The sequence below is a fragment of the Diceros bicornis genome, chromosome 1, assembly GCF_020826845.1.
Source record: "Diceros bicornis minor isolate mBicDic1 chromosome 1, mDicBic1.mat.cur, whole genome shotgun sequence".
Classification (NCBI taxonomy): domain Eukaryota; kingdom Metazoa; phylum Chordata; class Mammalia; order Perissodactyla; family Rhinocerotidae; genus Diceros; species Diceros bicornis.
The window spans coordinates 94,176,220-94,245,022 of NC_080740.1; the positions used below are offsets into that span (position 1 = coordinate 94,176,220).

The 68,803-nt window shown below is 49.0% G+C and overlaps 3 protein-coding genes, 1 long non-coding RNA gene and 7 other non-coding genes across 17 annotated transcripts; 4 read left to right on the top strand and 7 right to left on the bottom strand.

Moving 5' to 3' along the window:
- Nucleotides 1-5,085: 5,085 nt before the first annotated feature.
- On the bottom strand, nt 5,086-5,157 carry TRNAP-UGG (transfer RNA proline (anticodon UGG)). Its single transcript has one exon. It is a non-coding gene; the product is annotated as a tRNA-Pro (tRNA).
- Nucleotides 5,158-6,838: 1,681 nt separating this feature from the next.
- Nucleotides 6,839-14,718, top strand: LOC131410398 (uncharacterized). The gene is made up of 3 exons (XR_009221236.1): nt 6,839-7,641; nt 13,124-13,857; nt 14,295-14,718. It is a non-coding gene; the product is annotated as an uncharacterized LOC131410398 (long non-coding RNA).
- On the bottom strand, nt 7,810-7,882 carry TRNAT-UGU (transfer RNA threonine (anticodon UGU)). Its single transcript has one exon. It is a non-coding gene; the product is annotated as a tRNA-Thr (tRNA).
- On the bottom strand, nt 10,047-21,520 carry TRIM7 (tripartite motif containing 7). 4 transcript variants are annotated; one of them, XM_058548458.1, is made up of 8 exons: nt 19,876-20,564; nt 18,885-18,980; nt 14,748-14,978; nt 14,011-14,033; nt 13,604-13,719; nt 13,105-13,140; nt 11,102-11,653; nt 10,047-11,003 (listed from the first exon to the last, which is right to left on the bottom strand). In XM_058548458.1, the coding sequence occupies exons 1-7, from the start codon at nt 20,380-20,382 to the stop codon at nt 11,142-11,144; spliced, it is 1,521 nt and encodes a 506-aa protein (XP_058404441.1). In that variant the 5' UTR covers nt 20,383-20,564; the 3' UTR covers nt 10,047-11,003; nt 11,102-11,141. The 4 variants fall into 4 exon arrangements, with proteins under 4 accessions (XP_058404441.1, XP_058404433.1, XP_058404458.1 ...); XM_058548450.1 differs by having other exon boundaries at nt 10,048-10,649; XM_058548475.1 differs by lacking the exon at nt 19,876-20,564 and adding an exon at nt 21,428-21,520 and having other exon boundaries at nt 10,049-10,649.
- Nucleotides 21,521-22,925: 1,405 nt separating this feature from the next.
- TRNAA-UGC (transfer RNA alanine (anticodon UGC)) lies at nt 22,926-22,997 on the top strand. The gene has a single exon. It is a non-coding gene; the product is annotated as a tRNA-Ala (tRNA).
- A 463-nt stretch (nt 22,998-23,460) lies between these two features.
- Nucleotides 23,461-23,533, top strand: TRNAK-CUU (transfer RNA lysine (anticodon CUU)). Its single transcript has one exon. It is a non-coding gene; the product is annotated as a tRNA-Lys (tRNA).
- A 9,642-nt stretch (nt 23,534-33,175) lies between these two features.
- On the bottom strand, nt 33,176-33,248 carry TRNAV-CAC (transfer RNA valine (anticodon CAC)). Its single transcript has one exon. It is a non-coding gene; the product is annotated as a tRNA-Val (tRNA).
- Nucleotides 33,249-35,249: 2,001 nt separating this feature from the next.
- Nucleotides 35,250-44,643, top strand: TRIM41 (tripartite motif containing 41). 4 transcript variants are annotated; one of them, XM_058548438.1, is made up of 7 exons: nt 35,250-36,070; nt 39,601-39,696; nt 41,518-41,748; nt 42,293-42,315; nt 42,516-42,643; nt 43,069-43,244; nt 43,798-44,643. In XM_058548438.1, exons 1-7 carry the CDS (start codon nt 35,261-35,263, stop codon nt 43,930-43,932), a joined length of 1,599 nt encoding a protein of 532 aa, XP_058404421.1. In that variant the 5' UTR covers nt 35,250-35,260; the 3' UTR covers nt 43,933-44,643. The 4 variants fall into 4 exon arrangements, with proteins under 4 accessions (XP_058404421.1, XP_058404395.1, XP_058404404.1 ...); XM_058548412.1 differs by having other exon boundaries at nt 41,485-41,748; nt 43,069-43,909; XM_058548421.1 differs by having other exon boundaries at nt 43,069-43,909.
- Nucleotides 44,644-45,788: 1,145 nt separating this feature from the next.
- On the bottom strand, nt 45,789-50,687 carry RACK1 (receptor for activated C kinase 1). The gene is made up of 8 exons (XM_058548503.1): nt 50,296-50,687; nt 49,071-49,242; nt 48,391-48,538; nt 48,056-48,151; nt 47,538-47,648; nt 46,972-47,112; nt 46,314-46,424; nt 45,789-45,906 (listed from the first exon to the last, which is right to left on the bottom strand). Exons 1-8 carry the CDS (start codon nt 50,402-50,404, stop codon nt 45,841-45,843), a joined length of 954 nt encoding a protein of 317 aa, XP_058404486.1. The 5' UTR covers nt 50,405-50,687; the 3' UTR covers nt 45,789-45,840.
- Nucleotides 48,701-48,779, bottom strand: LOC131410549 (small nucleolar RNA SNORD96 family). Its single transcript, XR_009221285.1, has one exon. It is a non-coding gene; the product is annotated as a small nucleolar RNA SNORD96 family (small nucleolar RNA).
- Nucleotides 49,926-49,993, bottom strand: LOC131410573 (small nucleolar RNA SNORD95). Its single transcript, XR_009221306.1, has one exon. It is a non-coding gene; the product is annotated as a small nucleolar RNA SNORD95 (small nucleolar RNA).
- Nucleotides 50,688-68,803: the final 18,116 nt, after the last annotated feature.

The following is a 68,803-nucleotide window of genomic DNA, read 5'->3' on the forward strand; positions in this document are numbered from 1 at the left end:
AGGTCTTGTTTTTAATAAGCTACAAAAACAAAAAGGTTTAAGGAACTTGGAAAGGCTGTTCTGCTGGGAGACACTCCCATATCTGGTTCTCGAGTCTATAACTTGCTAGGCAGAACTCAGAGATGGGCCCCATCTGGTGTACGTGCCCTGTACAGCCCCCTCCCCAGCTGGTGGACGTGCCCCGTATAACCCTCGCCCCTTGAGTAAACATGATGGGATAGCACTCCTATGGTCATGTTACATTTATGGAAAAGGAGACTTTGCAGGTGTAATTAAGGTCACCGGTCACTTGACGTTCAGTTAATCAAAAGGGAAATCATCCTGGGTAGCCTGACTTAATCAGGCGAACCCTCTAGAAGAAGATGAAGTGCCAGAGAGAAGCTATACTGCTGGCCTCAAAGGAGAAGTAAACTGGCCTGTTGTGAGAGGGCCGATGAGACAGCAAGGGGCTCTGAGAGCAGCCTCCAGCCAACAGCCAGCAAGGAAATGGGTATTTCAGTCCTACAACTGCAAGGAACTGGATTCTGCCAACAGCTAGTGAGGTTGGGAAAGAACCCTGAGCCTCAGACAACAGGGCAGCAATGACAACACTGTGATTTCACCTGGTGAGACAAGGGGAGAGGACCTTGCTAACCTGTCCCCAGACTCCTGATCCACAAAAATTGTACAATAATAAATGTGTTGTTTTAAACCACTAAATTTGTGGTAATCTGTTATGCAGCAATAGAAAACTAACACATGGCCTTTCCAATTAATGAACTCATATTTTGTTTTAAAAATTTATTTTGCAAAGATATCTTTCTTGTGTAGTGATTTTTATATGTGCAAAGATCTTAAGTGCACAACTAAGTGAATACACACACACGTGTGTGTGCCTATCACCCAGATCAAGACAGAATATTTCCAGCACCAAAAAAAGTTTTCTCATGTCCCTTTGCAGTCAGTATCTGCACTTACTTCCCCCAGGTAACAGACATTAATTTTGCTCATGCTTGAATGTCATATGTATGAAATCAACAGAATACAGACTCTTTTATGTCTGGCTTCTTTTGCTCATATAAGTGTCAGTGAAATCCATCCAAGTTGTTGCTTATAGCAGTAAGCTTATCTTAGTCCTTTCTGGCTGCTGTACCAAAATACCACAGATTGGGTAGCTTATAAGCAACAGAAATTTATTTCTCACAGTTCTGGAGCCTGGAAGTCTGAGATCAGGGTGCCAGCGTAGCCAGGTTCCGGTAAGGGCCCTCTTTCAGCTTGCAGACTGCTGACTTCTCATTGTGTCCTCATATGGCAGAAGGGGGAAAGGAGCTTTCTTGGGCCTCTTTCATTAGGGCACTAATCCCATTCATGACCATCACATTGGGTGTTAGGATTCCAAAGTGGGAATGTGGGGGAGGACACAAACATTCAGACCATACCATGACCACTGTTGTAATTATTCCATATATGACTATATAAGATTTTATTTATCTTATATAGATAGATAAGATATATAAGATGGTGGACATTTGGACTTTTTCCAGATCTGAGTTATAAGCAAAGCTGCACATAACTCTTGTCATTTCTTGCTCTGTCACAGGGCATGATATACTTTCAGTAAATCTAAGATTTGGTACACCTAACATAAACTCTTACATAAACCCTTATATAAACATGAGTGTGGAGGGCGGAAATGGGGGGGAGAGAGGCAGTCTGAGATATATTCTTTAGTAGATTTTAAGCTCTGACACACAAATATATAGGTAGTTCTTTCAGGCATCTGGAAAGCCAGGCTGAAGACTGCTATTTTTGCAAAACTGTCCATGATTCTCTAGGCCTTTTGTTTCTGCTGTAAATCTTTTCATCCTCTGACTAGAGTCTCTCACAGAGGAGAAGTTTTTAATTGTGCTGAGATCCAATTTATCCATTTTTCCTTTTTGGTATCAAGTCTAAGAACTCTTCACCCAGCTGCAGGAACTAAAGATTTCTCCTATTTTTCCTGAAAGTTTTATAGTTTTAATTTTACATTTAAGTCCGTGATCTCTTTTGAATTAATTTTTGTATAAAGTGGGAGGTTTGAGTTGAGGTTCATTCTTTTGCCTATGGATGCTCCAGCAACATCTGTTGAAAAGGCTATCCTTTTTCAGAGGAACCGAATCGCTATTGCACCTTTGTCAAAAATTAGTTGGGGAGAAAATATTTGCAAACCACATATTTGACAAAAGACTTGTAGCTGGAGTATATAAAGAACTATAAAAACTCAACATTAAAAACAATCCTCAACATTGACAGAATAAAGGGAGGAAAAACACATGATCATCCCAATTGCTGCAGAAAAAGCATTTGTGAAAATTTAATACCCTTTCATGATAAAAACACTTGACAAAGTAGGAATAAAAGGAAACAGGTGAACGGTTAAACAAACCATGATTCATTTGTACCATGCAACATTACTCAGCAATAAAAAGAGATAACTATTCATACAACTGGAATGGATCCCAAGGGAATTATGCTGCGTAAAAAAGCCAATCTCTAGAGGCTGCATACTGTCTTATTTCATTTATACAGCATACTTGAAGTAACAAAACTAGGGAAAGAGAACAGATTGTGGTTGCCAGGGGTTAGGGATGGGGGACAGGGGAAGTTAGAGGGATGGTGTGGAGATAAAAGGGTAGTCCAAGGGAGCCAGGTGGTAACGGCATGGTTCTGTATCTTAATTGTGATGACAGTTACTGGAAGCTATACAAGGGATAAAATTGCTATCTAGAGAACCGGAGAAATCTGAGTAAACTCTGTGGGTTGTACAGGGTCAATTTCCAGTTTTATGACTGTACTACATATAGTCATGCAAGATGTCTTCACGGGAGGCTGGGTGAAGGGTGCCTGGGACCTCCCTGTACATTTCTTTGCAACTTTCTGTGAATCTATAATTATTTCAAAATGAAGTTTTTTGTTTTGTTTTTTAACATTCCAAATCAGCATTCTCTTGTAAGACGTTAATGCTCTAAGCTGGGGAGATGTGTAGACTGTAAGAGCCCTGCTAATGGCAGGGGCTGTGGTCAGTTCATGATTCTGTGTGGTTTTACAGACACATTTTCTGATCCACACTGAGGATCTCACTGTGGGGCAGAGATAACTGAGTGCAAGGTCCTGTTATTAAAATGACTGAGTGGAAGGTGATGTTATTAAAACAGAAATACTCAGCTGAGGCCATCTCTGCAGGCCTATGAGGCCTGAAAGACACACGCATTGGCTAAAGGACAGCTACATATCGTTATGAGAAGCGTGCGGCAGCCTTTACATTAAGAAACCAAGCGCCAGCCTGGACCTCCCGGGAGGCCGCAGTGCTCCCAACGCTCTAGTCCAGCCTGGTTACCCTCCCCTCTTCCAATCTTCCATTCAGAGTCAGGGCCCAAGGGACAAAAAATAGGCTACTTTCGTCTTCTAGAATTTGAGCCAGCCATTCAAATGAGGTTTGGGAACGTTTAATGACATAAAATCTAAGTTGAAAAAGCATGATTCAAATCTGTATCCACAGCAAGATCTCAACTAAGAATATAGGCATAGTGGTGCAGGGGAAATTCAACAAAAACACAAACTGGAGATTAGTCCACCAAACGTTGACGGTTATCTCTGAGTTTGGAGCTTGAGGGTGAATTTTTTTCGATACATTTTTTTTCCTGGATTTTGCTATTTTTTTTTTAAATGAACTTTTATAATGGGGAGGGGGGGTCTCCGTATAGTGTGCAATCAAGCGTGTTTTCTCAAGTCTCCATACTCCTGGTTGGAGCACTTGTACGGGGCGGAAGCCTCAGGCAGGAGAGCTGCACGGACGGAGGCCAACGTGATCACTAAAGAACCACTTCTGAATGTGTCGATGTTATTGCCAAGACAACGTTATAGGTTAAAAAAAAAAAAAAAGAATTGGGAGAGGAAGTGCAGGGTTTCCCCCTCCTTTTTTAATTTGTAAAAACAATACACGCTCACAGTTAAAAAAAAAAAAAAACAGGTGAGAGTGTAGAAGGCTTCCCCTGCGTCCACGCCCACTCCCCAAGGGTGAACGGCGGAGTGACTTCTTGAGCGTCCTTCCCAAACCCCGGGCATGGGGCCTGCACTTCCAAAATCCTCCTCTGTCAGAGCGCTGGTGGAGTCCGGATTCCACGCCCAGCTCCGGCCCAGATGACCTGGCGGGTCTGGGTATAGTTCTGCATGACCTGTAGACTCGCCCCAGCACTTGGTTTTTCTGAGGACCTTGGGGAGGATACCTAAACTGAAAAGAGACATCTGGAAGCCCCTAGGCCCATGGTAGCGTGGCCGAGTGGTCTACGGGGCTGCATGGAAGCTCCACTCTCTTCTGGGACTTGGGTTCGAACGCCGCTGCCGCCAGTCCATGGGCAGGCTTTACGTTTTTTCTCCCTGTGGATCACAAAAGGAAGATTATGCGGAATTGGACACTCGCAGGGTCCCCGCCCTTACTCGGGGTCTGGGACTCGCTTTAGCAGCGGCGGCTGCGGAGTAGCCCGGCTCTGTGTGGTCTCCGGCCGCCCGTGTCCTTGAGGGCAAGTGGGGTGGGTTCAGGTCTTTACAGGTGCCCGTGGCTGAGCCAGAGAAACCAGCGGTGTAGACGCCGTTCTCTCCTCCCTGGGAGACCGTGCATCTGTGTAACCTGGACTGGGACCAACTTTGACTCATAAAGTTCCAAATTTACCCCAATGTAATAAATTTCAAACGGCAAGAAACAAAGGAAGCCGCGCAGGCCGTCTCCGGAAGAGGTCCTTCCGCTTGTGAGGCAAACGGGCGAATCGCTGCATATGGAAATCCGCGCCCGAGCCCTAATACTGCTGGTTGTTAGGAAAGCCTCCCGCCCACGGCGGACACACAGTTTCCGACGGCCCCAGACCAGAGGAAACACCCATGGAGGCTTTGCGGGCAACCTCTCACCTGTGAACCTCGGTTCTGGGCGGCTCACTCACTTTCCTACCTGCTCTTCTTCCCGATCCCCAGCCCTCCCGGCACTCTTGGTGATGTCCACTGCCTGCCCAGGACCAAAACTGTCCAAGAAGCAAAAAAAACTTAGTTACTACTAGCTAAGGCAAATGGAAAGGCGGGCTCGTCCGGGATTTGAACCCGGGACCTCTCGCACCCAAAGCGAGAATCATACCCCTAGACCAACGAGCCGGCTGCCGCACTAGCTTTTAGTCGCGTCCCTGATCTCATTCTATAGGGAGGCGTTTCAGCACCGAGAAAGCGGATCTTAATTTCCGACATGTTGAACCACGTGTCCCTCACGCCCACCCTATCCCTGCCCGGCCATCTCCGCGTCCGCGGTGAACTCTCAGCCCCAGGTACCTCGCGCAGCGTAAACGCTCCGTATCCCTGGGCCTCTCTGAGATCTCCTGGAATCCGAAAGAGTGCCTCACTGCTAGGGCTACTGGGGTAGCAGGCAGGGGCATCCTTCCTCTTTGGGGACTGGGAGCCCCCTCCCAAAGGAGCCCAAATAAGGCGCAAGTCTGGGGGCCCCGGGGCGGCGCGCAGAGACCCGGAGAGCCGGAGGGCGCCTGGAGAGACCGGACGCTGGGCTTGGAGGGGACGCGGGACGGACTGGGTCTTAAGCCGCGACTGGCGAAATGAAACCCGGGTAGAGTCCCTTCATGTGGGCCGCGTGGTAAAGGGGCGGGGGCTTTTCTTTATCGGTTTATGAAGATACTAAAAACAACATATACTTATTTGCAAAACGTTCAGAAAATGTAGGGAAATGTAAGGGAGAAATGAGATCACTAGGAACCCGGCTGCCTCGAGAGTGACTGGCCGCGGTGGTGGGTGCGCAGCCCCCGACCCTCGCACCCGTGCGCGTGCACACGCGCGGCCCCCGCCCCGTGCCCAGCTCTCCGCCCTCGCCGCGCTCTCCCGGGACTACCCCGCAGCTGACGCCGTGCCGGCAAACCAGAGGCCTGGACTGTGGGAGCGCTCTCGTCCTCCCTCGTCTCGGACCTGCTCTCTCCCAAAGGATTTAATTGCACTGGGTTATTTAATCGTAAAACAGTGATTCTGATCCCATGCTGTAAAATTCAGGAAGATCCACTCAGAGCTGGCCTAAAGGTTTATTTTTGTGCCAGCAGCAGAGAAATTCCCTACACAGATGGCTGTTACACAACAGCGTGGGAGATCGGTAGTGGTTAGCCCACTCTGAGGGAAAAAGTGCTCATTGTCCCATTGCCCCTCTCCGCGAGCGTGCTCACTCCTGTGCGCTGACCGCTCCGCTTGCCGCTCCTCCTCTCGGCCTCTTCCTCGCAGACCACGATGCCGGCGCGCCCGCTGCCCACGCAGCGTCGTCCTGGCTCCCCCCACGCGCACTGAGCTCTAGGTGGGCTCTCCTCTGTGGTCGGCGACCGTGCGTCCTCGGCCCCTCGTCACTATGGCTTTTCTTCTCTATGGAATTATATAAACAAAAATGCAAACAGACGTCCACATCTGTGACAGTAAAGACTGACCTAATGACTTTGTCACATTCTCTTCCAGTCTTTTTTTTTTAACAACCATTTAGTTTTTCTTCTAAACAAAAAGACACACAACTAATTTATGCTGACCTTCTGACTTTTTCCCCCCCAAAGGCCCAGTGCATAGCTGTATATCCTAGTTGTAGGTCTCTCTAGCTCTTCTATGTGGGACGAGCCTCAGCACTGCTTGACGAGCGCGCGCCCAGGATGCGAAGCGGCGAACCGGACCGCCAAAGCGGAGCGCGCGAACTTAACCGCTGTGCCACCGGCGGCCCCTGACCTTCTGACTTTGATTGATTGCTGCTAACGGAAGGCAAGTGTACAAAATGAGCCTAAATCCTTGTGAACAGCGGGGGCGCTGCCTGACGGGCAGAGCCAGGCCCGGGGGGTTGGGGGGGGTGTCTCGAGGCGCCCTCCTGCCGCGGCCTGGGCGAACCTGAACGCCCCAGGCGGCCTCGGCCTCGGCAGAGGCTGACCATTGCCCGGCCGCACCATCCCAGACCGCAGGAGCCCCGTCTCCAGCCGCGCCTCCTGGGGACGCGCTGACTCCCGGCGGTGCTCTAGGGCCGCTCAGGGTTCGAAAACAGAACGCGAGGAGACGAAAGCACTCGCGGGAACCCGCTTAGACGCCGGAGAAGGGGTGAATGGAGTGGGCGAGTAGGGTGGCGGAAGGGGGACCGTTTCCCTCCCTCACACAGGCCTGCTCCCATCCAGACTTTGCAGCAAGACCGACCCGAACGCGCTCGCCCCCATAGGCCAGAGCCCGCGGGCGTGTTCGGGCACTTGCGCGACTGGGCCTGGGATGCGTGGACCTCTGTGCTCCTGCCCTACCGGAAGGCCACATTACTACAGAAGCCAGATTGCGGGACCAACGGCGTGTACCCGGGGGCTTAAACATAGCCCCCTCCCGACTAAAACAGTAGATTCCCAGGGCGCTTAGGGGGTGCAAAAGTAGTCACCACGCAATGAAGAAGAATGAGAGGAGGGCGAGCCCCAGGTCCGAGTGGGACGACAGGAGGGGAACGGAAAGACCCGCCCTGAACTCGCCGAGAGCGCGCGCAGAAGGAAGCGAGCGAGGGACCACGGGAGAGAAGGCGCGTAGGACCTAAGGTGCGGAGCCTGTGATCGCAAGGCCGAGGACGCAGTGAGTCTGCCTCTTCGAGAAGTAAGCCGACGGGAGGGAGGGGCCACTGGGCGGCGGCCACCTGAGAGGCAAAAAACAAGCAGCTCCGCTAGGGTCTGATCTCCCAGAAAGGTGGAAATTCGTGTTGGTCTGGGCATGTTCCGCTTTTCCACCTTTCAGGAAAGGCTGGAGAAAGAAAAAAAGCTACCGAGGCCCCAGCGAGATTTGAACTCGCGACCCCTGGTTTACAAGACCAGTGCTCTAACCCCTGAGCTATGGAGCCAGTTGCGACCATACTTCCTGCGCACGAGCAGTTGATGCAGCTAGCCTCGCCGCGCAGCCGCAGACAACTACATGGAAGAACTAAATGGCAAGAGGCGGGGCCGGCGTCTCTCAGCCGGTGAGGGCCTCACCGGGCCGCCGCCGCCTCACCCGCGGCGTCAATAAGTGTCGGTGCCGTGGGCCGAGCCTCATCCTGGGAGGGAGCTCGGCGGAGATACGGCGGGCGGTGCCGGCGCGCGAGCACGCGCTGTGGGGGATGGGGTGAGGGCGGGGCGCGCCGCGGGAGGGCGGGGCCTCCGGCAGGCGGAGTGCAAGGAGGGCCCGGGTCCTGGGTGGGGCTGGGGTCGGAGGCGAGGACCGGTTGCGCAGGCCGGTCTGCGGCTCATTGGCGTAAGTATGGCGGTCCGAGGTCAGGCCTGGAGGGAGGAGTTAGGGTAGGGTGTCACTAGACCTGTCCTGAGGGGAATCCAGGTCTGGGCTGGTGAGGTGGGCTGGGCGGTGAGGAAGGAGTGGGGGATCAGGAGGGAGAGGCTGATCGAGAGAGAGTGATGGGGAAATCAGACGGTCGGGGTGTGAGGACGTAACAGGGCTGAGAAGGATTGGGTCAGGGCTGGGGACCCCCAACCCCTACCGCACCTTTAGGCAAATTACGAAAAGGCAACCCTTAGGGTCTGGCTTGGACTTTTGGGGAGCTGGTCCTGTCAGGGCCCCCAAAAGGGCCCCGCGGGGTCATGGCAGAGATGGAGGGTGAGTGCCCAGGTGAGGGACAGGCGTCCTAGCCTGGCAGTGGTCAGAAAGTGGTGGCTGTAGATGATGGACCTTGGCTTGGTGGCCCAACCTGCCCTGTGATCCCTGCAAGGCCAGGTGGCTTAGGTCACTGGGTGGCCAGGCCAGAGGCAGGCCATGGGTGCCTTCCAGTCTGGATGCTGAGGAGCTGTGTGAGGGTCTAGTGGAGGGACCTGCAGTTCACAAGGATCTGGGACTAATGGGTGGGGTCAGAAGAGCCCAAGTTAGGCCAGTCATTGCTCTCAGAGACCAGAGATCTCAGAGACCTTATGATGCCCAAAGGACGGGAGAGGGAAACGCACACACATGCATACTCTCACACCAACATTGTGACATCCAGAGTCACCATGCTGCCTTGATGACCGAGAGAACATCTTTCAGCCTCCACACATGGCTGCCCCTGTAGCTGTTGTTGTATCTCTTCAGATATACAGATATCTGTGCAGTTACTCTGCAAACACATCTCCTCTGATAGACACATGGCCACACTCACAAACACAGCTGTTGAAAATACACACACAGCCATCCCTACGGTCCCTAGTGCTGGCCCTCCAGGCGCCTCCACGAGACACCCCACCTTCTGTGACCTGTAATATGTGTTGCAGTACTTCAGCACAGTTGTTAAATGATCTGAGGGGTAACTGTGACACTCAATCCAAAAGCCATATGAGCCCAGATAACATCAGGGCTTGATGGTAAAACTAGGCAATTTCATTAGCAAATGAATGTTAGAAAATGGGTTTCCTTGTGGGAATCAGTGGTATTCAAATACATGGATTGGCTACAGTGTTCTAGAGGTACTGTCCATATGAACAGACATCGGATTCATCCTCTGGATTCTGCTGTAGGCTAGACTCTTAAATGGTCCTGTCCCCAGCCTGTAGGACACTGGATTCTGATTGCCTAGTGCTATATGCACTGGGTCTGCCTCTAGAACAGTATCCTGCCTGCCCTACAAGAACCACGTATGCAAAGTGTATGCTAAGCTGCTTCTCAAGGGACAGAACATGGAGGCTCTATGACACCTGCAGACTATTCGACTGTCACTGTCCCTGGATGCCAACACATCTATCTGAACAACTTGTGCAGGACAGAATTACGTCTGAGACTGGCTTTCATCTAGCCAGGTAGCAGGGGAGGAAACCAAAGTCTGCTTGCCACACCTAAACGCTATGCATGTGCTCATAAATGCCTTCTCCAAGATCCACATGCCCCCTGCCCCTGCAGTCTGATATAAACACATGTGCACACATTTCTCACACACATGAACACACATACTCCACCAGCCTGGCAGAAACCCTTGCTCACACCTGTGCTCTTGCACTCAGCCTGGGGGAGTCGAGAATGAGCCAAACCACCCTAGAAATGAGCTCACAGTCTGTATTTCCATCTCCCCACCCGCCATCCCCGGGGAACACTAAGCAAGGGACAGCCCACCACCCCTCCCAGAATCCCAGCCACACTGAAGCTGGGGAACAATTAGCCAAGGGGATCACACCGTCCACGGCACAGGCTGAGCAGGCCTTGGCACCAGGGCCCTCTGCTGTTGGCATACATTTGGCAAGTTCCAGAAAGGATTTGTCAGGGGCATGTTTGTGCTCTGTGCATTTCCATTCTGGTGTTAGTTGCATCTGTAAAATTATAAGTGCTGTCTTGTGTTTCAAAATTCCAGAATTTCTGGTCTCCTTACCCAAGGGAGACTGTACTTTGGCACTTGAAAGGGGGTTAGGCATCTGTGAAAACAGGTGTTGGCTGTCACTGTGGCTGAGGACACGTGTCACTTTGTATCATCGGGTTAAGGAGTGCTGGAGGGCAGCAGTGCCTACATGCTGTTGTCCTGGACTTTCCCTCATGTACAGGTCAAGGGTCTCCTTCCAGTTCTGGCCCAGGCTGTCCTCTGAGCTGGAAGTACAGTGCTCCTCCCTGAGTAGATGACTTCATCGGGCCAGTTGGATTCAGGTCTCTGAAGGCAAGGCTCGCACCTGACAAGAAGGCAAAGCAGAACTGAACCTGGCTGGCTGGGTGTGAACCACCCCCTTGCAACTGAGAACAGCACAGGACCTGGTGTGGTGTTGTTCAGCACCAGGCCCTGCTGAGTCAGGGCAGTAAGCCCCAGTGATAGGAAGCACCTGTCAGGAGCTGGGCTCTTGTCCTCACCTGTCTGTACCTTGTCACAACTGTAGCCAAATGCACACGCCCCTGGACAACAGGCAGAGGACAGGCCCCAAGGGTCCTAGACATCTCTTCCTCTGCTCAGTTGATCACTGAGCCTTTTCCCCAGTTGCCCATTCTCATACCTCGGATGTTGTGGTCTGCAGAAGCCCCTCTAAGGCAGCCTGGGGCAGGAGAGTGGAGGGCAGACCCAAAGTGACCCCGAGGCTCCCGTGGACAGCAACATCCCTTCCCATAAGCAGCAGGACAAGGAGGAGCTCACCCTTGACTGACATCCCGTCTGGGAGGCGGGCCGATGGCCCTCAAGGCCAGATTCGCAAGTAGGTGCCGGTGGAGCAGACAGAGAAAAGGGGGAACACGCGCTCATGGAAGTTGACGCGGAAGGTGTAGAGGTGGCGCATGTCCTCCGCAGCGTAGAAGGACACGGCCCCCACCTCCAGGTCCAGAGCCACCCGCACGCGGGACAGGTGCCCACAGCTAAGGGGCGTCCGGTCGGGGCTGGTCACCGCCCAGTACTGCCCGCCGTTGAGCTGCAGCGCCCAGACGCCCTCCTCCGGGGTGAAGGGGGTGAGGCCCTTGCGGCGCACGCTCTCACGGGCCACGCCGAAGGCCCAGCCGTCCTTGGCGCCCACCTCCACCTCCCAGTGGTGCCGCCCCGAGGAGAAGCCACAGGACGCCAGGACTCGCGTGTTGGTATCGAAGCGGCGCGGGTGGCTGGGCAGGTCTTGGGCCCGCTGTCCCAGCCGCACGCTCTTAAGATCCAGAGAGAGGATGAGGCGGGGGTTGGCCGTGTCCGGGTCCAAGGTCAGCTCCACTGCGGCCAAGACAGGCAGAGACGTCCCAGGCAGGCCTCTGGCACAGCGCCCCCCCTTACCTATTTTTTCCCTCCGCTCAACAAGTACGTGTTGAAATCAAACAAATGGACCTGATTTGGATCCCAATTCAAACAGATCAACAAATTCAATTTAAAAGACAATTGGGGAATTTCGAACACTAGCTATTGGAAAGAATCATTAGTTTTTAGTTATGATGATGGTTTTGTGGTTATCTTTTTAAAAGTCTCTTTAGAGATAACATACTGCGACATTACGGAAATGATACTTATCTGTGCTTGCTTCAAAATAATCCAGTAGGAAGAAGTGGGTAAGGTTGTTTATGAAAAATATGAGTCAAGAGTCGATAATTGCTGAAGGTGTATGATGAGTACACAATATTTGTTATGCTCTTCTCTCTACTTTAGTGTATTTTTAAAATTTTTACATAATAAAAAGTTAAAATATGCACGTGTGTTGTAAGTACTGCTGTGTTCCAGGCCAGTTCTAGGCCCTGGGAATCCCACAGCCCAGTGTCCCTACCCTCCTGTAACTTCCTTTCTGGGGGAAGGGAGAGGAGAGACAATAAATGATAAGCAAGATAAGAGGGACCAGGGAAACAGGCTGTAATTCCAACTAGAGTAGCCAAGGAAGGCCTCACTGAAAAGGTGCATTTGCGCAGACATAAAGGAGGTGAGGAAGCAAGATATGCAGCTGTCTGGGGAAGGCGTATTCCGGGTCAAGGCACAGACAGTGCAATGCAAAGGCCCTGAGGTAGGTGTGTGCTTGGTGCATTCCAGGAGCAGCAAGGAGGGTGTGTGGCTGCACAGAGTGAGCCAGGGAGAGAGTGTGCAGGGAGGCCAGATCCCATGGGGCCTGGAAGGCCATGGTGAGGACTTTACTGAGTGAGAGGGGCTGTCACAGAGTTCTGAGCAGAGGAGGGGCATGGTCTGACTCAATTGGTTTAGGATCTTCCCAGGTAAACTCTGACTTTGCTTGGTTGGTCATCAGCATCAGGAATATGTGCCCTCCCCTCTCCTGCCCTCCTCTTGGGGTTGGAGCCCATTCACCCCAGAGTTCTGCAGGAATAAGAACCACCTGCCTCTCCGTATTCAATCTCCTCTTACTTCCCCTGACCCCTGCACACATCCCATGCCCAGGACAGGATGTCCTGTTTGGGACATCCTCCCTCTGTTTGGGAGTGGGGACAGGAGAGATGCTCGTCCAAGTGACTGACCCACAGTTTATAGGCTTACAGGCCCCCCTGTGGCCTGAGGGAGCCAGAACTGGGAGGTGAGGATGACAAGGAAAGGGGAGCAGACAGCAGAGGTGCTGAGGCAGGCAGGCAGAAGAAACCAACCATACATAAAGCCCAGAGAGACAGTCACTGGCAGGGAGTAGATACTCTAAGTAGCCAAATAATGGGTACTCATAATCACAACAACCATCATACCTCTCTCCTCTTTCTCCAGCTCTCCCCGAAGATCCTCTGAGGAGGAAAAACAAAGCAGGGTGTGCATGAATGACACAGGAGATCTATCTGGCAATGACAGTGTCACCACCTCCTCTGACATTTATAGCCCCACTGGCTCCTCACTCCCCAGACACCCCAGAGGCCAAGAGTTGATGTGCAGACCTGGGTCAAGCCTGGGGGCAGCGAGGGGCCAGTATTCTAGCTCTACCTCCCCCGGTCCTCCTCCTCCTGCCTGGAGCTTGCCTGAACTGAGCTCTCCCTCCTCACCCCTCTTTCTGCCCCAACACCCCTCTACCGCTACTGTTCCTTCGTGCCCTGAGGGGGCCTGGAAAGACCTGCCAACTCCCTGCGGACCAGTATGGCCTTGACACATCCCAGCTCCTGTCTTCTCACACAGCTTCTGGAAAGGCACATCCTTTCCAGACCCTCAACTACCAGAAACACACCCTGCCACCTGAATGGCCCAGCCCCCACATACCTTTGAACTTCTTGAGCAGCCCCTTTAAGACAAAGGTCTTGAGGGAAACATTCCAGACTTTATTCTTCATCTCAGAAGAGACTGTGGTTGGCTTGGGGCCAGGCACATTGCTGCACCTGCAGGACAAAGACCTTGAGGAAGGCCCACAAACACTGTCACACTCCCACCTGTGACAATTAGGATGGTGAGGTCCTCTTGGTGGAGAGAAGTGGAAAAAGGAGGGGCTGACCTTTTGCTGGAATACCCACAGCCAGGTAGGTGGACATTTGCCTCAGAAGGTACCCAGGTAAGGCAGTGGGGGGCTCAGGAGGTGAGAGAGTGGGGTAGAGAATGAAGAGAGAGAGAGCTCAGTGGAAAAGGAGAAGAGCCAGCTTAGAGAGGCCCAAGGAATTGTTAGGTCTACTCACCTGCTTAGTGTGTTTTTGAATTCCTGGAAAGAAAGATGAAAGAAAACCCAATCAGCATCAGGTAACCTCCATTCACCTTTGAGAAAATAAAACTGGCCCTTGCCCTTGCCCCTTGCTTATTGCTTATTCCAGAGGAATAAGCAATAAGCAGATGGACCAAGCCCCACCTCTTGCATGGGCCCAGGGGTAATGGCTTCCCGCTGTGGCTGGCCACTGGGTGTCTCGTCAATGTGGGGGACCCCTTGACCCTTCCCACAACTCTGCAAATGCTCTCTCCATTACAGAATTTTCACTGGAGCCATACGCTAGGACCCACTGATGCCTCTGCTCTTGACACCACTCAAGACAAGTCACAGCCCTTAAGCAACGACTGGTCGCTCAGACCAGTGTCTTTCCAATGGCTGTTCTTGATCCATTTGTGACTTGTGAAGTTTATTTACTGGATTGTGACTATTTTAAAAGGAAATAAAATAGAATAGCAAACATAAAAGTGCATCACATATAGTAAAGGCAAGTGTTATTTTCCGAGACTTTTGTCTCAGGTGTGTATATGCTGGAATACAATGTAAGGTATATTGTTGTGGCTCATGGTCAAGAAAGTTTTATCACATCCCTTTCAACCTCTTCGGCCCCAGATAGTGTGATTCTGCTACACTCACAGGATCTGACTGTGTTCTCACTGCCGTTCACGGCGCCGCAGGATAAAAGACTCAAACCCCAGGCTGAGCCAGACTCACCTGGAGAAAGTCGAGGTCAGGCCTGCGCGCGGCCTCCTGGATCTGGCTGCTGAGCTTAGAGAGCTGGGCGATCTCGCCGCCCAGCTGGGCCAGGTTCTCATTCTGCTTCTGTGTCACCTCCCTGGACAGCTCCTCCAGGCGGCCCAGGAGACGGCCCTCCTGCTCCACCAAGAAGGCCCGCAGCGCCTGAAACTCCGCCCCTACCTTCTCTCGCTCAGCCACCATCTGCTTCTGTCCCAGGAGAGGAGAAATTGAAGAGGCGAGGGGACACCAGCACGGAGATGTGGCATTTGGACAGGAGGCTCTGAGCTGTCCCATGGGGCAGGGCCCCAATCCCCCTCACCGCTCAGGCATCCAAGGTTTAAACCGCTGTGCACACGCTCTGGTTTAAATATCCCAACTCTGAGCACAAAGCAGCCTCAACATGTGCTCGCGCCTCCCCTGTCACAGATATGCAGAGTTCTACGGACCTAGGCTCTCCCTCCAACCTAAGGCAACTTCCAAATCCCCCAGAACCACCTGGGGCTGCAGTTTCTTCATTTGAAAAGTGGGAGGGATAAATTAGTGCCTCCTGTGGCCACCGTAAGGATTAAACTGAGGTCACTTTTTCTTCCCCAAACACATGTATTTCTTGTTAAAAACAACAGGGGGCGGACCCGGTGGCATAGTGGTTAAGTATGTGCGCTCCGCTTCGGGGTTCTCGGGTTCGGTCCCAGGCGCGCACTGATGCACTGCTTGTCAAGCCACGCTGTGGCGTCGTCTCATATAAACTAGAGGAAGATGGGCATGGATGTTAGCCCAGGGCCAGTCTTCCTCAGCAAAAAGAGGATTGGCATAGGATGTTAGCTCAGGGCTGATCTTCCTCACAAGAAAAAAACACAAACAAACAAACAAAAAGCAGGCCCAAAATGGAGTAACTCATGCTAACTAACCCCCACACCATCAAACTTGGACTTAATAACAATGTCAGGTCCCCTAGAAATAGAATCTTAAACCAGCCAATTAGGAATTGCCTTATCAGCATTAGTTAGGTCATCTGCCTGATAGAGCCCTGCTGTCCCCTACAGGTAGAGTAACCTTGCAATAACCAATCCGTTTTTTTTGCCTAGTATGACTTCCTTCTTCCTGCTCCCTTCTGCCTATAAAATCTCTTGCCTTGTACAGCTCTTTGGGGGTCCTTTCTTTCTGCCAGCTGGGATGCTGCCTGGTTCATGAATTGTTGAATAAAGCCAATAAGATCTTTAAAGTTTACTCAGTTGAATTTTGTTTTGTAACGTTTGCCACCTCTCCAACTTTCACTCTTCACTTTACTTCTTTTTAAAGAGCACCTTTTCCATTTAGCAATTATAAAGGTAACACATGCTCATAATACAAAATCTAGCAAATGTAGAAAAGTAGAAAGAAGAAAGGAAAATCAGTGCCAGTGACCAGAGGTAACAGCACAACCTGGGTGAGAATATGCTGTGTGCAAGCTTCACATTCTATTCTTCCCGTCACCATTATCCACAGAGCTTCACCCCCATGTTTTCAGACACAGACTTGCGCTCCTGATCCTCTTGACTTTATGTGAACACGCAGGAGGGACTCCACGTGATATAAGGAGCAAAGCTCTCACGGCCAGTGACAAGTGAGAAGGATTGTGTCCCTCCAGGACAAGCTCAACTGTCAAAGTTCCTCTTCCCTGAAAACTCTAGGGGAGGAAGGGATGGCTGGAAGAGGAGACTGCGAGTGGGTCTTGAAGTCAGGAGACCTGGGTTCAGGCCACGGCTTCCCAGGACCTTCATCACTGGATGCTGGGCCAGCAACAGCAGCAGCATGTTATCACTTTACACTGACAACAACCCTCATTCCATTTTACAAACGAGGAGACAGAGAGAGAGGCACATCGCCAGTAAGTGGGAGGCCAAGTTCTAACCCAGGGAGTCTGACCCCAAAGTCTGAACTTCTTGCAACTATATTATATGGCCTCCCAAGGAAATAACACAAGTGGAACAATATGTGCCAAAATACTCTACATCAGGGTTTCCTAACCTCGGCGCTATTGACATTTAGGGCTAGGTGACTCTTTGTTATGAGGGGCTGTCCTGTGCATTGTAGGATGTTGTCTTAACATGAGTACAGCCATGTTTGGCCATTCCATGGACTTACAGTCACCAGCACACAAAGAAATATAAAGCAGCTTTCTGTGTGGTGGGAACTGGCCCTTCTCTCGGGGACTGGTCCTTCTCCCACGGAGATAGTTGCAATTTATAAGATTACAAGACTCTTTGGGCGTCATAGCCCGGAGCGGACTGGCCATCTGTGCCAGGCTGGGACGATAGCCACGGGGCTCAATGCACGTACAACACTGATAACTATTTGTGCATGAGAACACCAAATGCTTACTCTGCAAAAGCTTACTCTGAAACTTGCCCCTACTACATAAGCTGCTGAGGACTGGGGCTTGATGAGAGTCTCACCTGTGGGGGGGACGCCTTGCCCAGGACCACTGTCGATCGGAACTCCCGCCTAGCCATGTCAACTGAAGGGACTCTCCCCGGTGTAAGGGCGTGGATGTTGTGAGTACCCGATCTGATGTTTCTCTTTTCCGTCAATCTGATGTTTCTCTTTTCCATTGATCTGATGTTATTTCCCTTTGGTTGGTCTGACGTTTCTCTTTTCGATTGACCTGATGTTTTTCCCCTCTTGTTATTTGACCTATTCGGATCTGCTTCTATCTTGGTCGATCTGACGTTTCCCTTTTTGATCAACCTGATGTTTTTCCCAATTGATATTTGACCTATTCGGATCTGTTTGCTGCCTTTGCCTTTACCCTTCCCTATATAATAAAGTCTACATTCAGTCCATTCGTCTGGGTTGGAAAGTTTCTTTTACATCTCCGATCGAATCCACCAAACCTCTCAAAACAGATGTTTAAGCAGCACTCTACCAGTAAATGCCAGTAGCATTCCTGCCCCAGTGTTGACAACCAAAAATATCTCTAGACATTGCCAAAGTCCCCTGGGGGCCAAAATTGCCCCTAGTTGAGAACCACTCTTCTAACTGGTAAGAGCATTTCCAGATAAAAGGATTCATTCTCCGTGTTATCATGCAGCAATAGCTGTCCTCTGCCTCTGCTGTTTTATTAAGCAGGTATTTTGTAATTATAAAGAATGTGTGGACCAGAGGGGGGTGGGGGGGAGTGGGTGATGGCTGAGGACAGAGTGGAAGGTGCTAAGCAGTGTCATGGGGCATGGAGTCTGATCCCACGAAGCTGCTCCTGCTGTGGAACGCCCTCTGGGTCATGGATGTACAGCCGCTGAAGAGCCACAGGCTTACTCCTTTCTCCAGCAGAGAAAGATGGAAGTCTGGAGGGGCGAGAGGTGAGCTCTCCCTTGTGCAGGGAAGTGAATGATCAGATGGGAAGGCCTGAGATGTGCATCAGATGCAGGTGTATCAGATGAAGTTAAGGGTCATGTTTGCCCACCTTCACCAAAATGAGCCACATTTCACTTTCCTGTCACTTTAAGGAAGACACAATATCCTTCCAATCCACCAGGGGGTGCTAGGCACACTCGGATGTGCAGCACAGGCAGCTGGAAACCCAAGTGCCCAAACCTCCTGCCCTCTGGTGGGTGGGGAGCAGCTCTGACACCTCCTGAGCCCCTTCTTCCTTAGCCCCAATTCCAAAACCTAAAAACCTCTAAAAATGAAAAAAACGTTTTTCATAACCCTTTGGTGGCAAAACATGCCCTGTATTGACATGAGGCCATTTACTGTATTTATGTTCCCACTTGATATGAATATTCAAATATTTCTCTGCAGAAACATTAATACATTCAATTACAAGATGCTCCACAGGCCCTAATTTGGGTGTTATGTAACATTAGGGTGACTATACATCCTGATTCACTGGGACACTTCCAGTTTAAGCCAGCTGTTCTAGAATGATTATTGCAGCACTCCTTTCCACTCTCAAAATCTCTCGTTATATAATAAATTATATGGGCAGGCTATATAATATGCATCCTATTATCTTTCTAAATCCACCTCTGCTGTTCCACAGACACACACTCCAACAGCACATTCACAGAGCCAGGGGGGTGGGTGGCCCTCTGTTGTCACCCAGAGGGCCCACCTGGGAGTTGCTCAGCTCACCAGGAGCTCCTTGCTCTCTTTCTCTTCAGTGGAACTAAATGCCTCATAGTCCTCCAGATCCTTCTTCAAGACCTTCAGCCTGGACTCCAGGACCTCCTGCGGGAGGATAAGAAGGGAGGCATTGCGGGGAGGGGACTCTGGAGACCCCCAAATGTGCCTTCCTGGAGCCGTGCAGGAGAAAGGGAAGGCCCTGCTCATTGGAGCAGGATGAGGAGGAGGCCGAGTTCAAGCCATCTCTGGACCTCGGGATGGATACAGCCGGCGCAAACTGCACAGAGGGATACAGGGAAACTGCAGGGTGACTCGAAAGGCGCCAGGGTCTCACTTCCCCAAGATCGTCTGCGCAAGATCCAAGCTGAAACGCAAGCCCCCAGCAGCCCAACCTGCCTTGTCCTCTCTTCTGCTCTCCTCCCTGCCAGCAGAAAACCCTTTGGGTGGGAGGGTTGAAGCAGAGTAAGGAGCAAAGGAAGACTGGAGACTGTGTGCCCGAGACCTCCGCGCACACCCCAGGAGGCAGGAAAGGGGGCGCCCAGAATCGACAGCTTTGACACAGCCCAGATGGCTCTGGGCTCTCCACTCGACCCAGGAGCCACCCCCTTAGCCCGACCTCTTGGGAGAGTCGTCCCACTCGGCCCCCGAAGGTGGGGACGTTAACAGAGCCACGCCCAGGGAAAGGGCTGAGAATAGAGGCAGCGGTCGTGTGGGTGTGACGGAGACAGGGCTAGAGGCCAGGGACTTACAGACTGAAAATCTCCAAGTCTGTGGGGCATCGCACAGCCGGACCAGCATGGGGCCCAGAGGGAAATCGGAGGTGGGTGGGAGAGGATAGTACTTTCGCTGTGCGGGTGACAGAGGGAGAGCCGCGCTCAGCCTCGGAGTCAGTACTGGCTCACCCGGGCCTCCTGCCTGCCTGTCGTCTGCACTGCGTGCGCGGGAAGGCAGCACCCGGACGGGGGTCCCGGGGACCAGCAAGCGTGGGGCCGGCGCTCACCTTGGCCTCATGCACCGCCTCGTCGAGCGGCAACACGGCGTGCGCGCGATGCTCGCGGGCGCGGTCGCATACCACGCAAATGGCGCGTCCGTCGTCCTGGCAGTAGAGCTTGAGAGGTTCGCCGTGTTGCGCGCACCCGGCCGCCACCGCCTCCGGGGGCCTGCGCTCGCCGGGCGCGGCCGCGGGCAGGCTGAAGCGCCGCAGCAGCGCAGCCACCGCGGCCAGCTGCCGGTTGGGCCGCAGCTGGCCGGGGCGCGCAGGCTCGCGGCACTGCGGGCAGGGCAGCGGGCCGGGCAGCGTGCGGGGGGCGGCGGCGGCCCCCGCGCCGGGGCCCTCCCAGCAGCGCGCGATGCAGGCGCGGCAGAAGCTGTGGCCGCACTCGACAGACACAGGCTCTCGGAAGAGCTCCAGGCAGATGGAGCACGTCGCCTCGCCCTGCAGCTCTGCCGCCAGTGCCAGCGCCTCGGCCCCGGCGCCTGGGCCGGTTCGCGGCCCCATCACCGCCATGCGCGCCCTCGGCGCTAGCAAGTCTGGCGGTGCGGGGGAGGCCACGAGACCCGACAGTAGGCGGCTCCGAGCGCCGGCGGAGAGAGGAAGGGCGGGGCTGACGCCGGGCTGGCGGAGACCTGAGCTGACGCTCGCCGGCTGCAAAAGCGGAGGAGAGGGCGCGCGTGGACGGCGGGCTGGGCGGCACAGCGCGAGGGGCTGCACGTGCGGGCCAGCGCCCTGCGCCCCTCGCTGGGCCCCTCAATCCTCGGCCTTGGCCTTCGTGGTCCCGCGGCGCCCTATCTCCGTCGTACCCGTCGCTCAACCCCGCCGCGAGCCTATACAGGCTCGACCCAGTCAGTCCTGGGAAACAGGCCGGGACAGGTGGGCGCACAGGCCCAGCTGGGCGCCGCTCCCTCTTGCAGCCCAAGGCCGACTCAGCACGCCCAGGCCGCAGTGTCAGGTTCCCGGAGTGCGGGTTCGTCCCGGCCCTGTGCTGAGCTAAATTTAGTGTCTGGAACCTGGCTCCTGCCCCACCCCCACCCCCTAGCGTGGCCTTGTATCCAATTCTGTAGCTACCTTTCCCGCGATTGTCCTCCCCTTTGTTTATTCTTTATTTAACTTTTGTTTTTGAACGAGTAATACATTTACAATAAAATTTCCCGCTTTACTCGGTGTTATTCCACCCCCCCCCAAAAAAACCCAATCTTCTATTGTCCCTCCGGTTCATCTCCACAGCCCCACTCCAGAGCTGCCAGTATTGTTTACTTCCACCCCCGCTCTCTTCATTCCCTTCCGAGGCCACTTCGGTTAGGCTTCCGCCCCCAGCCTCCTCAGGAACCGCTCCTGTCAAGGTCGCCAGTGACCTCAGCTATCCTAACCCAAAAGCAAAGGCCCCTTCTCAGGCCCTACCTCACCTGCCCTCTCCTCTGATGCTTCCTGCTTCCTGACACCCTTTCTCAGGGCTTTCCAGGCTCTCCTCCCACCGCCATGGCCTCCTACCTCCTTCTGGGGCCTCCTCTTCTCCCTACCCCTGTTCAGTCTTTGGACCTCTGCCTATACTCACTCTCTTGTGATCTTTTCCATTTTCTCGGCGTGAAAGACCTTCTCCCTGCTGACGCCACAATACATATCCCCAACCCAGGTCCCCTAGGATGCCTGGCTCCCACATCCAAATCCCGCGCAGCATCTCCACCTGCGTGTTCTAAGGGCGTCACCAGCTCACGGTGCCGACGACTGTACTTCCGATCGGCCCTTCCATTTGCTCCTCCCACAGCCTTCTCCACCCCCACCCCATTTAACAGCAACTCCATGCCTCCAGGTACTCAGGCCAAAACTAGGGAGTTCCTCTGTGACTCCAAAACGAAAATATTGCTCACACCCCACCGCCAGTCCTCAGCATCTCCTCACTCTCTTGCCTCCTCCACTGCATCATCTCCAATCACCCGATGATCCAGACAGTTCTCTCCCCTTCTGTCCCCGTCCTCTGCCCTATCTTCTCTACCAAGAACAATCCTGTTAAAATGTTAAGTCAGATCATGGCCCTCCTCTGCTCCAGACCCTCCAGTGGCTCCCATCTCTCTCCGAGTAAAAATCAAAGTCTTTACAATCGTCTAAAGGCCCTACCCATTCTTGGTCCCCATCCCCTGCACCCTGCCTCTCTACCCACATCTCCTGTCACTCTCCCCTGTTGATCCCTCTCCTACCACATGGACCTCCTTGATACTCCTGCAACATGTCAGAGATCCTACCTTAGGTCCTTGGAACTGGCTGTTCCCGTTATTTGGACCTCTGTTTTCCCAGATACCTGCATGGCTCACTTCGGGCCTCCTTCACGTCTTGTTTCCAATGTCCCCTTTCTCAGTGAAGCCTGCCCCGACCACACTGTTTAAAATCACACCTTACCACGCTCTCCCTCAACGCTGGCTCCATTTTTTTTAGAGCATTCTACCTCCTCTGGAATGCAAGCTGTTAGCGGAGAGGCACTGTCAGTTTTGTTCACAGCTGGATCCCCAGTTTTCTAAAGCAGTTCTTGGTACATAGTAGGCGCTCGATCAACTTTTCTTGGATTGAATTGATTTAAACGTGGTTCAAAAATCAGTTTTACAGAGTAGTTCACAGTGAAAAGTCTACCCATCGCGTACGCCCCAGTCCCTTCCCAATCCCAAGCAATCAACTTTGCAATTCTGAATTATTTTATACAAATAGTATATATTTTACTACATTCCCCCCTCTTTTCGTTTAACAAACGTAGCATCCTGCACACAGTCTTCCTTACTTTCCGTTTTCAGCTCACAGTTCATTTTGGGCATCGTGCCCAATGACTTCCCCTTCTTTTTCCACCGCTGCCTCCAGGTGTTTCTCCCGGCTCTATCTTCCCCCAGGGCGTCCCTCAGTCGAGGTCCGCTCTCATGGAACCAGTAAAGGACCCTGGAACAGCTCGCCAGGCTGCCCACCAGGCTTTACAGCCTCCGGGTTGCCGTGTCTGGCGGATGACAGCTGCCCACTCACGCCCTGTTGGAGCAAATAGGTAAGAATGCATATGGAGAAAAAGTAAAGGAAGTGGGGATGTAGCTCAGTGGTAGAGCGCATGCTTTGCATGTATGAGGCCCCGGGTTCGATCCCCGGCATCTCCAGCGCGAATGTCGTCCAGTATTTTTTTTTTTTTTCTCTCCGAAGTTTCGAAACAGCGTTTTTGCAGAGCCCCGGGGAAAACCCCAGACCCTGGAGTTTGCGCAGGTTGGAGGGGTCGGCGGGCCCCCTTTACTCCAAGCCCCGATCGCTGCCTCTAAACTCCGGATTAAAAATCAAGGGTGAGGCGCCCGTGCCATCAGGATGTGCATGTTTTCCCTCCTCAGCACCAGGTTCCCGGGAATGCAAAAAGGCCAGGTTTGCTGACAGAGCAGAGCAAGCAGCAGATGGAGAGGAGTGGGAGGGATTGTCAGGTACCAGCGGCAGAATTTGTATTTTCTGGGCTGCTAAAAGCCCTTCAGTGGCCTGATCATATACCTAGCAAATCCCAGGTCAGACGTCGAGCTGGATACAGCCGAAATCTTTTCTTGAACTAAGAGTTGTTGAAAGGCCCTTTGCGGCGCGGATGCCCGGCTAGCTCAGTCGGTAGAGCATGAGACTCTTAATCTCAGGGTCGTGGGTTCGAGCCCCACGTTGGGCGAGCGCTGTTTTGTCCCTAGAACAACTAGGATTGGCCACGTGAAACTAGGATTGGCCACATGAAACTAGGATTGGCCACATGAAACAACGCATTGCTTCACCCGCTCTTGGAAAAATAAAGAAATGCTATAATGGAAATTTCCTGTGTACAATACATGTTCATTTGAGCTTTTTGTGACTACTTGATCATTCATTGATTAATCTATCCCTTATCTGCTAACAAAATGAGTTTTTCTTAGTTGTGTAAGATATGCATAATAAAATTTACCATTTGAACCATTTTTAAGTGTACAGTTCTGTGGCTTTAAACACATTCACATGGTTGTGCAGGCATAACCACAATCCATCTCCAGAACTTTTTTATCTTCCCCAACTGAAACTCAGTACCCAGTAAACATTAACTCCCCTTTCCCTCCTTGCCCCAGGCCCTGGCAACAACCCTTCTACCTCTGTCTCAATGAATTTGACTACTCTAGGCGCTTCATATAAGACTAATCACACAGTATTCGTCCTTGTGTCACTGGCATATTTCACTTAGCATAACATCTTCAAGGTTCATCCATGCAGCAGCATGGGTCAAAATTTCCTTCCTTTTAAGGCTGAATCATATTCCATTGTGTGTATATATGCATTTTGTTTATCCATCATCCATCAATAGACACTTGGGTTCCTTCCACCTCGTGGCTATTGTGAATAATGCTGCTATGAACATGGGTGTGCAAATATCTGTCGAGTTCCTGCTTTCAGTTCTTTTGGGTATATAACCAAAAGTGGAATTGCTGAGCATATGATAGCTCTATGTTTAATTTTTTGAAGAATCGTCATACCGCTTTCCACAGAGTTTGCACCACAAAACAAATTTTTAAAATATCTTTTGAGTAAATAATACACTATACTGTTCAAAAATTGGATCATTTTTCAGTGAAAATTGAATCAGTGAAAAACATCTAACTTTCATTCTCTCTCCTTAGGTAACAGCTTTCGTGTCTGCCTACATATTCTTTTGATGCAAATACATTTTTATTTTCCTCTATTTTACACAAAAAGATAATTACAGCTCTGTTATATTTTGAAGATCTTTCCACCTCCAGACAGAAAATTTCCTCAATCTTTTTTTGCAGCTGTATAATATTCCACTGTAGATGAATCACAGTTTAACACATCACCTACTGATGGATATTTACACTGTTTCCAGTCTCTTGTTATTAAAATCAATGCTGCAGTTAATAAGCATGTAGTTAAGGCAAATCGTCAGCTGTGGATCCTACAGGCTATTTCCTCCCAGCTGCCATGAATGAGATTCCCTGCTTCTCCACTGCTTTGGTGGCAGTGGGCTGCTTTAGCAATACAGCTAAACATGTGACCTCCCCTCCCCTTTAACATTGCCAGGGTCGCTCACTGCCTGTCCTACAAGATAATACCCATTGCAGGGCCTACAAGGCCCCCTCACAGGAGCATACTCCGACAAAAGATTCTGAAGGTCACAGTGTCACTCTCAATTATGGTTTCTATTTCAATTCTATAGGACATTATTTTTTCTCTTTTCAGGCCTGTTTCTGTGGAGTATCTTGTTTTCTTCACTTGCAAAGCCATGGCCTCACTGGAAAGGCCTACTCAGTTACTCTGCCAATTTTCTCCCTCGGACAGGAGGAATCCAACCGGAGATAAGAAATTAAATTTGTACGTGATTTTCTATTTGGTCTTGGTGTCATATGGGGCATATATAAACCATACAGGTAGTTTGTGGTCTACAATAATGATTATATATAATTTATATATAAATTATTAATCAACCATCCACTTGAATATTTTCATTTAAATAGCTTATTTGAAGCAGAAAATTATCTCCAGGTTTAATATATTTATGGCTATTTTCTGATTAGTCTAAAAATACTACAGTATCATTTATTACTTTAACAGTCAGTGGTTTCCCTTTACTAGACTTGACAAAGTCATTCTCCCAGGAGTGTGGAGCATCAGGAAAGACGGCTCAACCATCATCACATGCTCACCTGGTTTATATCATATCACATTGGTTCAAGGGTGCAAGTCCCCCAAATAAAAGGGAAGTCTCAGTCACATGCTTGTGTCCTGGGGAATGTGAATCTTGGATACGTAGGAAGATAAAATGTCAACCAGAACAACCTAATTCTGGAGGACTGCCTGCAAGAGGAAGAGTGGCCAAAAAGATGACAGGGCACGACCTGCTCCTCCACTCCATGTCAGGACCAACTGGATTAAAATCACGGGATATTTTGGGAAACCCTCTCTGCTGTCATTTGAGATGTTTAGTGTCTAAGGGCAAGTGGAAAGCTTTTGAATATGGAAAAGACTACATACTTGTTTTGTGAGTAATATTCAACTTATAGTTGTAACTGTTAAAACCCAGTTTTCTCAAGGTTAAATTCAACTTACAAAAACAGTTGTTTTTCTTATGAAGCTAGCCATTTTTGAAACAACAGGAACAATCCCTTTCACTTCATGAATTAAAGTTACCAAAAGGTGTCATACTGAACATCTAAGTGGCTGGTGATATTCTCTTCGACATTTCAAATGACAGTTACAGACTTATCCCTCTGAACCTTGAATGAGGAGTGCAGAGGGGGCGTCACTAATTAGGTCACACATCTGGAGCGCAGAGCTAGTATCTGAACCTTGATTGCTGCTGCAGACTCCCTGCTTTAACCTCCAATCCACAGCACTCAGAACCCCCTGGTGTATTATTTAATTGCAGTCTTCTGAATGAACCTATGTGCTCACTCATCTGTCCTTAAAAACTCTGCGTTCAGGTCCTACTGTGTTCCTCATTAGCCTAGGGGTCCTCTAAGACTGCAGATCCAGTGTCCTCCACTCATTTTTCTATCCACTGGCAAACAGAAACAGCAAATGATGTGGATGGAGTCATTAGAATGCAGAGCCAAGGAGGTCCAGCTGTAGCTCCTTACCCTCCAGCCCCTGGTCTTCCCTTCATCCTTGAACCCACCAAGCAAGCTCCTGTTTCAGGGTCTTTGAACCCTCTGTTCCCTTGCCTGAAAGTCTCTTCCCCAAGACCTTTGGAAGGCTGGCTCTTTCTTATCTTCTTGCCTCAGCTCATTGTCACCTCTTCTAATGCATGTTTCCCGGCCCATCTTTCTAATGCTGTCCTCTGTTTGCCTGCCACTCTACTAGAACACCTGCATTAATTTTTTCACAGTCCTTATCACCATCTGAGATTATTTCTCTGTTTACTTGTTTGTTATCTTAATTGCCTATCAGAAGCTAAACTTCAGGAGGGCAGAGACCTGGCCTGTCTTTTTCACTGCAATGAAAAATGACTGAATAAATGAAGTTTCCTTTTAATAGTGGTACACCATAGGTTTGTTGCAAGGATGCAATTAGCCAACGTACGCCCAGCACCTAGAACAATGCCGAGTCCATACTAAGGGCCCAATTCATGGGATTTGTAGCTATTAATATTGTTTCCTAAACCCTAAAGGTTGACAGAGACCAGACAGACTGAAGGGGAGATGGCCAATAAAGTAATTATAGAAGAAAGATCCATGAGATCTATGAGGATTGTAAAGAAAAGAGCAAGTGGGGTGGGAAGTGGTGAAGGTAGAGATTAAACAGGAATAGTGGAAGAGAGAGAATTGTGGAAGCTGGGTGATGGGTACTAGGGTTTCATAATACCATTCTCTCTACCTTAAATTTCCAAATAAAAAAGTTTTAAAAATAAAGCAAAAAGGAATACAATTACTTTGAGTGAGAGATAAACATCTAGGAAGATAATTTTGTAGACTAATAATGTTGAGGTTTAGTTGAAAAAAATGCAGGGGGCCGGCCCGGTGGCACAAGCGGTTACGTGCGAGAGCTCCACTGCGGTGGCTGGGGTTTTGCCAGTTGGGATCCCGGAAGCGCACAGATGCACTGCTTGTCAGGCCATGCTGTGGCGGCGTCCCATATAAAGTAGAGGAAGATGGGCACGGATGTTAGCCCAGGGCCAGTCTTCCTCAGCAAAAAATGAGGAAGATGGGCAGATGTTAGCACAGGGCTGATCTCCTCACAAAAAAAAAGAAAAAAATGCAAAGATCTAGCAAAGCTACAACTAAATAGAACCATCAATGTGAACTCACATCCCTTAAACTACTTCCCTAAGTTAATTTGGAAGTGGGGGAGCCAGGGATCCTCAGCCCCATGCACTGCCCTGGCACCCAGATTTGGCTCTTTTCTTTTAGTCTTCGCTGAAAAAACTTCTAGCTCCCTGAACATTCCTCTGCACCCTAGGGCAGGAAAAATTACAGATAGGCTCGAAGTGTGAGTTGCTGCCAGGAAACAAGGATGCTTTCAAATAGTCAGGGCAAAGCTGAGAGGACAGACGGGCAGCAAGTGTAAAGGGGCTCCCACTGACACAGCTACAGTTCAAGCATCAGAAAGAGAATAACAGCGTTAACTGAAACAAGATGAGTCTAGGAAAGCTGTACAGCCATGATGACAAGTTAACATTAAATGTAGCCCAAAAGAAGTACGACTCACAGGAGACCGCTTCCTGCAGGGCTTGTTGCCCAGTGCAGCCAGATCTTTGCTGTTAATTGTGTTGCTTTGGATTTGTGTACTGTCTCCACAAGATGGGTGAGAACTCTCATGACAGCTGAGGCACAGGCTAAAATCAACCCAGAGAAGAGCGACAGGACTAAGTGACGGTCCTGGCCTCCCAAAGCCCTGGGGCCACCAAGGAGGTCAGCTTGGAGGGGGTGCAGAGACACTCTGGCAGTCCAGAGCCTGGGGTGGAGGGCACGTACTGGCTCAGCTTAAATCAGTCAGTAAAACATGAGGGAAGAAAAGAAATTGGGTCAGCAGGGGAAGTCTGGGAGAATTCTCCCAAATGCTTCACTGCTCTGGGGCGCTAAGTTCCAGGGCTGGGCCCTGGCCTTCCTGCTGGGTGAGTACATCTGTAAATGCTGGGAAGGTATACAAATGAGTAAGAAAGAGCAATGATAAAGAAATGGCCACGATATTGATATACTTTGTGTATATTATGCAGATGCAGATGGTCTAACAAGTTTTGCCATCACTGGGGTAGTTTTGATTATGCTTTGCCTGCATTTAAGATGTATGAAACTTTAAAGAGAATTTGATTTACCACTTTGATGTTTTATTTATTTGATTTTCAAGTCTGGCAGAAGTGCTAGGAAAGAAGTTGCTTGTCAGGTGTGTAAGGCGGCGCCGTCAGGTGTGTGCAACTGTGCACTCCCTTTTCCAGGCGTGGAAGCAGACTGCGCTGCATGGGTCTACACAGTGCATGGGTCTACACAGTGCGCATCTCCACTGACCTCTCTCCCCCAGGAGCTCTGGATTAGGGGAGGGGAGCGCTGCTGGGCTGCTACTCTGGAGCTTTCGCTGCCTTTTCCGCTTGACCTCTGGAGCCTGTTTCCCAACACACCTGTCGCGTCTCTCTGCCCTGAGGCCAATGAGGATAGGTGAAGAGGGCGGGGCACCTAGACACTTTTGGAGAGACTGACGGTCCTTTTTACTGCTCTGCACCGCCGCTGAGGACATACCAGACGCTGGGAGGGCTACAGCGTAGACTCCAGGGGGGTCTGCACTGGGGGGCACGCGGGAAGCCAGAGCGTAAGGCGCCACTGGAAGAGCGGAGGGGGCCCCACTGAGGACCGGTGGATGGGGGAGGTGCGGGATGGGAGTGGACCCAGTTAGGGTAGAAAAACTCAGGCTCGCTCGCGGTGGCGTCCGCAGTGAGGATGTCGTCCTCGGCACCGTGCGGGAGCGGCCGGCTTTCTGCCCAGCCAGTCACCAGCAGTGCGCGGGCAGAACCAGCGCCACTTTCCGGGCTGTGCTTAATTGAATTTCAACTCATTCCTTCTTGCACTTTTCAATATGTCATTTGTCGTCGCGTGGCATTTCCGCCTTTTGTTATCTTTTAATCGATCAGGATTGCAAGTTCTTTGAAGGCAGGCTCTGATGACAAAGACCACCTTCTTGGCACCATAGACCTAGAGGCCTGGAATATACTGATTGCAGTGAACTGGTAATGGATTGGGACATGCGGGAGTACGGATAAAACTATAATAGAGGCACGTACATTCCAACGACAAATGACTGAGTGAGACAAATTCACTAATTAGAAGAAATAGCAACGGAGACTGAGTTGTTTCCGCCTGGTTTCGAACCGGGGCCTTTACGTGTGTTAGGTGAACGTGATAACCACTACACTACAGAAACCCCCCGGCCGTTGATTTGTTCCAGGAGCTTTACAGGACTTGTGTTCGTGGTCACCGCCCAGGTCTCCCCGCTCCACCCGCCAGGTCAGAGCCCTTGGAAGTATTTCGTCCTGGAATACCGGTCCCACAGTGTTTGTCCAACTACGAAGCGCCACCCGTTAGTGGGTCATGAAATCATTCACGTCCAGCAATTAAAAAAAAAAAATGCAGTGAATGAAAGCAACAGGCCTCGCAGGAGCGAAGGTAAAAGTGGCTTCGGAGGGTTTCGACTGGATAACCCTCTCCATTATTTCTCTTTCTTCTAGGAAGACGGCCGGAGGGTTTAAATTTTCACATGATTTGTGCTCTATTGACAGTAAAGATTTAAAAGATTATAGAAATGCAAATTTTATCCAAAGTATACGAGATTTAAACATATTTTCGTCAAAATGTAAACTAAAATAAATATAAATAAGCCAAAAATGAAATTAATTTTACATATGCTTTCGAAATAATTATATACTTCTAAATTATGGAAAATTATTTATTAAAAATAAAAGGGAAATTGAAATTAATATCAAATTTTAAGTCAATGTTATTTAAATAAAGATAAAAATTTTATTAAATTTTGAAAACTTAATGAAATCTTTTAAGTAGTTTATAAAAATAAAACTCATCAATCCTAGCATTTAACGTCCAGTATTGGGATGAGGCTTAACGAATGTTATACGTAGATCTACATATACGCAAATCTAAGAGTAAGATGGATGGTTTAATATTGCAAAATGTTTTCCCGTCACCGACACTGATTCCCGAAGCCCCGGGGAGCCAGGAATTGGCACAAAGGCTGAGTCCTATTTCGGAGGGGTCCTCGGCGTGTCTGTGACCCGAAGGCCCTCTCTACCCCAGCGCCAGGAGGGAGGCCCTCTTGTCCAGTCTGGTTCAAGGTCACCAGGGGCCTGCCGGTGGCCAGATCCACGGACGCTTACCACTTTCCCTTACTAGACCATAATTTGAGTACCGATTTGTCTGTCCCCTCTTTCTGCACATCTCGACTCACCTGGCCTCGGTGGAAGCTTCGCCGCCGGCTCTCCTTCTATTCCGATTCGTCCTCCATCTACCAGAGTCCATCTCCCCGGGGTCAGATCTGGGTTTCCAGCTTGGCCCACCCTCCCCCCCCCCCCCCCCCCCGCATGTGTGGCTCCAGCAAGGACAGCTCTCCCCAAGCTTCAGATTCACATGTCTTGACTATGTCCTTTCAGACGCCTCCCAACCTGTTCAAGACAGAACTCATTACTTCTTGCTCCTCTCTCAACCCCTCACCCTCAGTCCTCAGTCTCTGTTATTAAACCATCTAAAGCACAAACTCGCAACTCCCCCTCTCTTGCCTGGGGACAAACCATGCGTCCAGCTCCTTCACCCCCTTCTCCATCCAGCTGCTGCCTCACCAGCCGCCTCCCATCAAGGACCACAGCTGTGTCCTTCCAGCTCCTCTCCCTGACACAGCCTCGCTCCTCTCACACCTCCTGCTCCTTATTCCTGAAGGGATCCCTCTAAAAGGTAACTCAGCCAGTCTCTCTGTCTCTCTGGTCTCCATCACCCAGGGGGCAAAAGACCAAAGATCTCATGTGTTTGCTGAACGTCTCAGCTAAAGAACGCTTGACTTCTTTGTGCCAAGAGCAGCGTGGGTCACTCACCTGGAGAGGGATTCCAAACCCGGCCTGGCCGGAGGGACAGTGGAGGGGTGGAGAAGAGAGAAAAGCAGGAATTGTAGCGGAAAGCTCAGGCAGCCTTCCTTGGTTTGTTGGCAGACGGGGAAGAGAAGCTGGTCCATTGTGGCTTCCCCTTAATGAAAAGCCAGAATCTTTTAGGAATGTTTTCCAGGCCCAGTCAAGGTGTAAAAAATAACCTTGAAACCACAATTTGCAAACAAATCCGCAAGTATTTGTGCAACACTAAGTGTCAAAGTTGAAACTCTTGGAACACCAGCTTGTTTAGACTCATAAGTTCCCAGATAAGACTGCGGTAACAGTAACTCCCCAGGGTGGCCTGAGCAGAGCGGGGCTGGACTACTAGCAACTCTGGCTGTTTGACATTTTCTGACCAATTCCCGTCCAGACTGCCTTCACACAGTGTCATGTAAACCCTCCCTAACTCCCCGCTTCGATACACTTCCGAGACTGAGGCTTTGTATCGGCTTTGTATCGTTCGCTTAGCAAGGGAAATAAACCAGCTTTATATGATCAACAGACTTCTCTTGTGGTCTGCTGTGTATGTGGAGGAGACTTCTACAGATGAGAAACAGAAAACGGGCTGAATTTGCGGGACTAAGGAAACAGTTAACAGGAAGGAATGAATTTCAGTTGAAGTTCAGGAAGAATTTCTTGACAAGACGGGTAAACTGAGGATGTTCATGTTAGCGTGTTCCAAAATAAAGGACATTTTTACATTCCTTTATGTGTGGGGGGAAAAGTGGAGGCCGGATTGCGTGGGGCAACATTTTACAAAAAGATCGACTCTTAAAACTGAGAAATAGAATATACTGAAGACGAGGATCTCAGATTACCAGGGCACCTCTTTCTTGACCGGAAATCGAAACCGGGCGGCGGCGGTGAGAGCGCGGAATCTAACCTCTAAATCACAGAGTAAGGCGGTCGCGAATCGGGCGGCCCAGGTGTCGCCCCGGACACCCTGTCGTTTGGTAAACAGAAGGCGCCTAATACGTGTTGAACGTGGGTAGGCGGATTTCAGCAAGCGAAAAGGCGGCCTGAGGAGCCGGCTCCCAGGAATTTCTCCGCCGGCGCCTGCCCCTCACTCACTCCCCTCCGGCCAGGGAGGGCCTTAGGGCCGAACGCATTCCAATTCGAGGTCTTCCGCTCAGCTACGGGCGCCCACCGCTGGGGATGCGGAGGTCCACTAGCTCTCGGTCTCGAGAGGAGCTTGTTGTCTTCGCCATCTTCATTTCCAAAAAGGGTCACATCCAACGTGGGGCTCGAACTCCCAGATCTTGAGATTAAGGATCTGAAGTTCTACAGGCTGAACTAGCCTGACCACCTCCCCGCTCATCTGTGTTGTGTCCCAGGAGACCAAGATCCACGTGCAGGGAAGCAACTGCACGTGTATTATGGAGCGTCTACTGTATGCCTGGGTCTGTCCTAGAGACTAGAGCCGGGGGATCCGAAGACTATGCCCCTCGACTAGGAGAGGTGACCGTGGGGGCTTCCGAGGGCAAAGCAAGGGGTTAGCTGAGGCGCGGCCCCGAACTCACACTGAAGCATCTACAGTGCTATGCTGCGAGTGCGGCTCTCCCGCGATCCTGCTCCACTGCCCGTCTCCCTGAAACAGAGATACAGAGGGACACACACCCGTCCTTCCCTTCAGGTGATAGCCCCTCTCCCCCAGAGGCGAAGTGAGCAGATGACAACGGAAATCGAAGCGAGAGCAAAAGTTGTTTCCGCCCGGTTTCGAACCGGGGACCTTTCGCGTGTGAAGCGAACGTGATAACCACTACACTACGGAAACCAGCATGGCGGCGGGCCGCCTGACACGCACCGGACTCTACACAGGACGGGAACCGCAGGGCTGCGCGGGCCGGCCGAGCCGCGGTCACGCCTTGCGGCCGCACTCTCCCACACAGCAGAGCCACAGCTCCCGGGACGGCCTAGGACAGCCGTTCGCCCACGAGGACTCGTGCTTGGCGCGTGCAGACCAGCCCCTTAGTGGCGCGCGTCCACGCGCAGGCTCCCTCCGGAGCGAGGTCAGTTCGCGTGCCGGTTCTGGCATCGCGCGGCGTCCGGCACTCACTGGGCGCTCCGCACATGAGTTATGGTCCTGTAACTTCCCCCACGGTTTTTTAAAAAATTAAACAGTCATCTTGTTAAAAGCCTCAAGTATTTCTATCGCACAAATAATCTATGTCGCAGAGATGCTCTTGGTAGCACAGCGGCATCTTTCCCAATACCGTTCTACATCCCGGATAAGAGTCTCTCAAGTAAAATCAAACCCACAAACCCAACTTGAGTCCCTGCCCTTAGGCTGGGACCCCATGCAGACAGACCTGGAGGTATTTTGGGTGCAGAGCGCGCGTGGTGCACAGCTCAGAAAGTGCTGTATGAATCCATGACATTTAGAAAAAAAGTTTTCTTTTTTAATACATTGACTTGGTTCAAAATTCAAAAGATACAGAACGACATATACGAAAAAGTGTCCTTCCTACCCCGGACCCTCAGCCTTCCCAGAGAAACTCTGCTGCTAGGATTCTTCCAGACAGACGACAACGATGATAAAGGGTCGCTAAACCTTATATTACACTATGTGCTAAGCAACATTCTAGTCGCTTTGCATGACATTAATCTCACAAAACCCTCTGGACAAGCACTATTACCCTTATTTTACATGAGCACACACAGGACTATTAAGATATCAAATACATTTAACATTTTCCCCTCTTTTTCATAGATGGTAGTGTACTCTACACATCGTTCAGCACCTTGCTTTTTTCACTTAAGAATACATCTTTAAGAGGATTCCCATTTTACAGCTCGAGTGCTCCACGTTTGAACGTGCCGGTAACGACCTGTCACCAGTCTTTTACTGACGGGCAGTTGGGACGCGACAGCGACCGGACCGCAGCTTCTAAAACGGGTGTGGAAACGCCGACTACAGCTGCGAGGCGGGGGGGAGGAGGGGGGAGAAGAGTCGCAGGCCCCGCCCCTGCGCCGTCTCCGAGGGACGACTGAGTCCTCAAACAACAAAGTCCTCCGCCTAGAAGGGCCGGAAGTACTTCAGGGAGCTCACAGGGCCCGCCCCTCCGCTTCCGGCATGGGCTGCGGGGAGTCGCTGTTGCGACTCCGTGTCTGGTCAGTAGGATGGCGCCGCGCCGATGCGGTCATAGCACCGAGAGCGGAGGGCCACCAAGCGCTTCCACCGCCTTCCGAAGTTTGCCCCCAGTGGCAGGAGATGGAGGAGGCCGGTCCTTCTGTTTCGCCTGCGTTCCCCGCTCCCTTGCATCACCGAGACGTGGGCCTCCATCGTTCTAGCCCTCCTGTCCTGTTCCTGGGTGTCTGCTAGAGCGTCTCCTCGCCGTTTCCTGTCGCCCAGGGTCCCGGCGGGGGCAGAGAGGGAGAAGGGGGCGTAGCGCAACCGCGGAGGCAACTCGCGAGCTGCGGTGGCTCCCAGGCGCCGGAAGTGTTGGGAGGGAGGCCGGAAGTGAGGGGGCGGGGCCAGGAAGTGAGGGGGGGGCGGGGGTTTATAAGGAGGCCAAGGGAGCGTTAGGGCAGATTTGCACTCAGGGCCACTTGCGGGACTTGGCAGTGGCGCTCTGTTCTTCCCCTCCTCTCGCAGGGACACGGTTGTCGTCTGGGAGTAGGGTACTGTGTGTGGAGGGGTGGGTTGTTGGGAGGACATTTCTCTGGCTGCGCTTGAGGCAAAGTGTGAAGAGGCAGGGCTGGGAGTGGGGCCGGGTCGTCAGGGCGTCTGAGGGGGAAGACCCCCGACCCCCGCCGCCCGTCTACACTGGCTGACTGGACACTAAAATGGCTGCCGTTGCCATGGCACCCAACCCCGTGCAGACCCTTCAGGAGGAGGCGGTGTGCGCCATCTGCCTCGATTACTTCACGGACCCCGTGTCCATCGGCTGCGGGCACAACTTCTGCCGCGTGTGTGTAACCCAGTTGTGGGGAGGGGAGGATGAAGAGGACAGGGACGAATTAGACCGGGAGGAGGAGGAGGAGGACGGGGAGGAGGAGGAAGTGGAGGCTGTGGGGGCCGGTGGGGGGTGGGACACCCCCATGCGGGATGAAGAGTATGAGGGTGACATGGAGGAGGAGGTCGAGGAGGAAGAGGAGGGTGTGTTCTGGACCAGTGGCGTGGGCGGGTCCAACTGGGATAACATGGACTACGTGTGGGAGGAGGAGGACGAGGAGGAAGACCTGGACTACTACTTGGGGGACATGGAGGAGGACCTGAGGGGGGAGGATGAGGAGGACGAGGAGGAAGTGCTGGAGGAGGACGAGGAAGAAGAGCTAGAGCCCGTCACCCCACTGCCCCCGCCTCCAGCCCCTCGGAGGTGCTTCACCTGCCCCCAGTGCCGAAAGAGCTTTCCTAGGCGGAGCTTCCGTCCCAACCTGCAGCTGGCCAACATGGTCCAGGTGATTCGACAGATGCACCCAACTCCTGGTCGAGGGAGCCGTGGGACCGAGCAGGGCATTTGTCCCAAACACCAGGAAGCCCTGAAGCTCTTCTGCGAGGTGGACGAAGAGGCCATCTGTGTGGTGTGCCGAGAATCCAGGAGCCACAAACAGCACAGCGTGGTGCCATTGGAGGAGGTGGTGCAGGAGTACAAGGTGAGAGAAGTAGAAGAAGGGAGTTTAGTGGGGGTGGAGAGGAAGTAAGAGAAGCTAGGAAAGGAAACATGTCATCCTCCCAAAGAATCTCTTGTACTGATGAACTGATTCTTCTTATCCAAGGACTTACTGGCACCAAGGTGGGTTAGAGTGAGAAGGATCCTGTAAACAGACAAAGCATACAGTGAAGAAGACCAGGGAAGACTGGCTTCCTCAAAGTAAATTGGGCAAAGCTGGTGATGCCATATCACTGGGCTTCATCTCCTGGGGAAAAGCCACTGCTGTTTCACACTTCTACTGTCCCTAAGTGTAGGAGTGCAGATGACAGGCCGTAGGGCTTTACCACCAGTCTCATTTTCCTCTGGGTTAGTCTTAAGTCTTTGACTGAGACCTCTGGAGATGGGAAGAACTTGGGGCCTCAAAGAACAAGAAAGGGCTCTGAGGAGCAGGAGCATAGAAATGACCACTAGTGTCAGACACAAATGCTCTACACAGGCCTTCTAATGGGTATCCCACCCACCCCATGATATGGCGTGGTTCTCGCAGAGGATTTTTGTTGGATCTGCATCAGTCTGATGTACTGACCGGAACTTCTTCGCTGGGAATTCAGAAAAAAGGGAGAGGCTTATAAGTCAGAACACCTGGCTCTGAATTCACTCTGGCAAGTCTCTGAATGCCTTTGAACTTTAATTTCTCCAGTATTATTACCAAACACTTACTAAGCACTTTTCATGGACTATCTCATTTAAAACTCAAAACAACCCTGTGAGTTTGATATGCTGTTTCCATTTTACAGATTGGGAAACAGATATATACATAGGACCACACAGCTACTTGTAAGTGATGGACTTGGTTATGACCCCTTCTCCCCTGGCCTATATTGTTAACAATGTCACCACCATTTGAATGTCTGTTGTTAGTTTGACTTTTCTGACATGTGACTTTTCTTCTTGGAGTCTGATTTTAGTTTGGTTAATATCTTGCCCCCTACTTCTGATCCTGACTCTTTTTGGACATAAAGGAGATTTTTCTGTGAGACAGCCAGCACAAATAGCCATCCAGGACAGAACTGAGTGAAGGCCCAGATGGATTTGAAGCAGTGGGACCAGGAGGGGGAGAGGATAGCTGCTTCTGTGTGGTCTGCGCAGAGCTTTTTTTGTCTTATGACAATTGTAGAGTAACGTGTCTGGATCTGTGAGTGATACAGCTAAGACAGACCTACATCCCCTTATAACAAGTAACTATTTCTTCCACACACTAACTGTCAAACCTGGCTGATTATCCCAATAACTAGGAGATTTCAAAAGTACCCTAGGGATTCTGAATCAGTGACGAGGAGAATGTCTTTAGAAAGCCCTGCCTAGCATGGGAATCACTGCGTTGGTAACATCGCCTGCCTTTTAGGCCCTGCGTTATTAGGAGAGGTTGTGAGCTCCTTTAGTCCTTCCCTTTAATATTCCCTCGGTTAACTCAGTTCCTAGTTAACATCAATGTATGTTCACTTTGTTAACTGGATCCTGGGGTGGACTATCCATGGGCATTCTACTCCTTCTTCTCTACCTTCCTTCTGCAGGATTCTTCCGAAGAGCTTCTGAAATTGGATTTTAATTTATGTTAGCCACATCTATTGAATGCCACCCCAGTAGAGCTCTGCAATTTGGGGAGGCCATATGGACACAAATAATCTGATATTAACAGATCAGCAAATGTAAATATGTAAGTTTTATTATGTAGAACTAATTCAAGTGATGCCCTTTCCAACTTATAGGCTATTTTACAGGTAGGTAGTTTATTCTTTTCAGATACGTACACTAACTAGCAATAGCTTGGCACAGTGTTACTTTGTAGAAGTATTTCCTTATTGAATAGGTAATAACACACAAATGATCTATAAATGAAGCTCCTAAAAAGTTGAAGGTCTTTGAAAATTTCTCTTAAATAGTACTCTGTTTGGATATGTGCTTATGAACTTTTTGTCAACAATTTAGGAAAAATATTAAGTGGGAAATTTAAGCATCATGAATTCTGACTTAATAGAGTTGAAATTATTGACACTACTGGAGAAAAGTAGAAAGTAATATCAAAAGGTAAAATTTGGGGTAGTTTATACTATTTTCACATTATGGATTGATTGTAATCTTATTATTACTGTAATTTTTTTCTACAACCGCTTATCCTGTGCAACAACTGCCTTTTCTACTCTGGGTCAATAACCTCTTTAGTTCAAGGGTCATTATCAGGCTGTCATTGGCAGCCTAGGCCTAGACAGGGAATACTAGATGACATTTACTGATCTTTTGCTGTATGGCAGACACTGTGCTAAGCATACTGTCCATGACGTGGATTCTCTTATTCCCAATTCCCATCTTAAGATGAGGGAACTGGTAGCATGGCTTGCCTCAGGTCTGCGTTTAGGTTCAGGTTGGAGTGTAGGCTTGAGCTCTTCTGCCTTGTATTACCACTCAAGGAAAAGGAAGGAGAGGGCAGAAGTAGTAGAGGAGATAAAAAGGGAAAGAGCAGATAGGTCGGGCTTATCTCACCCTTACTGGTCTCTCTAACCGCCCTTCAAAGAAAAAGATCCTGCTACAGATGATTGGAACACACGGCTCAAGTGCATATTTGCTGTGAAGGTTAAAACCTTAGGAGGAGAGGGTTTTTGTTTTTCATTTAGCAAGTAGTTGAATGAGAGAGAAGGCAGATGGACGGAGAGAAGCATAGAAATTGAAATAAGTAAAGTGGGGCTCCTGCCCACAGGAGCCCCTGTGTCTTGGAGGAGGCACACTTGTAAATGATTACAGTGCCTGGCAAGTATTGTAAAGGTTGTATTCATGTTTCCTTGGATTACAGAGGAAGTTGGGGATGGTAAGGATCAGGGCCATGGTCAAGTAGCTGGGTTTTAAAGGAAGAATGCCTTGGGCCAAGTGGAAAAGGGCTATCTCAGACAGAAGGAACAGCGTGGATAAAGGTATGAAATTATACTCAGGAAAAGACAAGTAGTTTTATGTGGCTAAAACTAAAATTCTAGGTAGAAGGGGTAGGTGTAGGAGAGGAGGCTAGAAATGTAGTGGCAATGAGAGCCTCATATTTTGCAAGTGGTGGAGAACTACTGAAGGATTTTTAGCACAGGCACAAAATCATCAAAAGAGTAGAGATGGAAGTTATGAGGAAGAATGCTCATGAGGGGGAAGGGACCATAGGCAGGAATATTCATATGGAAGGACTTTGTGAGGTGAGGGGCTCAAGTGAGGTCCACCCCAACTCTGAGTGTGGGGCTCTGTAGTCAGCAGGATCCTATGTTTAGAGAACACGCCCAGGGCTTCTGTACATGAGTGCAGGTGGAGGGTTGGAGGCCTTTGTCATCATCTGAAGAGAAGAAAGGGGAAGAAGAGAGTATGATGCTCATTTGATACCTGTGATGGGGATCAGGCTTTGAGCCCCAAACCACTGCAGGGAGGATGGGGGAGGTGGGCTCTGAGGACAAGTCCTTCTCTTAGCCCAGGCCTCTAACCTTCCTTTTTTCATTCCCTCAGGCCAAACTGCAGGGACATGTGGAACCACTGAGGAAGCACCTGGAGGCTGTGCAGAAGATGAAGGCCAAGGAGGAGAGGCGGGTGACAGAGCTGAAGGTGGGTGAATGTCCTTGGCAGGGGCTGACTGGCTCTGTGGTCAGGGCAGGGAAGATGGGTTCCCCACTCTCACAAATGGTGACTAGATCCCTGGAAGAGGGGCAGCCAAGGCCTGGGAGAGAGGTCGACACCTTCCTAGCGTTCTGAAAAGAAAGGGGCCTTAGTGGGTCAGGAGGTGTTTGTTCCTAGGTTCCAAAAGGGAGTGAAAACAGGCCTGACTTGGAGAGGTTCAGTGCCTGCCCAAGGCTGCAGAGCAGGCTTACCACCCCGGACACCTAAGCCCAGAGCCGGTGCCCCACACTGCTGTGCCCACCACATGAGATAGCACAGAGGGCAGAAAGGGGCAAGGAAGAATCCACATAGCAGCCATAAGAGAAGCCCCAGGTGCCAGGATGGTTGGCAGGTGGTGGGCAGAGCAGCCCTAGGCATGAGAGGGAGCCAGAGTGTTTAGTGGATGGGGAGGAATTACTGAATGTTAGCATTGCAGAGACCTAGTATCGTCTAGTCCCTATATCTTCTAGTGTTTCTCAGCCTTTTTTCATTATTGCTTACCCCTCCACAAGGAGTATTTTTAGATATGTTTTTCCTAATTTCCATCTCTCACCCCCTGCCTGTTTTTGTAAAGCCAGCAGGCACTGGAATGGCCTAGCACTGAGCTTCAGAGACCAAGCCAGGACATCCCTCCTGTCTGACTTCTTCCCTTATCCCTTCCATGCCTGCCACCCTGGCCAGTGGCTGGGCCTTGCCACATCCCAGGGCCCGTGCTCATTCATTGCCACCTATCCTTTAGGGACTCTGCTGCTGGCAACTGCCAGGACTGAGTGGTAGAATCTGAGTCTGGGAGTCGGCAAGTTATCTTGCCTCCAGCCAGCTACCCAAGTTGAGACTTCTGGGTTCCTGGGGTGCTGAGAAAGTGTCAGGATTTGAGTGTCACTGGGACAGAGAGTAAAACTGACTTTCCTCCACCTCCTTGGCCAGCCAGGACTTCCCTCCCCACTCTGGCCTGTTACTCTTTGTCCCAAGAATGTGTCTAGCTGATATCTGGGTGAAAATGGTGCCCATCATCCAGGATTGCTCAGCCCAGGCAAATGGAGTGGGAGTGGGCAGAAGTTTTCTCTCATTATATATAGAAGTACCGACATCATAATATCCTTGATTTTGCTTCTTGGCCCTTAAAGTGTAAAATATTATCTGGCCCTTAGAGAAAAAGTCTGCCAACTCCTGATAAAAGGATTGAGTTACTTTCCCAAGGTTACACAAGTGGTGTAATCAGGACCCTAACTTCCTATCTTGATTCCTGAATTTTTTATTTATTCATTTCAAAAAATTCTTACCAAGCACCTATCTGTGGATGGTGCTGTGCCAGGGTCCGAGGACTCTCTGGCAAACAGAGCTTATGGTGCAGTGGGGGAAAGGTTAAAAGGTATTCCAATGTAAACTGACCATTTCAAATTGAGATGTCTGCCTTGAGGAGATACAGTGGTATTTGTACAATGAAATCAGAAATCAGAATAATGAAATTTAGATCTGGAGGGGAGGCAAGGCTTCTCTCAGAGAATGTTTAAGCTTAGACCTGAAGAATGAGTCGAGTTAGGTAGCCAAGGTGGAGTTAAGTGTTGCAGGCAGAGTTTGGGACCATTGTGCCAGGAGTGTAGGAGTGGTGTGTGGTAAAGCTGGGAGGTGGGAAAGGGAACAGGAGCCTCTTTCCATTCGGGATATAGGGCTCCTTTGCCTTGGGTTGAGGGACAGCAGTTGCAAAACTGGAGGTTTATGTTTCTGTGTGTTGAGGTGGTATCCATCATCCTCTTTGCATCATCCCAGAGCCAGATGAAGTCGGAGCTGGCAGCTGTGGCCTCAGAGTTTGGGCGGCTGACACGGTTTCTGGCTGAAGAACAGGCAGGGCTGGAGCAGCGCCTCCGAGAGATGCACGAAGCCCAGCTGGGGCGTGCAGGAGCAGCAGCCAGCCGCCTTGCAGAGCAGGCTACCCAGCTGAGCCGCCTGCTGGCCGAGGCCCAAGAACGGAGCCAGCAGGGGGGCCTGCGGCTGCTCCAGGTGAGCAGTGCCTCCTTCCCTGTCTGCCCCCCAGTATCGTGTTTGCTCTGTCAGGCAGTGCTTGTAACAGCTGTGCAGAGCTGCCTCTCTTCTCATTGGGAGGAACCCACAATGACTTAACCTGAAGACCAAAAGGTTTTTTGAGGCTGGAGACAGAATGTGGTTTGTGTGATGATTATACCTAGTGAAAAGAAAGAAGATTCAGTTGTAGAAGGAAGATTTTAAATAAGAATTGAGAAAAGAATTTTTGACAGTGACATCCTGAAAGATGACCAAGTCAATTTTGAAAATTCTTTTACTGGGGTTGAAAATTCTGTTACTGGGCTCACAGCAGGATGAGTTAGGCATGCTGAGGCATAGGAATGATTGAGATAGATGCACGTTGGTTGAGGGCCTTGAGGGTGCTTTTTCTGCCTCCCTGTTCAAGTTCAGTCCTTCCTTTCTCTGGCTGGAATCAGATTGGGAGAAAGGAGCCGCCCCTGTGCAGCTGACTCTCTCTTTGTCTCTTTTTCCCTCTCCCTCTTTTTGTTTCTGTTATTCCCAGGACATCAAGGAGACTTTCAATAGGTGTGTTCCCACCCTTTATCCTTTGTGACCCAGTGGAATCTGGTTCCCCATCCCTGCCTCTCTTGGATATCCTGCTCCTCTCCTTCCTTCCCCAGGACCCAAGTTTCTGCCTCCTGGATCCTCCTCTCCTTCCCCTCAGTTTCTATTCTTCCCTCTGGGAATATCGTGGTCCCACCCCCTGCCCGGTCCCCTTCCTCCAGGTGTGAAGAGGTACAGCTGCAGCCCCCAGAGGTCTGGTCCCCTGACCCGTGTCAACCCCATAGCCATGACTTCCTGACAGACGCCATCGTGAGGAAAATGAGCCGGATGTTCTGTCAGGCTGCCCGAGGTAGGGAGGTCACCTGTGAGACTTTCCTTTGCCTTTCCCTTCACAGACCTGAGATGGGGTTCTGAGGGAAGTTGGGCCCCGAGGGAAGAGTGGGTGCTGAGATGGAGCAGGATAAAGGCAGGCCACGCGGGGCTTCAGGCCAAGAGTAGCTTTTGTCGTGGCCCAGGTAGGTGTTGGGGGTGGGGAGGTGGCAAGAATAGCCGGGGCCAGAGGGAAGACTTGTCTGGTGTCCTGGAAACAAGAGTGGAGAAAGAGGTGGAGCCCATAGGAACCTGAGCCTGGCCTCTAGGATGGGGTGGGGAGCTGAGGCTGGTTGGATGGGGGGAGGGAGGTGAAAGGTGGCAGGAAAGGCCGAACCCTGGAGTTGGCTGCTGATGGAGAACAGTTGTTCCAGCCCTGGCGTATTTGTCCTCCCCCCTCCCAAGTGGACCTGACGCTGGACCCTGACACGGCTCACCCGGCCCTGATGCTGTCCCCTGACCACCGAGGGGTCCGCCTGGCAGAGCGGCGGCAGGAGGTTGCTGACCATTCCAAGCACTTCTCAGCGGACTGCTGTGTACTGGGGGCCCAGGGCTTCCGCTCTGGCCGGCACTACTGGGAGGTAGAGGTGGGTGGGCGGCGGGGCTGGGCAGTGGGTGCTGCCCGTGAATCGACCCATCATAAGGAGAAGGTGGGCTCTGGGGGGTCCTCTGTGGGCAGCGGGGATGCCAGCTGCTCCTCACGCCATCATCATCGCCGTCGCCGGCTCTACCTGCCCCAGCAGCCCCTGCTCCAGCGGGAAGTGTGGTGTGTGGGCACCAATGGTAAACGCTACCAGGCACAGAGCTCAACGGAGCAGACACTGCTGAGCCCAAGTGAGAAACCGAGGCGCTTTGGTGTGTACCTGGACTATGAGGCCGGGCGCCTGGGCTTCTACAATGCAGAGACTCTGGCCCACGTGCACACCTTCTCGGCTGCTTTCCTGGGCGAACGTGTTTTCCCTTTCTTCCGGGTGCTCTCCAAGGGCACCCGCATCAAGCTCTGCCCTTGATCAGCCTGCCACCCGTAGGGGCCCCTCTGGTCAGCACTGTGGGGGCGGGTGGTGGTGGAAGATGGCCCTCAAAGGCTCCTCCCACTGTTACTGCATTGCTTCCCACTCCTGCATCTCCCTCTAGGAGCCTAAAGAACTTTCTTGGCCTCCAGCTTGGCCTCCTCTCACCTATGTCTGCCAAACAGGTCTGCATGGGTCCCTGATGAGAATAGCTGCCTGGTTATCCCTCCTGTGGGCCCAGGGTTCTGAGTTTGAGTAGGGGATGAGGGGAGATGGTAATTTCATTACTAAACTTCCCTTTCCCCACCCCTGCTCTTCAACCTTCAAGTCACTTCTGAGGCTGGAGGATTTGGGCAAGACTGATGACAGCCCCCATTCCAATTCCATTTTCTGATGCAAATTTTAGCTAAGGGATTTGGAAGCTTTTTTGGGGAGGCAGGCTGGGCAAAAGGGTGGAGCTGGGTAATAATGTCTTACTATCCGGGGGAAGTAGAAGGGATTCTACACTTTCCTTCCATCCCCAATTTCTACCTCCATAGACTGGCGAGAATTTAGCCTCAGTGAGAGGTCTAGAATGGTGGACACCATTGAAACCACGTACCTTTATATCACCCAATAAATTATTTTCTCCCCCTTCCTTTTTCCAGTACTCAGCCCAAAAGCAAAGCTCACCCATCCTATCCCTCCAGGTCTTCTCATTCTCAGGCTCCTTTCCCTTTTGTTCAGTGAAATTCCTTTGTCCTCAAGTCTTTAGTTCCCTCCATGTGGCAAGCCCTGACTGGGAGCCTGGGGACAGGGGTTTGGATCCCCCGAGAGGAAAGCCTTGGGTGTAATCTGTTTTTCTAGTAACTCCTTGCCTTCTGTCACTTAGCAGCTTTTGTCCTCAGCTTTGATCGCTGAGGTTGTTTTACGTTCCTGAGGGAAAGGGAAGATGGGCTGTGTTGTGGAAATAAAAAGGTTTATTTGCTTCTTTTGTGGAGTCCATTCCTTTAGATGAGCAGAACCTGCTTGAGAACGTAACTTAGAAGCCATTTGACTTCTTGCACAGTAAGCCAGTCCCTTCGGTAAATGAGATGCCACAGAACTGAGGACTGGTTAATTGCACCTTTACCAAATACATGTCCTTGGTAGCTGCCACATCAGGCATGATCCTGTTTCAACCGACTGGGGTACAAATCCTATCCTCCTCCCCCCATTTGAATATCCTACTTTATTGGCATGCCCGGCAGAATCTACTTGAAATCATTTGCGACTTCCTTTTTACCACTGCTTTGAGAATTTATGACTATGGTTTTCCCAACAATCTCCACATATGGGTCTCAAGCCCAAGACCTAGGAACACTCCACTTCTGAAGTCTTTCTATATGTGATTATATCTAGTTCAAGTCCCACAAACTTGAAGCTGAAGCCAATGAGAGGCCTCATTACCATTATGAGTTGAAGGAGGCAATGGAGGGTACATTCAAGCTACTCCAATACACTGTGCTTCTCATTTAGCCACTACCTGAGAAAAAGCCAGCTGTGATCATATTTATGCCTCCAGATTACACAATTTTTAATCTCTAATTATGGAAGGAGTAAAGAGTTGTTCTTAAGCAGCAGTTCTGGTGAGAGTTCCCTTGCCCTGAAGGGTTTTTTCCAAACCCCCAATTTGATGTAGACTATGCTAACCTGGTGAATTTCAGAGTCTTTTCTGAATTATAATCTTACCTTTGGAGGAATGACAAAATGCCTCTTTTTTCAATTCTTTCTTTGGTGTTGAGTTGGACTGGAGGACCTAAACCAACTGCAGCCACTTTGGAATAATCAGTCCCTTTCACTCAAGAATAATTGAAGGGAGGCCCTAAGAATTTGTACCTGAAATGTAGAACATTGTGAAAGCAAGCTGGGGAAACTACCCTGTATAACCTCCATGTCACATCTGATGCCACTCCAACCCTACAGGGAACCTATACAGACTGACATCTCCCACTTCTGCAAGCCTTGTTTACTTGCCCATGCATTTCATCACCTTGCTTCCAGTTTGCCAGTATCTTAACTGAAGAGACTTTTTTTTTTAAACTTTTAAGCAGCACAGCATAGAAAGTGGCTTTTTTGCTTATCAGAGAAAGACACTTTCTAAAAGTCAAAAACCAGTTTTTTATTTCTAAAGCTCTGTCATGTATTTCTAGCGCGTGCCGATGGTCACCTGCCACACTCGCACCAGGTTGTCCGTATAGCCAGCAAACAGAGTCTGCAAGGGAGAAATGAGTGATTATAAGTCAGATCAGAGCCATGGAACTCTGCAGTCCCACTCATGCAACAAAGATGGCCCTTCTTTTAAAATCCCCACTCTACCCAATTGTGGGTGATAATTATGTACTCCTAGAGAAAGCAACAGCTGGTAGTAAGGAGTCATACATTTATAAACTGGTCAAATCATTCAAGGTGTTAACTGAAGACAGGTAACCACTGTCCTCCAGATCACAATCTTCCTTCCGAAGCAGGAACACGTAGTGTATGTTCACTGGCACAGGTAACTAGGTCCTCGCAAATCAACTCGGCTAATGTTGTCATTTTACTTTACGTCAAGACACACTAAGAGCAGAAAAGTAGAGAGAAAAGGTAGAAGCTGAGTCACGTGAGGACAGAACCTCTTACCTGGCCATCAGCAGACCAGGCCAGGGAAGTACACTGGGGTGGCTCTGCCTTGCTGCTGGTACTGATAACTTCTTGCTTCAGTTCATCTACAATGATCTTGCCCTCCAAGTCCTGGGGAAGGGGCAAAACCAGGGTAAGGACGCTCAACACTTTAATGCCGCTAACACTTAAACCTCAAGACAGACAGGTCCCCTCTCAAAAGCCCCTTTATCACTCTGATTCTCAACAGAGGATGATTTTTTGTTCCCTCAGGAACACTTGGCAATGCCTAGAAGCATTTTTGGTTTTCACGAAGGGAGAGGGAGTTTACTACAGGCATCTTGTTGGGAGCAGAGGACAGGGATGCTGCTACACATCCTAAAATGCACCTACCCTTCCCCCAAAGTATCCAGACGAAAATGTCAATTGTGCTGAGGTTGCGTAAATTGCTATAAGTGGTCATCCCTTTTAGTAGGCAAAGATCTCAGATCATTGCAAATTCCAATCCCAGAAAGTTTTAACTTGCTCTTCTTGAGTCTCCGAGGACAGGCTGATAGCTAGCAGTTGTTCAGGAAGCTCAAATGCCAGCAGTGAGTCTGCTGACACATTTGAGAGATCACAATGCCAGAGCTTGGAGAGTACAGCCAGGCACTTGGCCTCAGCTGCAGCCCATACTCACCCAGATCTTGATGCTGGGGCCTGTGGCAGCACAGAGCCAATAGCGATTGGGACTGAAGCACAAGGCGTTGATGATGTCCCCACCATCTAGCGTATAAAGGTGCTTGCCTTCATTTAAATCCCAAAGCATGGCCTGGCCATCCTAGACACACAGGGAATGTGAGTCACGGGGATGAGACCTCTTCCAGATGTTAATCCCACCTGTCTCAAGAATCTGTCTTAATTGTTAACAGCCTCTGCCCCCTAGTACCCTGAACTTCCCAAAAGCTAATGACTCAAGTACAAATCTCTGTTAATCTTTCCCTCAACGCATGACCTCACCAATCCCACCAAAAGTCTCTGACAACTTCTGAATAAATCACTAACAGTTCTGAAAACACATAATGCTCCTCATCAATAGCTTCAAGAAACAAGCTTTACTTTGCCTTAAACACTATGCCTTATCTGTGTCCTTTTCAGAAAGTGATCTTCAGAAACATTTATTCTTGGAATGCTATCTCATTATTTTAAGTATCCTTTCTAAGACACCATCCCCCATCGAGCAGGAGGCTCCTGGCCCCTGAATACCTTGCCTCCAGAAGCACAGAGGGATCCATCTGGAGAGACAGTGACAGTGTTCAGGTAGCCCGTGTGGCCAATGTGATTGGTCTTCAGCTTGCAGTTTGCCAAATTCCACACCTAAGTTTGGGGAGTGGGGGGGTCATAGGTAAAGAACCTGGCTCTGAATCAGCCAGGGTCAGGAGGGCTCAAGCCAAACAAAAAAAGGCACAGGCATCTTGTTTAAAAGCATTCCTGAATAGGGTAGCCGTTTTTCTTTCCATCACTAACAAAAAAGGTTAAAGAATTTGTCTAGGCCACAGGAAAGCAATTAGGATTAAAACAGGTAACAAATGCTATGTGTGCTGCCTTTCAATTAGCTACTTCAGACCAAATATCAAAAACTGATGGGCTGTACTGAGAAAATAGCAAAAGGAAAAATGTCAATCGCGGCACAAAGCTTTCAAAGTTGGAGGCTATGACCACCTGGGAAGAAGCAGGTACATATGCTGGCTGGTAAAGTCCCTACACCCCTGCTCCAAGCTCACCTTGACTAGCTTGTCCCAGCCACAGGAGACAATGATGGGATTGCTGCTGTTGGGTGAGAAGCGGACGCAAGACACCCACTCCGAGTGGCTCTCATCCTACAGAGAATGGAAAGGAAATAAGGCAAAACTGTCTTGTCCCATAAAACTCTAGACCCCCACCCCTCCCCTCAGTTACATGGGATACATGTTGATAGCCTTGCATTCACATCCCAAGAACCCAAACCTTTAAGATCAACAGACCCCTTTTAGATTCCAGATGAGGCTTGAATCACCAGATACAGCCAAGGTTAAGAAGGATGGGAGAAAACCTTCAACAACATGTGCCTTCACTTTACCTGGACAGTGTATTTGCATACACCCAGAGTATTCCATAGCTTGATGGTTTTATCACGGGAGCCAGAGACAATCTGCCGGTTGTCAGAGGAGAAGGCCACACTCAGCACATCCTTGGTATGTCCCACAAATCGGCGTGTGGTGGTGCCCCTGAGAGGGAAGACTTGGTCACTCTCTCGACTTTGCAAACATTCTTCCACAGTCAGACTATTTCCCTGGGGACCTTGTTCCTGTCCTAGTGGAGCTGCATTACTCACACAACCCTGGTCATGGCTCTGATCACAGCAGGTGGTTGGCTGAGATATGTCAGAGAATCCCTTCAGAATTGCAGGACATGTCCTCATTCCCACGTGGGGATTGGCTGACAATGTCGTCTGTCATCACTGGGATCCTCTATTATGCCTGACCATCCCAAGACTGAGCTCCCAAAATAAAACATGTTCAAACTGTCGCCTACTCCCAACTGCAATATCTGACAAAACTGCTCACCAGACCACTCCTCAACAATTCTGCATCACTCATTAAGAGCAACGAGAAGGAAAACCAAACAACGCCAACCATCTCTAGGTGCTCTTTGCCTTACAGTGCCCTCAACGGACCTAATCGCCCCTGGGAAACCACTTCCCAACAGTATCTACCTCTTTTCTGCCCAGGCCCCAGAGCTAAGTGAGCAGCTACTTGCGTTGTGAGATCCCAGAGGCGAAGGGTTCCATCCCAGGAGCCTGAGAGGGCAAACTGGCCATCTGAAGAGATGACCACATCACTAACAAAGTGGGAGTGACCCCGAAGAGCACGCTGTGGGATGCCGTAGTTGGTCTCATCCCGGGTCAGCTTCCACATGATGATGGTCTTGTCTAAGAAAAGGTAAAACAAAAAAGGAAATCCAGTTACAAACCTCGACACTCACTTGCTGACCTACAGGACAACCCAAGATGCCTCAAGGTCACTGAGACTTACAAAACGACAAATTAAGGACACTTAAGTGGGGAGGGTAACTGCAGGCTATAAAAGTGGTTACTTGTCAAATCCAAGTGACTCACTATTCAAGAATAAACAGCCAAATAGACCTAAGCAGTACCACGAGAATTTAACTGAAGTGAGCAGAACTTTATTAAAGACCATGGATTCCCCTTTCCGATATTCAGACCACTTCAACATCTACTTCGAGACTTACCTGAGGTCTAATGCACAAACAGAGCAGCCTGGCTGTGGGAAGACGAACTATGGGCGACTACTGCTAAGGGCTACCAGAGTGCTGAAATTAGGAAAACTTGCTTTATACGCTACAGGATCGGATGCTTTCACTGACATGTGTAGCACTCAGGGAGCTTTTAAGTACAAGACATGATCCTAGCCTCAGACAAGCGTCAACAGTGTGGGCACAAACGGAAGGCACAAGAAGCCTCCAAACGCAGTCACGCACACGGAGAAGGAAAAAAAACAGGGCAGAAAGGGCAGGCGCGGGGCAGCCGGGAAACTGAAGTCATGAGGTCCCCTTGGAGTCCACCCACTTCCCACCCAGCAGAGGTCCGGGCGGCAGCTCAGAAACAGCCTCTGGGTCTCAGCATGGGCTCTCAGATGGCATGTTGGGTTCATCACTGCCCCGCCCGATCGGTAGGTTTCTGGGCACACACTTAGCCACACCTGCACGGAGGCGGGCAAGAAATAAGAGAAAAACACCCAACCCCGCAACTCCCTGGCAGCTAAGAGCTGATCTATGTCTCGGTAGCTGCTAAGCGGGGATGCCTTAGGGATTTATCTTGGCTGAGGCCTAGGCAAAGATCTGCATGGCCCAACTCACACCCGGACGGAGTTTTCCGGGCAGCCAACTCGCGCGCCACTGGCCTAGCCCGCAGTGCATGCAACCCCCTTCTCCCCCAATCCTCTGCCCCACACCTCAGCCATACCTCGCGAGGCCGACAGTATCATGTCTGGGAACTGGGGAGTGGTAGCGATCTGGGTCACCCAGCCGTTGTGGCCCTTGAGGGTGCCACGAAGGGTCATCTGTTCAGTCATGGCGGTGGCGGGTGCGAGTGTCGCCGCAGCGACGAGGATGGAACCGGATAGCTCAGAGACACGACCACTACAGCCACTCGCGCTGCCGCCCCGCCGAGGAAAAGAGAGAACAACCTACGCCGGAACCGGATATACCCGCCTTCTCGAACAAAATGGCGACCGCTGTGCGTCACTCCTGCTCAAGATGGCGGTGCCATGTAGCCCATAGGACTGGGTGAAATAACAGGACCTCATGGTCCCCTCCGCCACGCAACATAACTTGGCAGCGCCGTACAAATACGTTCTGAAATCAACACGACCGAGTCCTTAAAAAGGATCCTCAGGTGTCGACTGAGGCGTGACGTCTGAGCCGAAGAATAGGGGAGGCGCGCGGCGCGTTCCCAGAAGGCTCGCCCGGCCGCCTGACGGCTCCTACGTGGCGCAGCGCGAGCCCCGCCTCTCCGCTCGGCGGCTGGGGGCGCCACGGAGAGGGAGCCTAAAGCCGAGGTCGCAACTCTGAGTGATGGTGGGCGATGTGAGAAAAACGGTACTAAACTTTTTAAATAAACGGTGCTCGGGTGAACTATTAAACCCTAACAGATTTCCATGCGCAGAAGGCTGCTCTTCCCTCAAGAGGTTTGTGCCCTGATGGTATTGGCCGAGGCACTCCGGGTCCGGAGGGACTTAATGCAAAGCCAGACTAAGGCGAGAGTGAGGTATGGAGCGGAAAGCCGGCGGCGAACGAAAGAAAAGTCGGTCTGTGGGCCGCGGGACGGCCACCCCGCCCCGCCTAGGCTGCGCGGAGAGCCCCCGCAGGAACGGAACGGCCCGGGAGGACGCACCTCCGGGTTCGACCCCTGGGGCCTAATCACCCTCCAGGGTGGCCCGCGGCCCGGGGGGCCAAGCGTGCCCTGAAGGAGGCGCGCGCACAGGGAGGCAGTGGAACGTGGGTCCCTGGCTGCCTGCCGGCCTCACGTTCCGCCGCACGGCGCGTGAATCTGTGGAGCCTCCCGCTCCCGCACATCCCCTGACTAGGAGAGACTGCTGGGAGCGCCCCTCTCAGATATTTTTTCAAGGCGGGGCAGCACAGATCTGGATGATAGCCGCCGCTATCGTCTGTGCAAAATAAAGGGCGGATTGTACATAGTATTTTGTTTTCTCTTTGGAGGATGTATTAGCCTTAGTTTCTCACCTGTGAAATGAGATTGGAAATACTGGTACCTACCTCACGTGGTGTTGTGGAGAGTAACTGAGTTAAGAGAAAGTTAAGGTAAAGCACCCAGAACAACGCCTGGCAGAATAAATGCACGCAGCTTACTTAGTGAGCACCTCTTGGGTTCCAGGCCCTGTTTTAGGTCTTGAGGATACAACTGTGAACAAGACAGATGAGACCTTTTTTTTTTTGGAGTTTACATTCGGTGGGGTGGGGGAGGGCAAGGTGACGGGGCGATCGGAGCAAAGACTCGAAGAAGGTGTGAGGGGGTGGGAGGCAGTTGACAAAGGGCCTCGTAGGCTTGGGGAAGGACCTCGGCTCCTCAGGGCGCTGTCCTGGCTGTGCTCCTCCATAGCCTGATGACTCCTCCATCGCTTGCCTCTTTGGCACCCCCAACTCGCTGTCCTTTAGCTTTTCCAACACTGAACTCGACCCGACCCACATGTTTTGCTTCTCCTGTGGTCGTGGGGACCCCTCCCTTCACTCACCGCAATATCAAGCTCGCTGTCCACGATTCTGGTCGTGCCTGCGCCTTCCTTGGCGCTCGGCACAAATGGAGACGTGAGCGACTCCACGCGTGCCTGTACACGCAGAGGATTTCCTCGGCCCTTAAGAGCACTCGCTCCTTCACCTCCTACCTCCTCTCCCCAAAGACATCATCATTCAGTCACATTATTACAGTTTTCCCGCCTCGAAAATCCGGCTCTCTGTTTCTTGAACATTGCCCAGGGAGCTCCTGTGGAATCAGCATCCGTGAGGTACAGCCTCCAGGTCCCTCACGAATGCTCCAGGATGGGACCTTTGCACCGCTGACCCCTTTCCAGAAGCCGGCAGGTCCCATGCGAGCCCCGCCCCCTGGTTCCCCCTGCCCACCTCTTCCCGGCCCCTCCCGGAGTTCTCCCCGCCCCGCCTCCCGAGACCCAGGCCGCGGAAGGTGCCCTTCGCTTCGCGCGGGTCAGTGGGTCCCTTCCCACGACCGTCCGTGACTCTATAAGACGATTCTGGCAGTGCCCTCCCCATCCCCCCGCCTCTTTAGAGCCGAAAGGGGAATTCGGCTGTTGCGCTGGAGCCCACGAGGACCGCGATGGCGATGCCAGCAGAGGAGAGGGAGAAATGGAATGTGGTGGACTTCCCCGACGACCAGACCCGACCAGACCCTGCCGGCTTCAGGCTTTCCACCTCGGAGTTTTCTTCCAACCACCCCCGGCCTCTCCTGTCTTGGTGGGGATGCTGGTGAGCCACAATGCCACTGAAGGACAGTCCTGAGCCGAGGGAGGTGCCGCCCCGACCCTGAGGACCACATCGGCTGCAGCGAGGGGCGGGGACGGGCGTGCATCAGCCGCCTTTCCCTCTCAGCCCCAGCTGGACTTTAGCCCTATCCACACCTGCTTCCCTCAGGGGCCCCGCGGCTCCCTCCAGGCATACAGGCCCCCACCTGGCCAGGGTCAGGGTCCCACCTGGACGCCTCACTCCTTCCGGGGAGGGCTCTCGGTCAGCAAAGGGAGCCCGACCCCTTCTAGCGGGGTGACATCTCTAAGCTGTGGGATGCGTCTGAGAATCAGCCGCGCGCCTCCCACAACAAAGTCTACTACCTGTGCTGGCTGGGTTGAGCCTTTGGGCTTCTTCTCACCTAGGGCGTCTCTTCTCCAACCTCACAGAGGTGGAAGCCTGCTGGTGGCCCCCACCCAGCCTTTGGGGAAGACTCTTCGCAGAGCTTCTCCCAGCTCCTTCCTCCCCTCCATGCCCTGTGGGCAGAACCTGTCCTAGCTGGGCTCTCCACTCCGGCCCCGCCCACCACTCCTGGCCCAGAGTTCACCTGCATCTTACCCACTTTTCCTCTGAGCCCCTGAGCTGCCCCTCTCTCCCCTCACCCCACGCGCCCCATTTCCATTCCATACAAGGTAAGAATCCCAAGGAAGAAATTGGAGAGGCTTTTCTAAGGAAGTCCGTCTCACCATTCCTCTTGTGGAGGGAGCCCACAAGGACCTGCACAGCTGGAAAGAGCCTTTTGGGTTTCCCTGCCAGAGCCTTATGACCTCTTCTCCAGGAGCAGAAGCCTCCATCTCCTATTACCAGCATTTAGGAGGTGAGACAGGTCTTCCCTTGAATGCTGAGGTGAGGGCTGTTGTAGGTGGTGGTGGAGGGGCTGGGGAAAAGGTGTGTGGCCAGGACCAGAGAGCCTGCTGACTGCCAGCTCAGGGCTGGGTGACTTCCCTTTGTTTTACTGCCCTGATGCAGATTCAGTGTGGTTAGCTCTGGCATGCTCCATACTGTGTTTTGTGGCTACACAGGCCCTCCCCTGCTCCTCCAATTCATCAGTTCTCTCCCACACAGCACTACACACTGTTTTTCTGCCTGGAAGGCCCACCATATCCCACCCTCCTTTTCTTAGTTAAATCTAAGCTTCCTTCTGGTGTCAGCACAGGTTGCCAAGTCAGGGAAGCCCTCTGTGACCCTCAGGTGTAGGTCAGGCTCCTTTGTTTCAAGCTCTCCTAGCAGTGGTGCAGCGTGTGCTGGGCCTTCACAGCATTTAGCTCAATTGGTCATCATTTGAATCCCTCAGGGCTCTCCTCTGAGTGCCCTAAGGATGGGGACTAATCAGTTTCTGCTCACAGGTTGCATTCCCAGCACCTGGTAGATGGTTTGGCTTGTGGAAGATTCTAATCTTGGTGGCCAGCCTCACAGGCTGAGTAGTTAAGGGCAAGTAGTTAAAGGGAGGGCGTTCCAGGCAGAGAGATCAGCATGGGAAGAGGTATACAAGTGGTTTGTGTGCCCAGGTTTGGGAGGGATGGTTTCAAGAAGGAAGGTAAGAGTGAAACCCAAGGTGGGCAGGGAGCCCTAGTCTCAAGGAATTGACTGCTAAGGAATCTGGATTTTGTCCTGAAGCCTAGGGCCTCCCTTTAGGATTATCTCAGCCTTCTCCTGCCTATACTTGATTTTGCTGAAAGACATTTATTGTCAGTGTGGAAGCTAGGTTGCAGGAGTAAGACTAGAAGCAGGAAGAGTTCAGAAGCTGGGCAGGAGGGTTCCTAGGAGGGTCATGAAAGTCCTATGAAGGGAGGGACTAAGGATATACCAATGGCCTTATGAGTGAGGTGTTGAGCATCTCTTCCAACCCATCTCTCTGCTCCCTACCCCCACCTTCACTCCAGGGTCTAGAATTGGGCTCTGTATATAGAAGCTATTTAATGATTGAGGCCTAAATAATTAAGCTCAAAAAAGTTGGAAACATGGGAGTATAATTATAGGTTCTGTTCCATTCTTCCCAGTGAGATATGGGGGTGTGGCATTAAATCAATGCTGGGAACAGATCTTACAAAGAAATCACATACCATTTTTTTTTTCCCTTTTTCTCCCCAAAGCCCCAGTAGATAGTTGTATGTCATAGTTGCACATCCTTCTAGTTGCTGTATGTGGGACGCCGCCTCAGCATGGCCGGAGAAGGGGTGCGTCGGTCTGCGCCCGGATCCGAACCTGGGCCACCAGTAGTGGAGTGCGTGCACTTAACCGCTAAGCCACGGGGCTGGCCCCCCACATGCCATTTTTTTTATGTCTCTTGATAAAGATTTAGTGTCCATCTTAGACAGAAATCTGAAGTCTTAACAGTCCCCCAGAAAGCTACTAAGGCATTCTGTCAGGTCTTCCCTGGGAGATAGACTATGGGATTCCCCAGGCCCTGGGTGCTTCAGCAAATGTGCAGTCAGAGGCTGTGGAAGTAGGCAAGGTCCAGGCAGGTGGCTATAGTCCAGGCAGGACTGTAAGAAATGCTGGGAGAAGACAAGCTTCTGGCCTTCTTCTTAAAGGATTTAAAACAGCATTAGGTGATAGGGAGAAACAAAAGGTGACCCAAGGTGCCTTTTCTCAGCTTTTTACTGTGAAGAGAATTTCATATGAACTCCCATGGTTGGGAGAATATGTTGAAATGGAAACTTGAGGCTGGCTAACTTACCACAAGATATGAGGGCTGAAGAGGGGGCAGTCCTCCCTGCTCACACTTGGGTTAAATAGCCAGAGCCTGCTGAGAAATTCTATCCTTTGCTGTAGGGGGAGAGAGGGGATTCTATGTGCCTAGGAAATGGCAGACAAAAAGGGGGTGTGACTTCCAGGGATGCTCTTTCCAGGCCACTTGGATCCCCTTTTATCTTTGGTGGGGCCCTGCTTGGTGACAAGTGGAACTGTCAACCGGAAGGCTCTGACCAACTCTGGATCCAAGTCCTTTAGGATGGGGGAAAAGGCTAGAAAGGCCTAAGCATGAACCTCAGTAGGTGGGAAAGATATGGAGGAATGAGCCTCCCTGTTCTTTAAGGCTATTTCTTTTTCTTTCTTTCTTTCTTTTTTTTTTTTGAGGAAGATTAGCCCTGCACTAACATCTGTTGCCAATGTTCCTTTTTTTCTTTTTTCTCCCCAAAGCCCCAGTACATAGTTGTGTATCATAGTTGTAGAGTTGTAGCTCCTCTATGTGGGACACTGTGTCAGCATGGCTTGATGAGCTGCGAGTAGGTCCGCGCCCAGGATCCGAACCAGCGAACCCTGGGCCCCCAAAGCGGAATGCGTGAACTTAACTGCTAAGCCACCAGGCTGGCCCTTTAAGGCTATTTCTAATTCAAATCCCTGAGGTATCCATTTTTGCCCTTCTTTGGGAGGGGCAGAGGTGGGGAGAAAAGCAGTAACTCAGAGGACCATTTCCTTCCTTCCTTTGCAGTCTCCTGGTAACAGAAGCCTTGTCGCATCTCCTCCTACACTTCTTACATGCAGAGATGAGCTATTTCCCCAAGCCCAGGATTCTCATACTGTACCTCTGAGGACTCTCTGGTTTGTGGACAAAGACTATCATTAAAAGTTAAATTTATCACCACCTTTAGCTCTCACGATCTCCTCTTCAGCCGTTATTCCTAGAAGCTCTCTCTTCCTCTTATCAACACTCACAGCACAAACTGCTTTTCCTTCTAGGACTCCAAGACCTCCTCACCTTCCTGTCAGGATTTAGTGTGAAAAGAGAAAGAGAAGAACCCACTTACCTGCTTTAGTACTAGGTTTTGCCCCACATCCCATTTTCAAAAAGTCAGGCACCAAATAGACCTTATTTATACTTATATCTCTCCTGTTTTGAGGCCCCAGCCCCAGTTCTTTTTGGAAAGGGAGTAATACAGTTTGTTTTTAGCTACTTTCCATTAGAGTTCTCCCCTGTCACATCTCCTACATGTGATCCTCATAGATCACAAGTGAAACTGGCTCAAGGCCATTTTGGTCAGATTTAAAAAAATACAAGAAAGCCTCTTTCAAATATTTTCTCCTTTTATGCCTAAAAATATCACCTTACAGCCTACCTCTCCTGATTGGGAAAAGAGAGTTATCTCATTTCTCCTTTTTCATCTTCCCTTTGGACTAGCTACTACTCCTGAGGGTCCTAGGAAGGACCGGAATTCAACCTGCCTTCTTTGTGTAGAACCGTACAGTTCAGTATGATTTGATAGCCACTAGCCATATATGACTATTTAAAGTGAATTAAAATTAAATACATTAAGAATTCAGTTCCTGGGGCCAGCCCGGTGGTGCAAACAGTTAAGTGCACGTGCTCTGCTGTGGCGGCCCGGGGTTCGCCGGTTCGGATCCCGGGTGCGCACTGACACACCGCTTGTCGAGCCATGCTGTGGCGGCGTCCCATATAAAGTAGAGGAAGATGGGCACGGATGTTAGCTCAGGGCCAATCTTCCTCAGAAAAAACAGGAGGATTGGCATCAGATGTTAGCTCAGGGCTGATCTTCCTCACACACACACACACACACAAAAAATTCAGTTCCTGAGTTGCACTAGCCACATCTGCAGAGCTCAAAATTCACATGTAGCTAGTGGTACCTACTGTATGGGACAGCACAGACTTAGAACACTTCCATTGTTTCAGAAAGTCCTTTTTGACCTGGTATAGAGAGGGCTAGTGTCCCCTTCTTCCCCTTTTTGTAATTTCATTTTATCAGTCAATAACTATTTGTAATAACTTCAGTTATAGGATAACTATCAGAGGGAGTCAGGGATGGAGGGTGGGAAATAGCATAGAATCTGTAGGTCCTATAAAGGCTTCAGGAGGCATGGCAGAGGAGCCTTACATTTTAAGGAAGTGTTTTAGGGGCTGATGTTATATGTATCAACCCACGGCCACCCCTACTCTGATAGGAACAGACAGGCTCTGGTCTTATGTATAAGTTCTGCATAATTCTTAAAAAACAAAACAAAAAACCAACTGCCCTATGGTCCTGCTGAAACTGAGGAGTAGCTGAAGTGATTGCCTTTTATTACTCATTGTTTCTAGATCTTGATTTCATATACTGCTTTATCTATCATAGTCCTTGTTCTCCCACATGGCAGTCACATAGGCACTATAATGTTTACAAAAGGCTTGCTGGCCGTGCCACATGCACACCAAGAGCTAGGAGAAGTCGGGGGGAGGGGTGTCATATCAATTAATCCACTAATGCTAAGATGCTAAGACTACATTTAATAAGGTTCCAGCTAGGTAAGGCTGTTCTTCCACTCAACATGTATGCCACTGGGTACAGGGCCTAAGTGAGGCTGATAATGGCACGTTTGCAGATATGACCATTTTCCCTGAGTCTAGCTCAGTGGTTCTCAACCAGGGATGATTTTGCACCCCTCCCTCCCGCGACATTTGGCAATGTCTGGAGACATTTGTGGTTGTCACAACTGGTGGAGGGGTACTACTTACATCCAGTGGGTAGAGTCCATGGATGCTGCTAAGCATCCTACAATGCACAGGACACCCGCCCCCAACAAAGAATTATCCCACTCAAAATGTCAACAGTGCTGAGGTTGAGAAACCCCGGTCTAGACCACAACATGGATCAGTTCTTCATGCCAAGACTAATAATCTTGAGGTCCAGGCTCAGTAGGATAGTAAGTAGGGCTAGCAAGTGTCTGATAAATTGGGAAGAAAAAAATTAGGAGTCAATGGAACAGTGGGCTCCATAAAGCTGAAGGGCAGGTATAACTGGAGTGTGTGTAACTGTACTAGAAGGCTAAGAGCTTAGGCCATAGTGCAATTGGAGTTGAGGATGTCAGACGTGTATGAGGTCCAGGGTATAGCCACAGGCGTAGAGAGGAGCAGGTTTAAACAGTCTGACTTGTGATACAGCGGTCAACAGCTGAACCTAGTAGGAAAGACATTCAATAAACATGAGCATCTGGTGGATATGGATATACCAGTTTTTCTCAACGTTTTTGTAACCCACACCTCTACTTTTCATATACCTAAAAATCTCACGTTCTCCCCCCTTTACTGTTACTTAAAATTTCAAAATTAAGGGTCATTACCAAAATTCATCACAGCAACAGTAATTTTGGAAGGCAAAAATTTATTCAGATGATGTGATAACCATGTTGTTATTAAGCTTTAACTTTTCTGTCCTGGGTGGTATAGAAGATGCAACAAAACACAAGCTGCTTTAACAACATTCTTGCACTGTTTTCTTCCCACAGCTAGATATACAAGCAATAAAAAATAAAAAATAACTTAGCTTTTAAGATGTAAGGACAAAATGGAATAACACGTGGAATAAAGCCTTCTGATTGTTTAGACATTTTATATCCAAATTTCTTTAGAGTATCTATCTGGAAGTTCCTAGTCAAAACAATCAGACTTTGAGTTCCATAAACTCCTCTTGAAGTTCTTTCAGTGAGGATTGAACATCAGTGTGAAACACATTCTTCCCCAAAGCTACCACAGCTTGTTTTAAGAACAAAGTCAAGAACATATCACTCCCAAATGGTTCTGGATATTTCAGTGTTTTTCTTGAAATACCATTCATAAATCTGGTCCTTGAAAGACTGGCCAAGAAAATTAGACATTTTTAGCATGAGTTTGCTATCTGTAGCTGGATTTTTGGCAAGTTTTGCTTAAGGTATTTTATAATGAGCAGTGATGTTAGTGTTTGCCCTTTGACATTTCAGGGTCAATGTATTTTAAACTTCAATGCGTTAAATTGTGCTTAAAGTTTTAATTTTTGAAATTTTAAAGTTTCTTTTTACTTGGTGTTCCAAAATCAGAGTTGTTCTGTCCATAAATTCAGCTGAGTACAGTTCTTTGACAACCAAGGAACCTCAGTATGTAACAGAAAACACTCTGAATGACATTCAGATCTTCAAAAACCAAGGCAAACTGGAATCCAATGTACTGTTTTTCACAATGGTCTATGCTGACAGCAAGGCTGAAGATTTCCAGCAGTCGATGGAAGTCAATTCTTGGTGGTGATTGCTGCAGTACATCTTGAACGCCAGTTTTCTTCAGTTTTTGCCAAAAACTCAGATCTAAAACATGCCATTGCTGTAGCACCACCAACATATACTCCTATAATTTTTTACCCTCAACTTAGTTCATTTGATACAGCTTCAAACACATTGTCCTTAGTGGTCAAGTACTAGGTTCATGAAAATAGCACATTCACAGAGTTTCAAGCCTTATTTTGAACATAAGCAAAGCATAATGTTCTTCATCAGTAAATTCATCTCAACTAATAGCAAAGAAGAATGAGTTGATGTTTTTTAAAACCTGAAGTTTGGTATGTTCAGTCAATTCAGAGTTAAGACTACAGCAGTAGATGAAGAAATTCTGGAATTCCTCAGTTTCCTCTCAAAGTTTTGGCAGCACTTGGAATGCAAGGTTTCACAAGTTTCTCCTTTTTTTTTCTCCTTTGCAATTAAAAGGGCTATTTAATATTAAGCTTTCATGGCCTTTGAAGATTACTGTTAATATTCCAATACTGTCCAATCTTAAAGCTGCAGAGAATACTCCACTTGAGCTTTGCAGAATACTCCACTATTTTTAATGGCATAAATTTAACAGTGTATGGCATGCCCAACACTTCAGATAACTCAGCTGAAGAAGTTGACCCTATCTTCTGCATCATAAGGTGAATATATACTTCATAGAAGCCTCAAAAAAGTTTTTGGCTGCCATCTTGAGCTACCTCAAAGAAGAAAACAAAAACCAGGAGCATTGATAACGGAAGCCTCTCGTCCCTCTTGCAGAACGATGAATGATTTTATTGGCAGCAGCTGGGTGGCAGGGCAATCCAGGCATCCAATTATGCCTAAGCCCCAAGAAGTGAAATCTTTGTTCATTTTCTTCTCATACACCTGTCTGCCGCCTAAAACCTGACACATTTTAATGATGCCCTTGGCCAAATGTAAATGATTTTACTTTCATAATCCCCTGATTCTAGCTTGAAGAGTCAAGACGAACTCTAACTCATGGGATGGACAAAATGGAAGAGGTAAATAAGTAAGCTTTTCAGAGCTAAAAAGCCTCTTCTTATACAAAATTAAACTTTAAAAGAACACTGACCTCAAAACAATGTAACTGTCCTGGGTATGTGACAGAAATAGCAGTATAAAAGGCACCATATCCACAATGAACATCTCCTGTGGCTATCCAGCCTGTCATATACCTCATTAATTATAGGCCTTACTCTGAATGCTTCTTGTTCTATCTTCATATTCCCACCAGCCAAGGAGTTCTTTCCAACTTTGTTTCTTATATTATGAAAAATTAAATATTTTTTCTTTTTAGCATTACAACACTAAAAAGTTTGATCGTCGCCAAAGTAGATAAGAAATTTGTGTTCAATTAGTAGCTGACAAGAGAGTATTCACTGTAATTAGAACTGTGTGATGGATAGTGTATAACATATTAAATCATTATACAAAAATAGTTCCTTATAATGTTAACTATTATTATGAGAGTTTTGTTCATTAAAATTCTAAATCATGCTACTGTAATGTGCGTATTTACCAATGAAAGGAAGTGAAAAAACTATGAACTGTATAAAGAGTGAAAGAGAATATATGTCAATTACTAACAGTTTACACATAACTTACATAAAAGTTTTTACTTCATCGATGTATGTAATTCCTATATTTGGCAACACCATCTACCTAAGTTCTGGTATGTTTGAAAATAAAAGTGTTATTTTCTTTTAAATATTCTATATTTCAGAAAAGGATTATCCCCAATTTGTTTAACTTGGTTTTGCCATTTATGCTTTATAAGTAATTTCTCAGGTTTCAAATGAGTGTTATCTGGCCTCCCCAGTTGAAGAGACCATCTCTTTTCTCTTGTCTAAATTGGCTTTCAATTAAAATTTTGGCTTCAAAATCCTTTCCAGAAAATTATAGCAGGGGAATGAAAGGTTACCTCCTTTCCTCAGCTTCAGTGTACTAGAAACCAGAAGCAAAGGGCAGTTTCTTCTGTAGGCAAACTTAATTACTACCGTGGAGGAAAGCATGGTGCTAGAGTTTGTCCTTAAAGTCAGATTATGATGGAATTAGCAGTGATTTGTAGTTAAGACTTGTATCTTAACTATGCATTTACTAATAGTTACTGTAAAATGGGGGGTGATGATAATATCTAATATATGATGTCTGTAGGACAGTGTTCTGTTTGTGTTTTGACTGCAACCCAGAGTAAGCAGTACGTTTTACGTCGAGACCAAATATACACGTGTACCTATGTCTTGACATGAGTACAGCCATGTTTGGCCACTCCATTGACCTATAGCCACCAGCACACAAAGAAATACAAAGCTGCTTTCTGTGTGGTGGGAACTGGCCTTTTCCCGGGAACTGGCCTTTCTCCCATGGAGGGAGTTGCAAGTTGTAACAGTTCAAGGCTCTTGGAGCGTCGTAGCATGGGATGGACTGGCCATCTGTGCCGGGCTAAGACGATAACCAAAGAAAACAATGCACGTACACAACCACTGGGCTGGGAGGTTAGCCAAGGGACTCAGTGCACGTACGCCACTGATAACTGTTTTGTGCATGGGAACACTAGATGCTTGCTCTGTAAACTCTGTAACTGCTTATATAAACTGCTGGAAGCTGAGACCTGGTGAGAGTTCCACCTGTGGAAGGGACGCCTTGCCCAGGATGTGTGATCCTTGCCCAGCCGTGTCGATTGACAGGACTCTCCCGGCAGTGGGGCGTGGATGTTGTGAGTAATTGATTTACTGTGAAGTAACTGATTTGATGTGTTCTCTTTTTGGTCAACCTGGTGTTTCTCTTTCCGGTTGATTTGTGTTATTTCCCTTCAGTCGATCTGGTGTTTCCCTTTCCGATCAATCTGATGTTTTTCCCTCTTATTATATGACCTATTCGGATCTGCTGCTGTCTCAGCCGATGTAGATGTTTTCCCTTTCCAGTCGAGCTGGTGTTTTTTCCCTCTTATTATTTGACCTATTGGGATCTGTTTGCGGACTATCGCCTTTACTATCCTCTATATAATAAAATATACCTTCAGTCCATTTGTTTGGAGTGGAAAGTGTCTTTTACATCTCCGATCGAATCCCCGAACCACTCATAACATAATTGGCGCTGTGAGCAGGATTCGATTAAGGAGATGCCTTTCCTATTCAAACGAAAGGTAACTGAAGCCAAGGTAGAAGAAATTCCAGGATGGGAGGACCCTCCCTTTTGCACTCTGGCTGGGGAGTGGGCTCGTAGGTCAGGGTTATGTAAAGCTTGGGATGCTCTTCTGCGACGATTTGAACCGTTGGATGTGACCAAAGCTTTGCAGACGGTGGAAAGGAAAAAGAAAGATGATGTTTCTTTTTTGGCACAGCGAGGTTGGTGTTTGCTGACTGCTTATCGTCGGGCTATAGAAGATAGGGATAAGATACAGAAAGAGAAGGCACTCTTGGAAAAAGAAAATTCAGATTTGCAGTTTCGCTTGGCTATGATTCAATGTCAATATCATGCACTGGGAGATCAGGCTCGTAACTACCAAGCTATAGCAGAAAAGCCTGCTGTAAGAGTTGCCAAATATAAATATAGAAAGAGGAGAGAAAAGGTAAATAAACGAAAAGTTCATATGGCCATAGCATCGGCCGGTCCTAAGTGGGACCCAGACACATGGGATGGTGATATCTGAGATGATGATTCTAAAACTGATTATGAGGAAGAGGAAAAACCGCCCAAACGCACAGAGGCACGTCCTCTTCGCCGTCGGCGGATGGAAATGGATGGTAATCATTCTATAAAAAAAGATGTGATTGAAGATTTTAACCAACAAGAAATTTCTGATATTTTAGCCCGGGCTACACAAAAGCCTGGAGAAGCCATTATAACCTGGCTTGTTCGCCTATATGATATGGGCGCTACAAAAATTAATCTAGATGCAGGAGATGCTTTTAAATTTGTAATTTTGTCCAATGATCCAGTAATACGGGGAGCTTCCAGAGATTGGAACATGAGTGCTCACCCCCCAAATGATCGTGGACAAGGCACTGATGGTACAACTTTATTGGCTCTTGCAATAAAAGGAGCTCAAGATAAATACCCCACGGAGGATATGTGGCCAGACACTAATAGACCGTGGTATACTTTAAAATATTGTGTCCAAAAGATGAGAGAAGAAACCATGAAACGGGCTGTGTTTCTGGGGTGTGATGAAGCTTTAAATGAAATGACTTTAAGTGTCCAGGTGCGAAACAAGTTGATAAAAACTGCACCTCCGGCATACAAACAAATAATTACAACCCTTCTCATAAATGAAACTGAAAACCCTATAACAACACTTGCAGATAAGATTATGCAGCTAGCAGACTTGGGAGACTGGCAGACAACTAAAAACTCTCCAGGAAGGGAAAAAAAACATTCTTTAAAAAAGATAAAATGACTCGAGGTGATATGTTTTTGGCCCTACTCCGGGCAGGAGTACCCAAAGACCAGATTGATAGAGTTGACACTAAAAAATTATGGAAACTATATAAAGAAAAAGGGCTGAATATAAAACAAGTGAACAGAGGGGACAGTATAAAAAATGCTTCCAACCCAGTGCCTGCTGCACCTAGTGCACCGCCTCCTCCCTCGGATCCTCTTTTTGCTGACTTATGTGATTGAGAGGAAGGCCAAACCTCTGTATCGATTAGTGCCACTATAAAAAAAGATATTAGACCACATGTACCAATTAAAATATTTTGGAAAAATAGATCTACAACTAGTGTGCAGGCACTTATAGATACAGGGGAGGAGGCCACCCTTATCTATAGAAATCCAACGAAGTTTCAAGATACACCAATTCTGATAACTGGATTGGGAAGAAAAGAAATCCAGGCAGTTACCACTAATCTTTCTATGCAAATTGGGCAACTACCCCGGCGCACATATCTAGTTCTGATTGTGCCAATACCAAAATATATAATTGAGATTGATATTCTGAAAAGATTGACATTAAATTTGGCTGATGGACAATACCAATTTGCTATTAGAGCTTTGTCTTTTCATATTAATGCTATAATTGTGAGATGTTTGCATCATGAAGTAGAAATTCCACCTGCCACGCAAGTGGTCAATCAAAGACAATATCGCATCCCTAGAAGACAACAAAAAATATCTGAGACCATAGAAGATTATTTGGCTGTAAAAGTCCTTCGCAGAGTAACTACAGCCTGGAATAATCCTATCTGGCCTGTTAAAAAAGGTGATGGGACATGGAAAATGACTATAGATTACAGAGAGCTAAACAAAGTGACTCCGGCTATTCAAGCGGCCGTCCCTGATTTGATTACTGATATAACAAAATCTCCTGTTAAATGGGGTGTCTCATATGACCAATTGACTAAAAAACAACAAAAACATACCTGGTTTGTGGATGGTTCTGCCAAAATGATATCGGGCTCACAGAAATAGAAAACAGTTGCCTATAACCCATCCACCCAACAAACAATTGTCACCACCGGAGATAATATGAGTAGCCAATATGCTAAACTTTATGCGGTGTATCAGGCACTTCAACAAGAACGGGGCAACAATGTCATATATATACTGATTCATGGGCAGTGGCACAAGGTTTGGCAACGTGGATGCCACAATGGAAAAAACATAATGGAAAAATTAATGATAAAGAAATATGGGGAATAAAATTATGGAAAGACATGGTTATGGTGTCAAAACACAATTGTTACTATATTTCATGTTGATGCTCACAGTTCTTTAATTTCTGCAGAACAAAAACATAATTCTCATGCTGATGAGCTGGTGCAGATTTGTGCAACGCACAACCCGGGCTTAGCACAATGGGTCCACGAAAAGAGTGGACAATTGGGAGAACAAGCTTCATACAGGTGAGCACAACAAAGGGGAATCCTTGTCACCCATGATGATATTGCCACTGCAGTACAACAATGTCAGTTATGCCAACAATTAAATAAACGGGGAGTTCCACATCCCTACCAAGGTCATATCCAAAAGGGATTATTTCCCGCCCATACCTGGCAAATAGATTTTATTGGACCATTGCCAAATTCTTGTAGATATACTTATGTCTGCACTGCTGTTGATACATATTCTGGTTATTTATTGGCTATGCCAGCTAAAGTGGCCACCCAACAGAGTGCCATAAAATTATTAAATACAATTAAGTTATATTATAAAACACCAAGGCAAATTCAGAGTGACAATGGTTCCCACTTTACAGGTAAGTTGATTCAAACCTATACCAAAGAAAATTATATAAAATAGATTTATCATATAACTTATTACCCCCAAGCTGCAGGCCTCATAAAACAAATGAATGGATTGCTTAAACAACAATTGAGGAAACTTGGTCATGGCTCATTAAATGGGTGGCGCAACCATCTAAGTACTGCTCTAAATATGTTAAATAACAGGCCACTAGGCCCTAATAAGGCTCCTCTGTCAAGGTTGTTACCAGCAAAGATTACAAAAGTGGCAACCGCCACCCATGAGCTTATGACCTTAACCTATTGGCCCCTGACTCAGTCTGCTAAACCGCCTTTTCGTGCCACGCCCGAAGCGGCTGGATTAAATTTATCTACTGTTCATTCTATTCAATTGCCCCCTAAGAAGCAGTCTATAGTCCCTACTGGGATAGGGGTACAATTTCCCAAAAATACCTTTAGTTTGTTAAAAAGACACTCTGGACTGGCAACAAAAGATATTGATGTACTGAGAAAAGTCATTAATCCAGATTACCAAAGAAAAATAAAATTTATATTATATAATGGTAGTGACACAGTACTAACTGTAGAGTCTGGGAAACGAGTGGGACAATTATTGGTACTTCCCCTTTTGACTCCAAATGTGTCACAAGGACAGCCTCCAAGTGAATTAACTAGAAGAAAAATACAAAGATTTGGGTCTACAGATGGATAGAAACCTAGAGCAAATGTGTGGGTGACACATCCACCCAATGTGGCTCCCTGTGCCACAAAAGTAGTGGCCCAAGGGCCCACTGCAACACTCATAGTTATGTATCCAAAAAATAAACAGTTATATCATGTTCCTAAAGATTCTGTTTCTTTGCGTAAATAGATATTCCTGCTGTGTTCGCTATGCTGTGCTGCACCTCCATGTCTGCTGCAGACCTACACACCAACTAATGCCTCTGTAGGACAACCTTTGACCCTCTACTGTTAGACCAACTGCTCTACACCAGTGGGACCTATAACCTGGGCTATAAATGGCCGAGAAATTTGGTCTCAAAAACATCAAACAATCTCTCGGTACAAGCCTATATCTGATCAGTCACACAAAACTAGTTATAATTTCTCCATTACTCTGCCTTCTGTTACCCTCCGTGATGGGGGCTGGTCTAGACTTCTGCAAGCTAGTTTGTTATGCCTAAGTGTTACCTTATCTAATGTTATCTTTGATACTATATATGATTTGTAAGATCAAGTTAATAACATTTCATATTCTAAGGGGTTATTTGATTGGCTACCTTGGGGTTTGGGTCCTTTATTGCGAGATAGTTTTATAATTATTATAGTCATTGGATTTTAGATTCTTAGATGTGCCTTATGTGCTTGTGTACAAAGTTCATTGTCTGTACATATGGTGTCTTATGGTTAATAGAGACGGCCACGGCCAAATATGTCTTGACATGAGTACAGCCATGTTTGGCCACTCCATTAACCTATAGCCACCAGCACACAAAAAAATACAAAGCTGCTTTCTGTGTGGTGGGAACTGGCCTTTTCCCGGGAACTGGCCTTTCTCCCATGGAGGGAGTTACAAGTTGTAACAGTTCAAGGCTCTTGGAGCGTCGTAGCACGAGATGGACTGGCCATCTGTGCCGGGCTAAGACGATAACCAAAAAAAACAATGCACGTACACAACCACTGGGCTGGGAAGTTAGCCAAGGGGCTCAGTGCACGTACGCCACTGATAACTGTTTTGTGCATGGAAACACTAGATGCTTGCTCTGTAAACTCTGTAACTGCTTATATAAACTGCTAGAAGCTGAGACCTGGTGCGAGTTCCACCTGTAGAAGGGACGCCTTGCCCAGGATGTGTGATCCTTGTCCAGCCGTGTCGATTGACAAGACTCTCCCGGCAGTGGGGCGTAGAGGTTGTGAGTAATTGATTTACTGTGAAGTAACTGATTTGCTGTGTTCTCTTTTTGGTCAACCTGGTGTTTCTCTTTCTGGTTGATTTGTGTCATTTCCCTTCAGTCGATCTGGTGTTTCCCTTTCCGATCGATCTGATGTTTTTCCCTCTTATTATATGACCTATTCAGATCTGCTGCTATCTCAGCCGATGTAGATGTTTTCCCTTTCCAGTCGAGCTGGTGTTTTTTCCCTCTTATTATTTGACCTATTGAGATCTGTTTGCGGACTATCGCCTTTACTATCCTCTATATAATAAAATATACCTTCAGTCCATTTGTTTAGAGTAAAAAGTGTCTTTTACATCTCCGATCGAATCCCCAAACCTCTCATAACAACATATAACTTAAAAGTTTCATAAAACAATACTTACCCTTACTATGCTCCATGCACTCTGATATTTTCTCTTCTGTTTCATTCTAAAATAATGCTGGGGATGACCCATTTATTTTAAGACCCATTAATTGGTCAAAACCCATAGTCTGAAAACCACTGATGTAGGATAACATGGGGAAATACCTTTTATAAACTGTAAAGCACTACTGAGATGTGAGCAGCTGCTACTGAATATCCAAGTTAAGACTTTTATGGGCCTGAAGAAAACCTCTCCTTCCTTGGGTACTGCTAGGAGTCACATCCACCTAGGCTTTTGGTAAGGAAGAGAATATTCATGCTATCATTGAGACAATTCTCTAATGCTCAGATCAGGACTAGAAAGCAAGGCATTAACCAAATCAATACCCAAGGAAGGGAAGACAAATTAGAGGAAAGTCAAATAAAAAATCAAACATC

Coding starts and splice junctions, on each gene's coding strand:
- TRIM41 (XM_058548412.1), top strand. CDS start 35,261: ATGGCTGCCGTTGCCATGGCACCCAACCCCGTGCAGACCCTTCAGGAG. Junction 39,697..41,484: donor GGCGGGTGACAGAGCTGAAG/GTGGGTGAATGT, acceptor CTGTGTGTTGAG/GTGGTATCCATCATCCTCTT. Junction 42,644..43,068: donor GTTCTGTCAGGCTGCCCGAG/GTAGGGAGGTCA, acceptor CCCCCTCCCAAG/TGGACCTGACGCTGGACCCT.
- RACK1 (XM_058548503.1), bottom strand. CDS start 50,404: ATGACTGAACAGATGACCCTTCGTGGCACCCTCAAGGGCCACAACGGC. Junction 48,539..49,070: donor CGCCTCTGGGATCTCACAAC/GCAAGTAGCTGC, acceptor CTTCCCTCTCAG/GGGCACCACCACACGCCGAT. Junction 45,907..46,313: donor CCTGGTCTGCTGATGGCCAG/GTAAGAGGTTCT, acceptor TCTCCCTTGCAG/ACTCTGTTTGCTGGCTATAC.
- TRIM7 (XM_058548458.1), bottom strand. CDS start 20,382: ATGGCGGTGATGGGGCCGCGAACCGGCCCAGGCGCCGGGGCCGAGGCG. Junction 14,979..18,884: donor AAGAGAGCAAGGAGCTCCTG/GTGAGCTGAGCA, acceptor CTCCTGGGACAG/AAGCAGATGGTGGCTGAGCG. Junction 13,720..14,010: donor TTCAAAAACACACTAAGCAG/GTGAGTAGACCT, acceptor TTTGTCCTGCAG/GTGCAGCAATGTGCCTGGCC.